The sequence below is a fragment of the Loxodonta africana genome, chromosome 3 (genome assembly GCF_030014295.1).
Source record: "Loxodonta africana isolate mLoxAfr1 chromosome 3, mLoxAfr1.hap2, whole genome shotgun sequence".
NCBI classification, from domain to species: domain Eukaryota; kingdom Metazoa; phylum Chordata; class Mammalia; order Proboscidea; family Elephantidae; genus Loxodonta; species Loxodonta africana.
Window position 1 is genome coordinate 75,054,241 of NC_087344.1, and position 72,089 is coordinate 75,126,329.

Here is a 72,089-nt window from a genome sequence, read left to right on the forward strand (position 1 = left end):
GAAACTATTTCTATGCACCTGTTTTTTGTGCACATATGTACATACGAGCACACCAGTATGGTTTTAGGTATGTCTTCCCATCAGTGCAGGCCTGTACACAGGCACTGGTGTGTGCATATGGTGTGTAGCTGTCCCTACTCACACATGTGTGACAGGGGTGCAGGGGAGCTTCCTCGGTGTGGATGAATATGCAGGTGCTGTGCAGATATGTGCGACTTAAACGTTTGTTTCCACAGATGGATGTGACTCTGAGGGCAGGTGTAACAGCTCATCTATGACTGTGTCTCAGGTGGTGCCCAGGCATATGGGTATCCCTAGGGATCAGACCTGTCTGGCCCAATTCCAGCCAGAGATCCAAGAAGGAGACACAGGGAGCCCTGGGGCTAGAAGGGCCACTTTGCAGGGTCAAAGCTCTGTCCGTCAGCCCTCCCACCTCCCTTCTCTACCCTTCCCCAGCACCAGAAAGCCTACAGAAGAGCAGTTTTGAAAGTGAAAAATTGATATGCTGTCCTCTAGACCCTGAGTCATTTCCCCTTTGCTTTGGGGATAGTTTGCCAGAAAGGCCTTGGAGAGATGCTGTGTGCAGCCCCGGGCAACCTGGTGTGATCCAGTGTGGGAGGGTAGGTGGGGCTCCCTCCCACGTGAGCTCCTCAGGGGACACACTGCCAGTGGGCTCAGGAAGTATTGGGCCCCCATCTCTGCCCTGCCTAACCTGAACCCACCTGAACCTACCTGTGCTGCCCAAAATAGAGGGGCTAATGGTGCAAACAGGGAAAAGGAAGGGGAGGAGGGGCAGGGTGGGGAGCCTAGGGAGAGAGAAGGAAGATTTAAGCTAGGGTGAGGGGTGAGGGCACCAAACTCTCCTGCTCTGTTTTAATGGGTTTATAATTCCATACTTAAATTATATGTATCTCCAAATATTAAGTCCAGAGCTATGCTTTCCTTTTAAGGGGTAGCGGGTTAAACATGTCCTCCGGTGGTTATTGAACCTCAACTTGCACAACTCCAGGGATGGGTAACTCACTACCTTATGAAGCAACTGGTTCCCATTGGACAGCAATTATAAGTGAGGTCGTTCCGCATTTCCTGACCTACTGTGTGCCCAGTACTGTGTGCCTGGCACAATGGCAGGAGCTGGGGTAGAGAGGTGAGACTTCCCAGGCTCACAGCACAGTGGGGGAAAGGCACATCTAAGTCCGTCCAATCCCACCATCCTGTTCTGAGGTCTGTCCTCAGGGACTGCCTCCACAGACTAGTGGCTCCCTCTACCCCAGACAGCCCTGCAGAAGTAGGCATAGCCTTCTTCCTGTAGTCAAACATCCCGCTTCCTTTTACAGCTGCTCCAAAGCTGGAACAGAGATCTCTGTCTCCACTTCCCTCACCACATCCCTGACCTGCCCCACCCACCACCTCCTCTCCATCACTGACTTCCCAGGACAGACCCCTGCAGGCTGAGCCACTCACCCCCAGGCTTGGCAGGGCCACGGCAGCCCCAGGCTGTGGGATCCAGGCAGTTCCCAGACCCCAGGGGCCCTAATGCTGAGAAGAGAGGAAGGAAAAGAATCTATAGATATTTCTTCAACATAAGACCAGGTCCCTGGGGCAGGCTGGGCCTCTCCTACTTGGGAAATCCCTGCATTGTTGGCCAAAGATAGAATGTGAAGTGCTCCGATAATACCCGCTGAGAGATCATGTTTTACAACAATACCAGGACTAGCTCAGGTCTTCCAGCTAAAGTCGTGATGGTGGGAGATTGAGAGAAAAAGCAAAAGAAGGCACATAAGGACAAAGACAGATGGAGAGGAAGAAAGAAAGCAAGGGATAGAGAGGGGCCAACAGAAATGAAGACAGAGAAAAACCTGCAGAGAACAGAGGGAGATGGAGAGAGAGACACAGAGGCAGAGAGTCAGAGAACCAGAAACTCAGAGAAACCAAGCTGAGAGGTATAGAGATAACCAAAAAACCAAATTCCCTGCCATTGAATCGATTCCAACTCATAGCAACCCTATAGGACAGAGTAGAACTGCCCCGTGGGGTTTCCAAAGCTATAATCTTTAGGGAAGCAGACTGCCACAGCTTTCTCCTGCATAGTGGCTGGTGGGTTCGAACTGCTAACCTTTGGGTTAGCAGCCTAGCCCTTAACCACTGCACCCCCAGGGCTCCTTAGGTGCACAGACTGGAAGAGATCCTGAGGCTCTGGGAGAGCAGGAGAGATGCTCAGGATCCGGAGGCCAGCCACAGAGCAGAACGAGGCACCCAAGACACAGAAAGCCAGGCAGAGACATGGGAAGAAATGACCACAGAAAGCTGGCACTTCCTTTTCTCTCTCATGCTTGATTCAAAAAACAAAATATTTGATCTGAGGCTTCTAGCAATAAAGACCCACATGCAATAAATGGCTAGCATAGAAGTAAAAATTCAAAGTCAAACTATTCTGGAAGAAAAAAATATAATTATACCAAAGACTTAGGTGTGGTAGAGTTACTTTGGTGATCCGCTATGAACCACCTGGTATTCCTGCCCTTGTGGAGTTCCCTTCCCTTGATTTAACCAATCAAATATGGAAGAAGTATAACCGTGCCAATTCCAAGCCTCAGTCTTCAGAAGGCCTAGCAGTTTCTGGTTGTTCGTGCCCGGGGTAAGCCAGGCACCACGTAACAAGTCTGACTACTCTGAGGGCACCTGGCTACTGTGACGAGGCCCGAGCTAACTACCTGGAGAGGCCAAAGGGAGAAGAACAGAGAAACTCAGCCCACAGTGAGAACCAAGGCCCCAGACAGGACTCAAATGGAGCTGTTCCCATCAGCCCTCAGGTGAAGCCACATGGAGCAGAGTCTAGCTCTCCCTACCAAGTCCTGCCCACATTGCAGAATCATGAGCAAATAAGAAAATGGTTGTGTTTTTCAAGGCAAGGTTGTGGCAGCTCCATAGACACATCCAAACTCCCTGAGGGACTGAATTACTGGGCTGAGGGCTGTGGGGACCATGGTCTCGGGGAACATCTAGCTCAACTGGCACAACATAGTTTATAAAGAAAATGTTCTACATTCTACTTCGGTGAGTAGCATCTGGGATCTTAAACGCGTATGAGCAGCCACTAAGATACTCCACTGGTCTCACCCCATCGGGGGCAAGGGAGAATGAGGAAAACCAAAGATACAAGGGAAAGATTAGTCCAAAGGACTAATGGACCAAAACTACCATGACCTCCACCAGACTGAGTCCAGCACAACTAGATGGTGCTCCACTATCACCACCAATTGCTTTGACAGGGGTCACAGTAGAGGATCCTGGACAGAGCTGGAGAAAAATGTGGAGCAAAATTCTAAATCAAGAAAAAAAGACCAGACCTACTGGCCTGACAGAGACTGGAGAAACCCCAAGACTATGGCCCCCAGATACTTTTTTAGCTCAGTAATGAAGTCACTTCTGAGGTTCACCCTTCAGCCAAAGATTAGACAGGCTCATAAAACAAAATGAGACTAAGGGGCACACCAACCCAGGGGCAAGGACTAGAAGGCAGGAGGGGACAGGAAAGCTGGTAATACGGAGCCCAACGTTGAGAAGGGAGAGTGTTGACATGTCGTGGGATTGGTAACCAATGTCACAAAACATGTGCACTAATTGTTTAATGAGAAGCTAGTTTGTTCTGTAAACCTTTATCTAAAGCACAATAATAAAATTTAAAAAAAGAAAGAAAGAAAATGGCTGCATTTTAAGCCATTATGTTCTGGGGTTGTCTGTCATGCAGCAGTGTTGTTGTTAGCTACAGTCAAGTTGGTCCCAACCCATTGGAGACTTCCGTGCCTGATGGGGTGAAGTGCTGCCTGGTCCTGCACTATCATCCTGATCAACTGGGGATCAGGCTATTGTGCTCCATAGGGTTTTCCTTGGCTGGTTTCTGGAAGTAGATTATCAGGCCTTTCTTCCTAGTCTGTCTTAGTCTGGAAGCTCCGCTGATACGTGTTCAGCATCATAGCAACACACAAGCCTCCACTGACAGACAGGGGTGCCTGCCCATGAGGTGCTTTGGCCTGGAACTGAACCCAATTCTCCGGCATGGAAGGTGAGACTCCTACCACAGAACCACCTATGCCCCCATGCAGTAATAGCTGAAATACTGGGTAAATACAGTAACAAGAATTAAATCCAAAGGGTTCCACCATTTATCTTTGTCAGGTGGGTTAGCCTCTTAGGCTTAGAGCATCTCTTTCCTCTGAAGAATCGCAAATAATACTCAGCTCCTTGATCATCATGAAGTCGGCAAAGGTCCACAAACTGCAAACCCAGAAGAGTGTGGTCATGCACACACTCACTGACCACAGGGCGGTGATGGCAATGCCACTGCTCGTAACTGATGGCAGTGAGTAACAACGAGAGCTGCACTTTTATGAATACTTACATGTGCAGTTTAACCCACTTTACAGATGAGAAAGCTGAGGCTCAGAGATGTGACAGGATTGCCCAAGATCTCACAGCCAGTGTTTGTCAGGGCCAGGATTTGAGCCAGGACTTCCACCAGGGCTGTTTGTGTCGACTTAAATCAAGCAGAACAAACAAACCCCTAACCAGGAACTCTGAATGCAGAGCCGCCTTCTGTGTCTCAAAGGCTCTGAATCCTGAATGCCCACCAGACCTTCTTGTCCAGGGGCCCTCGCTTGCTTTTCTCAGGTCTGGGGTGGGCTCAGGGTGAGCTGGCTCTTTGATGGTGTCTGTCCATCCAGACCAGACCACTGGGAGGATCAGTGCCCAGACGAGGCCCCAGCTCAGGGCCCCCCACCTGCCCTCCTGCATCTGTTAGGCTGAGCAGCAGCCCAGTACCTGCAGCCTCAATTGCAGGGCCCAGAGGAGTCGCTTGACTCTGAAATTGGTTCCAGGAATACTTTGATCCCATTATTGTACTGCCTTCCTGACACCCCCTCCCCCAGCACTTTTTTTCTGCACTAAAACTTTCTCTGAATTCACCTGATTTTTCCCATCTCCTTTATATTCTTAATGGCAATGGAGAAATAATCACTGCTTCTCCAGCAGGGTGATGGGAGTGTGCAATATTAACTGTAAATCAGGCAGAAATTGGTGGAAGGGGAAGGGTTTGATGAGGTGCAGAGACATTATATCATTTTAAAGCACTTCTCTGGTCTCCAGTAATCCCCATGTAAATGAAAAGGAGGCTATGGGCCTCTCTCTCTGAGTCTGCCGTTAGGAATACAGACAAAATGCTTCGGGAAGGAGGACACAGAACCAGGAGAGCTTGGTTGGGGCCTGAAAAGGGAGGCAGAAATGCCCCAGAGCTGTGCTCCCGGGCCCTCCAATCCAGGGGGACTTCTTGGAAGATGAGGGCGTGGGGCTACGGAGGGACGAACGTGGAGCTGTGTGCCAACAGGGGGCGAGGCTGCATCAAACCATCCATAACCTCTAGTCCCGTGGTCTCAACCAGGAGTGGTACTGCCCGCGAGAGGAAGTTGAAACGTAAGGGGGATCTGGGAGGTTTTATACATTGTCACATGGGGGCATTGGTGGTTGAGTGGTGGAATTCTCACCTTCTCTACAGGAAACCCAGGTTCCATTCCCCACCAATGCGCCTCATGAGCAGCCAGCACCTGTCCGTCAGCAGAGTCTAGTGTGTTGTTATGTGCTGAACAGGTTTCAGCAGACCTTGCAGACTAAGATGCCCTAGGAAGAAAGGCCTAATGATTTACTTTCGAAAATCAGCCAGTGAAAACCCTATGGATCACAACGGTCCAATCTGCAACTGATTATGGGGATAGTGCAGGACCAGGTATGGTTTTATTCCACTGTATATGGGGTCACCATGAGTCAGGGTCCAACTGGACGACAGGTGACAGCAACATGAAATCCATTGTCACCATGACTGGGAGGCACTACAGGCATTTAGCAGGTGGAGGCCAAGGGTTCTAAACATCCAGTAATGCCTGGAACAGTCCCACACAATGAAGAACTGGTCCTCCTACAGAGAACACGACATTTCTGAAGAATGACCACAGGAGCCATCTCCCCAGGACAAAGGTGATTCCCTCTCATGACCTGCTAGATTTCTTTGTTGTTGTCAGCTGCCATCTAGTCAGTCCTTGACTTATGGTGACCCCATGCACAACGGAACAAAATGCTGCCCAGTCGTGCGCCTTCCCCATGATTGATTGTGGATTAGGCCATCGTGATCCATAGGGTTTTCACTGGCCAATTTTTGGAAGTGGTTTGCCGGGCCTTTCTTTCTATTGTCTTAGTTTGGAAGCTCCACTGAAACCTGTTCATCATCACAGCAACACACAAGCCTCCACCAACAGACAGGTAGGTAGTGGCTGCTTATGAAGCGCATTAGTCTGGAATCGAACCCAGGTCTCCCACATGGAAGATGAGAATTCTGCCACTGAACCATCCGTAACTTAAGTCAATTTGCCTGTGTTTATCCACTCCAAGTTTAACTGAATTCAAATACCTGTATTTCCTCAAATCTAAAATGCTGTGACCCAGTGCTTTCTCATCACTTAGACTTTCGCTCTATGCTTATTGAAAGTGTTCTTTAATATTTATTTAATCATTTACTCTTATTTCATTTCTTGGAGCGGCACACCTAGAAAAAATATATGGACAATAAATTGGTCACAGTATCCCTAACCTTCATCTAGAGCATCCAGCTCTTCCAAATCATTTTCTAACTCCCAGCCATCAGTGCCAGCTGTCCCCCACATAGGACCGTCCTCTGCAACACCGAGAGGGAAGACGATGGTGCATTTCTTCAGGGAGGCCTCCACTAACCTCTCTGGGGTTTTCTCCCAAGCTATTGATACCCATTTTGCATTTGTAATGCTGACTCTTTCTTGATCTTCCCAGAAGGTGTCAACAGAGGTTTGCAGACAATAGACAGTACTTTTGCCCTCCCTCGTAAAATATTTTAGTGACTGAATCCTTGAGTTGGCTGCTGTTGTCAAGTCAGGCCTCCCAGTATAACCAGGAACAGAGGCGTCACTAGGGTTGGTGTCACTCCACCGCCCCATGGACCTCCTCCTGTGCCAGACCAGACGGAATCCTTAGTAATGTTTTTGTACTAATATTACTCATAAATTGTAATTCCCGTATATCACTCCTTCTTTTCCTTTAACTACTACTTCATTCTCAAAAAAGTTATTGGTATAGGTTCACAAGTACTAAGTACCACAATATTGTGGCTAAAACACCAGAAAATGTGACGAAATTGCTGACTGTAAAAACACCAGCAGCAGCAAAGCCGCAGTACGTGCTCGCAGCGCCTGCAGATGGAGCCAGGTGTCATCATGGCGGTTCCGGCCGGAGCACATTAGAAGGCTCAGAAAGTGAGTTAGCGTAGAGTTTCGGCCCGGTCGGCGTGCCAATATTTGTAAGCTGGCCTTACGAAAAATGTTTTTGTTGTTATAACTACCTACAGGGATATTTTTATAAAAAATCATTTCTGCCGAAACAATGCACAAACATTTTATAGACAGTCATTTTGGTGTCACCCCCTCTGACAGTGTCACTTGGTGTGGTCTGCATCCCCCACGCCTCCCTAGTGATGCCACTGGTCTCCAAGCTGGGGTTGCCCGGGGTACATGGCCTAAGGGACTGGAGGCAGGCGTCTGATTTCTCTGCCAAGTGCCTGCAATTACAGCAATTCACTCTGTGCTGTAGACTCCCAGGGAAGAGTCATCTGTCGCCTGGTTAAACTGATTAGGAATCACTTTCTCTGTTTTGGAGTCATTCCTGAATCTCAGCCACGCAGAGTTGCTGCCCGGGCTTCCAATTCATCAAGGATTGTAACTATTCCAGGGTTTTCCCAGATGCCCTTGGCAGTCCCAGGGATTTTGTTTCTGCCCTCTTTCCTCCTTGCCGGGTTTGCTCATAGCATATTACCTGGGTGACAGCACTGTCCACTCCTTTCAGCCTCACCTTGGAGAGTTCTGAAAATACAGTTCAGGAGCTTCTCCATGATCCCATTCAGGGGTCATGGAGTCCCTCTGGAGCTTCGATTGGCCTGGAGAGTGCTAGAAGGCAGCCCCTAGGGCTGCCAATGATTGGCCTGCTGTGAGATGGGATGTCCTGCCCCGGTGGTGAGCTGCCCCGGCTGTAACAGCGTTGTGGTTTCCCTAGTAGTGCCCAACTCCTGGATATCTGCACAGTGCTCTCCCTTTCTCACCTTGGCAGTTTCTCACCTTTGTTGATGTATTAGTCCATGTTTTGTTGCATAACAAATAACCTTAAAGTCCCAGTGGCTTAACACCACACACACTTATCTTCAAACTCGTGGGTCTACAGGTCGGCTAAGATTTGACTGATCTAAAGGAAGTTCATCTGGACCAGGCTTCAGGGTGGGTTCAGGCCTCCTCCATATGGCTCATTCTGGGGCCTGGGCTGAAGGAACAGTGGCCACCTGCAGAATGCTCTGTCCATAAGAAGGCCAAGCAGAAATAGTGACACATACTAAGGTCGCTATTACCCACATTCCACTGACCAAAGCAATTCACCTGACCCAGTTCATCATCAATGAAGAAATGTATGCCACCCACTGTGGTTGCAGAAACTGTAAAACCACATGATAAAGGCGTGACTGTGTGATTTTAATCCAAAGATTTTATTAATCTTTAATAAAGAATTACAACAACAAAGACCATATCCTCTGAGTTCTCACTGGGACAGCCCATATCAGGATAACCCAGCACATCTGAGATGGGGTGGTGAGGTTGGGCACTGAGGCTATTAATGCCCTCCCACACCTGCAACTGCCTCATGAAAGGGCCATAGGGCTGTGGTTCCTTCTGGGGGGCAGTGTGGGCCCACTGTGACCCTTGCGACCTTCCTGGAATCACTGACACAGCCGTGCTGGGAGGATGTCACAGGAAATATGAAAACAATAAAGTGACTTGAACATCTGAACTTCCATAGACCTGTTCTGCAAGGTTCCTTTTTTTTTTTTAAACAATTTATTTTATCTGTTGTTGTTGTCGAGAACATATACAGCAAAATACACACCAATTCAAGTTTCTACATGTACAATTCAGTGACATGGACTACATTCTTCAAGTCGTGCAACTATTCTTACCCTCTTTTTCTGAGTTGTCCCTCCTCCTTTCACATAAACTCACTGCCCCCTAAGTTTCCTATCTAATCTTTCAAGTTGCTGTTGTCAGTTTGATCCCATATAGATAGATTTAAAAGTGCATAATGGTCAGAGCAGACAGTCTTTACTAAGCTGTTGTTTGGTTTTAAGAAGAGTTCAGCAGATATTTTTGGGTTTAAGTTTTAAAGGTTATTTCAAGGCAATAGTTTCAAGTGCAATAGTTTTTATCCAGCCTCCACGGATTGCACGAGAATTTGAAATTCTGTTCTGCATTTTCCCCCTTTCCCCAAGAATTTTTTTTTTTTTTTGCAGGAGTTAAAAAAAAATTTTTTTTATTGTGCTTTAAGTGAAAGTTTACAAGTCAAGTCAGTCTCTCACACAAAAACTTATACACACTTTGCTATGTACACCCCATTGCTCTCCCCCTAATTAGGCAGCCTGCTCCCTCTCTCCACTCTCTCTTTTCGTGTCCATTTCACCAGGTTCTAACCCCCTCTACCCTTTCATCTTCCCTCCAGGCTGGAGATGGCAACATAGTCTCAAGGGTCCACCTGATCCAAGAAGCTCATTCCTCACCAGCATCCCCCTCCAACCCATTGTCCAGTCCAATCCCTGTCTGAAGAGTTGGCTTTGGGAATGGTTCCTGTCTGGAGCCAACAGAAGGCCTGGGGGCCATGACCACCGGGGTCCTTCCAGTCTCAGTCAGACCATTAAGTCTGGTCTTTTTATGAGAATTTGAGGTCTCCATCCCACTGCTCTCCTGCTCCTTCAGGGGTTCTTTGTTGTGTTCCCTGTCAGGGCAGTCATGGGTTGTAGCCAGGTACCATCTAGTTCTTCTGGTCTCAGGCTGATGTAGTCTCTGGTTTATATGGCCCTTTCTGTCTCTGAGGCTTGTAATTACCTTGTGTCCTTGGTGTTCTTCATTCTCCTTTGATCCAGGTGTGTTGAGACCAATTTGATTCATGTTAGATGGGCGCTTGCTAATGTTCAAGACCCCAGGGGTCTCTCTCCGAAGTGGGATGCAGGATGTTTTCTTAATAGATTTTATTATGCCAATTGACTTAGATATCCCCTGAAACCATGGTCCCCAAACCCCTGCCCTTGCTACGCTGGCCTTTGAAGCATTCAGTTTATTCAGGAAACTTCTTTGCTTTTGGTTTAGTCCGATTGTGCTGACCTCACCTTCCCTGAGAATCTTGGCTTGTCTTGGAGGTCCCAGTCTTCTAGGAGGCTTGGGACCCTCGACCATCCAGATCCAGGGCCTCATTTGGCTCAAAAAGTACTCACATCCACTCCTAGGAATATATCCTAGAGAAATAAGAGCCATATGCACACCCATGTTCATTGCAACATTATTCACAATAGCAAAAAGATTGAAATAGCCTAAGTGCCCATCAACAGATGAATGGATAAACAAATTATGGTATATACACACAATGGAATACTATGCAATGATAAAGAACAATGATGAATCCACAAAACATCTCACAACATTGATGAATCTGGAGGGCATTATGCTGACTAAAATAAGTCAATCACAAAAGGGCAAATATTTATGACATATCCACAACAGAACAAAACATTGCCCTGTCCTGCGCCATCCTCACAACCGTTGTTATGCTTAAGCCCATTGTTGCAGCCACTGTGTCAATCCATCTCATTGAGGGTCTTCCTCTTTTTCTCTGACCCTCTACTTTTCCAAGCATGATGTCCTTCTCCAGAGACTGGTCCCTCTTGAAAACACGTCCAAAGTATGTGAGACCTAGTCTCGCCATCCTTGCTTCTAAGGAGCATTCTGGTTGTACTTCTTCCAAGACAGATATGTTCATTCTTTTGGCAGTCCATGGTATATTCAGTATTCTTCTCCAACACCACAATTCAAAGGTGTCAATTCTTCTCTTCCCTATTCATTACCCAGCTTTCACACTCATAGGAGATGATGGAACACACCATGGCTTGGGTCAGGCGCACCTTAGTCTTCAGGGTGACATCTTTGCTCTTCAACACTTTAAAGAGATCTTTTGCAGCAGATTTGCCCAATGCAACGTGTTGTTTGATTTCTTGACTGCTGCTTCCATGGGTGTTGATTGCGGATGCAAGTAAAATGAAATTCTTGACAACTTCAATCTTTTCCCCATTTATCGTGATGTTGCTCATTGGTCCAGTTGTGAGGATTTTTGTTTTCTTTACGTTGAGGTGTAATCCATACTGAAGGCTGTGGTCTTTGATCTTCATTAGTAAGTGCTTCAAGTCCTCTTCACCTTCACCAAGTAAGGTTGTGTCATCTGCATAATGCAGGTTGTTATTGAGTCTTCCTCCAATCCTGATGCCCCATTCTCCTTTATATAGTCCAGCTTCTCAGATTATTTGCTCAGCATACAGATTGAATAGGTATCATGAAAGGATACAACCCTGATGCACAACTTTCCTGACTTTAAACCACGCAGTATTCCCTTGACTGTTTGAACACCTGCCTCTTGATCTATGTACAGGTCCCTCACGAGCACAACTAAGTGTTCTGGATTTTCCATTCTTTGCAATGTTATCCATAATCTGTTTTGATCTACGCAGTCAAATGGTTTACATAACAAAAAAAAATCTGTGATGGTTACAAGGGAGTGGAGAGGTGGAGAGGAGAAATCATGAACTAGATAGTAGACAAGTGTTAACTTTGGTAAAGCGAATGACAACATACAATATAGGGAAAGTCAGTACAACTTGACCAAGGCAGCCACAGAAGCTTCCTAGATACATCCAAACACCTCGAGAGACCGAGTTACTGGGGCTGAGGGCTGGGGACCATGATCTCGGGGAATATCCAGGTCAATTGGCATAATATAGCTCATAAAGAAAATGCTCTACATCCTACTTTGGTGAGTAGTATCTGGGGCCTTAAAAGCTTGAGCGTGACCATCTAAGATACATCGATTGGGCCCAGCACATTTGAAGCAAAGGAAAATGAAGAAAACCAAAGACATGAGAAAAACATTAGTCCAAAAGAATGATGGATCACACAAACCTCAGCCTCCACCAGAAGAAATAGATGGTGCCTGGCTACCACCACCAACCACTCTGGCAAGGATCACAGGCAGAGCAGGAGAAAAATGTAGAACAAAATTCAAATTCACAAAAAAAGACCAGACTTACTGATCTGACAGAGACACTGTAGTGACTCTCAAGACTATGGCCCCAGACACCCTGCTGACTCAGAACTGAAGCCACTCCCAAAGTCCACCTTTTCAGCCAAAGATTAGGTATGCATATAAAACTAACAATAACACATGTGAGGAATGTGCTTCTTAGTTCAATCGAGTGTGAGAGACCAAATGGGCAACACCTGCCCAAAAGCAAAGACAGAAAGGCAGAAAGGGGCAGAAAAACCAGATGAATGGACACTGAGAGGACCCGGGATAGAAAGGAAAAGGGGGAGAGCACTGACACTTTGCGGGGATTGCAGCTAATGTCACTAAACAACTTGCATACAAAATTTTTGAATGAAAGACTAATTCGCACTATAAACTTTCGCCTAAAACACAATAAAATTAAAAAAAAAAAAAAGTATTCACAATACTCAAGGTCCCAAGATGCTCCCAACCCACTTCACTGCAGAAACCTGCCCAATCCACCAGAGTCTTGGCTCAGCGGCACTCTGTACAAGACCTGGAAGGGCGAATGCAGGGGATATAATCAGATCCCTTTGTGGTGCAGATGGAGAAACTGAGTCCCAAAAAGGAAAGGCACCACAGAGTTAGTGACAGGACTCCCTCTCTCCCACCTCAGTGCTTTTTCCAACACCCTAGGGAGCCTGACGATCCTCAAGCCTCTCAGCCTCCCCACCTCATATTATCCAGCCCCCCTTGACCTTGACCTCAGTCCTGACTTTGGCTTTTCAAGAACACTAGCAGAAGCTGCTGGGCTGGCTGGTCTGTTTCTACCTGAGAGGAGTGGCATTTTCCCAAGGAGGACAAGTTGGTGACAGAACCATGGACAAGAGCCAGCCAAGAAAGCCGGGGCTTGAACAAGGCCTGGCTGGGCTCATGGAGAGGAGTCTGGGCTTTAGCATCCAATTAGCACCCTGTATTCTTCGAGCTGCCAACTGAGACGGCTGCTGAGCAGCTGGAAGGGAGCAGGCAGGCTGGTCAGCTGGTGAATGAGCACTAATTGGGTGTCAAGAACGCCAGGCCCCACCAGCTACCCTCACCTCCCCAGCAAACTCTCGGAGACCACCGCAGAGAGTCGAGGGGCGGAAGGCAGCTAATTGGTCCAGCCTGCCCGGCAGTCCCTTTCTCCACATTCTGATGCCCTGTCACTCAGCTCCCTTTGTCTGCCATTTCAAGGGCTTGGGAAAAATTGCCCACGTCCGCTGAGAAGTTAGCTGTAAACCTCGGATGGGAGGGGTGGTGATTTTAAAAGAAGCTCTTAGCAGAGACATTTTGGAGCATTTCCTGTAAGTGGCCCCCGTTATCCTGACCGTGGAAAACCGAGGGGACAGCCCACCTACACATTCCTTCACACTCTGCCTGTCTGTATTTTTAGACAAGAGCTTCCAAGTCCCCCAAACGCTAATGAATTGCTTTTTGTTGACTTTTGGCTGGCAGCATCACTGTTCGTTTAAAAGGCAAACAGAAACTATTAATAATACTTAATTTTTCTACACTTTAGAATAAACCACACTGACCCAGAGGAAAGCAGGCATGGGTTTGAACACGCATGTGGGCAAAAACGCAGAGACGACTGGGTACCCTCATTGTAAGTTACCCCCACACAAGAAATTTTGAACTCAGAAAAGTGATGAAGCCACAGTTTGGAGCCATGTAATGAAGTCAAAGGTTTTCTTGGCTATCGTCTTTATGGAATCGGATCAGCAGGCCTTTCTTCTGTGGTGTTGCTGGGTAGGTTCAAACCGCCGACCTTTAGGTCAGTAGTTAGCACGAACCATTTGTACCACCCAGGAACCTTCATTCTCATAGAACTGGACAGAAATGCCTTCTGGCTCGAGGCGGGGAGGAGAGAGAGACAGACTGGGCAAAGAGGACTTGTCACTGCTTCTCCTCAGGCACTCTGGGAGGGTCATCCAGGCAGATGAAATTGTGAGTAGCCCATAAATCATTCAAAACCCCAGGTGGGACCCAGAAGCAACAGGAGGCCACTAAGCTATATAAGAGGACATAGACCAGGTTGGTGTGGAGACTGATGACTGGGGGTGGGGGGTGGGGGGTAAGATGCCTTTCCCCTTATGCTCCCTCCCAGTGATTTAGTTCTGCCTTTTTTTTTTTTTTTTTTTTTAAGAGCCCAGAATTACAACTCTTCCCTGTTGGTGGGGATTCCTAAGGAAGACTGAGGTTGATTGCCACCCCCCAAGATCTGTGAAATGGAGCTTCAGAGTCAGAACTTCAATTCAGTGATAGGAAAAAGTTATAGACTAATACACCTTACACATCTGAATTTGTAGACACAAACTGTGACCTTAACACATTTTTATATCACTTCTTCAGAGAGTCCTTCTGTGACCATCCCGTCTAAAATAGCCCTTCCCTCCATTTACTCTTTGTCTTCTTAGCCTGTACTTTGTCCATAGCATCCATCATTATCTGACATTACATTATGTGTCTAATATTTAGTTATTGCCCTTCATAAGGGCAGGGATGTTGTCTATTTTGTTCACTGCTATACCTCCAGTGCCTAGAACAGGGCCTTGTACACAGCAATCTCAACAGATATGAGTTGAATGAATATCTTGTGTGCTCCGTGGTGACACCTGCTGGCAAATGGGATATTGCAGCCTAGCTCTACTAAACATTGTCACTGCTTAACCAAAAGGAAGAGGGAGCATTTTTCCAAGTACTGTAAGTGATCAGGTTAGAAAACTCCAGGCATAGGGGAAACTTTTATGGATTTAATATACAGACTTAAGGAGTCTGGGCATTGGGTTTGAAGAGGGTTGGAAGTAGAGCATGACTCTGGTGAAAACAAAAACATAAGATATGATCTTTGAGTCAAAGACAAAGTGAAAACACATTCTGCAAAGTGGTTATCCTCCTCCAATTTAATTCAATCCTGTGCTCTGTTTTATTTCACTACCCTCAAATTTTTATTGAATTTCTACTAAGCACCAAGTGAAGAGAGAGGTGAGGAGAGGAAGCAGTTACACGTGAAGTATAAGGCCTGCCCCAAAGGAGCTTGAGATCCAGCCAAGGGGACAAGGCAGGCTGAGTTTGTCTTGACCTCTTCTGGCATCTGTAGAGCATTTTGAAGCTTGCAAAGTACTTTCCCAAATATTTCCTTATTGGGTCTCCCTGTGAGCTGTCCTAACAGACAGGGCAGGAATTCACAGGCCCATTTTATAGATGAAGAAACTTGAGCTCAAAGAAGAAAGTGACTTATCCCAAGTACCCCACAAAGAATTCTGGCAGAGGCAGGATTCACAACAAAATCTCCTCTGTTCCTACACCTCATAGTGTTTTGTTTCAGTGGTCTCAGCCATGGAGGAGCAAAAATTCCCACTGGGGACATGGGGCACATAGCCAGGAAACAAACAGTAGACCACAGCAGAGCACCAGAAACCACAGGTCTTTAGGAGCCCAGAGTAAAATCTAACTCCACCCCTGTAAATTTTTTTATTACTGTTACCTTCTCATGAACAATCTTCCTTTATTACTGGAAATTTGACAAAACAGAAACTTGACATTCCCCAGCAGGAGTCAGAAAACCAGATCTTCCCCACTGAGCATCCACACCCTGGTCTTTGTAAGAGGAAACCACTGACTGCACCCCTGGAGAGTTTGCCCCAATTCATTATCAAACCACTTGCAATTATCAAACTGGGCTCCCTCAAGTTGACCTTTAGCCGGGAACAGCTATATTTAGAGAAAAACAGCCTTTTGTAATTACCCCCACTCAGATTGCTTAAAGGTCGGCAGTAGATGTGACAGTCTGGTCCATGGGAAGGGCTGTTTCCAGGATCCCTGGATAATTATTCAAACCTGACAATAATTAGCAAACATTTTCTGCAAATGAATCCATCCAGGTGGTTCAGCTCTAGAAGACCCTGAAGTGCCCTCCAATGATACTAACTGTCCCTTGGGGCCAAAATTTACCCCTGCTAGATATAATAAAGGGAAACCCTAGTGGTGTAGTGGTTAAGAGCCACGGCTGCTAACCAAAAGGTAGGCAGTTCGAATCCACCAGGTGCTTCTTGGAAAACCTATGGGGCAGTTCTACTCTGTCCCTGGATGGTACAAACAGTTTGTGTTTGACTAGTAACCTAAAAGTTGGCTGTCCCAACCTACCCAGAGGCACTATGGAAGAAACACTTGCCAGTCTGCTTCCATAAAGCATTACAGCCAAGAAAACCCCATGGAGCAGTTCTACTCTGTAACACATGGGGTTGCCATAAGTCGTAATCAACTCAACAGCAAGAGGTTTAGTTTTGGTTTTGGATATAACAGCGACAATCCTTTCATGCACATACCTTTACAATTAACAAAGTACTTCTTCATATCTTGCCTCATTTACTCTTAGAATCAGCCTTGTGAGATATATATCCCTACTTTACAGAAGAGGAAACTGAGGCTCGGAGAGACTAAGTGGGCTTTCCCAGAGACACATAGCTGAACTAAGAGTTGTGCCCAGAACTTCTGACTCTATATCCCTTGTTCTTTCCTAGAAAAATAAGTCATTCAGTAAATATGTGAGTACCTAGTATGTGCCTGGTCTCATTAGGGGCTATGGGAAGAAAAGAAAGCCCTCAGCATAGCCTCTGGTTTTCAGAAACTCAGGGTTTCTGGTGGGCGAGAGGGAAGGAAGAAATGTGAGCCAATGGAGGCCCAGAGGTAGCAGCAACTCTAATAGGCGTCCATAAGCTCTCCTGCAAGAACTGTGAAATCAGAAGTCCAAAGGTAATAGACAAAGACTCCAGATTGGGAGGTGAAAAGGCATAAACATGGAGTCTACTGAAATCCTCAATTACTGCATTCAAAGTAACTAAGTAATGAAGTCCTCACCTCTGCCTGGCACATGTCACCAGGCCCCAGTGTGAAGGATAGGGGATGTGAAGGATATTCCCTCAGGAATGAATTTCTTGGTTATAAAGGATGCTCCTGGAGCCCTGGAGATTCTAAGAAATCCACGGAAGGGCAGCTTGGGCAAGGAGTGAATGCCTTCAAGCCCCACTTTCCCTTCACCTAGAGAAACTCCATTGTTATCTGTTTTACATTTTGGGATTCCATGTAGAGATCCATTGAGTAAAGATTCCATGATTTAAAAAAATTTAAAGACTACTGGTTTATAGACTTAATCATAAATATGGTGGTTTAAGATATTTATAAAGTACCATGAGCATCAACTTCATCATTTCTTATTTAAGGTGCAGGGAAAAAAAAAAGTCATCGATACTAAAAATACAAAAAACCAAACTCATTGCCTCCAGTCGATTCCGACTCACAACAGCCCTATAGGACAGCGTAGAACTTCCCCATAGGGTTTCCAAGGAGCAGCTTGTGGATTCAGATTGCCAACTTTTTGATTAGCAGCCGAGCTTTAACCACTGGACCACCAGGGCTCCAGCTATCAATAGTCTGTTACAGAAAAAAAAAAACAATTTGTCTCAACTAGCTGACCAATAATCAGATTCTAACAAGACGAAATAAGGATAAGAATAATAATGGGAACATTAATAATTAACATCTGTTTAGAGCTTAATATATATTAGGGACTCTTCTAAGGACTTTACGGGCATTAATTAATTTGATTGTCCCCCAACCCTGTGGGGTGTATCCTATGGGTACTATTATCATCTCAGTTTTACAGGTGAAGTAACTGAGGCACAGAGTTCCCAAGAGGTGAGTCACATGGGGCCTGCACTTATGTTGAGTTATACCAACTGTACAAAGGTGGATGGTGGGTCTGAGAAGAAAAAGCAGCCAGTATGAAAGAAAGAGAAGTTTTGATAGACTCCATGATCCATCTCACTCAGCAGAGTGATAAGGCTACCCAAAAGGTGTTGAAATACATAGCCTTCCAAATCAATAAAACTTTGGACACCTTGCCCACCTGATTGTGACCCACTGGTGAATTGAGCTTGAGAAAAGGGCCCTCTAGGAACAGCCAGGTGGCTGCTGAGTCCCCTTCTAATTCTATTGTGAATTTCATGATGTACATTTGGTAACTGAGGGTCTTTTGAATGGCCCAACCCTTTAGATATCTAGCACACAAGAGTACACAAAGGTGGGTGACAGCAACTTCATTACAAACCTGTATTGGGGAGAAATGGATATCTCATGCAAATGTGAGTTTGAGCTTCACTTCTGCTGAAGTTAGGAGGTGGGGGGGAGAGAGAATGGCAAAATCTTAATAAACTCTTGGGATAAATTCCACTGTAAAGATATTATATAACCCATTAGGGAAGATATTTATCCAACACTTTATTTTGATGTGTAGGATTGTTAGCTTCCTTAGTGGTTGCCTTAATATTTACCCCTATTTTTTAAGTTTAAGCCAATGTTTTATTTCTTTTTATCGCCTTGACTTCCTCTCCATATGAAAGATGTATGACTACGTCTTTTAGTCCTTCTTTTTTGTTTTAATGTTGTCATCTTTTACATAATGATGTCTCTGTTTCCCTGTTTTGAGTGTTTTAGTTTTTATTTGTCTTTGTAATTTCCCTATCTGGGTTGATATCTGGTTGCTCTGTGCTGTGTTCTAGTCTCGGGTCGTTATCCAATGTTATTGATTTTCTAACTGGAGGACTCTCTTTAGTATTTCATGTAATTTTGGTTTGGTTTTTGCAAATTCCTTAAACTTTGTTTATTTGGAAATGTCCTAATTTTTGCCATCATATTTGAAAGACAATTTTGCTGGATATGTAATTCTTGGCTGGCAATTTTTTCTCTTCAAGGCTTTATATATGTCATCCCATTGCCTTCTTGCCTGCATAGTTTCTGCTGAGTATTCCAAGCTTAGTCTTATTGACTCTCCCTTGTAGGTGACTTTTCATTTATCTCTAGCTGCCCTTAAAATACTCGCTTTTTCTTTGGTTTTGGCAAGTTCGACTATCTTGGTGACATTCTTTTGGGATCCACCTTGTATGGGGTTCAATGAGCATCTTGGACAGATATCTTCTCATCTTTCACAATATCAGGGAAGTTTTCTGCCAACAAAGCTTCAACAATTCTCTGTATTTTCTGTTATCCACCCCCCCTCCCCCCGTTCTGGCACTCCAATCACTCATAGGTTATTCCTATTGATAAAAAGCCTTGCATAATTCTTAGGGTTTCTTCATTTTTTTTAATTCTTTTATCTGATTTTTCCTCGAATATGTTGGTGTTAAGTGCTTTATCTTCAATCTCACTAATTCTGACTTCCATTGCTCAATTCTGCTCCCATGACTTTCCATTGAGTTGTCTAATTCTGAAATTTTATCTTTAAGCTTCTGGATTTCTGTTTGCTGTCTGTCTATGGATTCTTGCAGCCTTTTAAATTTGTCATTATGCTCTCCTCTAATCTTCTTAAGTTCCTCTTTTACTTTGTGCGCTGCTTGGCTTGTTCTGCATTTTGCCTGATATCCTTCCTGATTTCTTGAAGAACTCTGTATATTAATCTTTTTTATTCTACCCCGGTAATTCCAGGAAATTTTCTTCATCTGGAAGATTTCTTGATTTTTTTTGTTTTGGGAGCTTGCTGAAGCCATCATGGTATGCCCTTTATGTGATTTGATATTGACTGTTGTCTCCGAGCCATCAATAAGTTATTGTATTTATTTATTTTACGTTTGATTACTATGTCCTAGATTCTTCTTTTGTTTTGTTTTGATATGCCCAAATAGGCTGCTTGAGTGAGCTAGTTTGACTATTGGCAACTTTGCAGCTCTAACGTACTGTCACCAGGTGATTAGAACTGTTACTAGGTATGTGAGCCCAGGAGTCCATTTACTTTACATGTATGGATTTGGCTCAGGTGTCCAGGTAGTCAGTCACCAAGTATGTGGTCCAGGCTCTCACCTACAGTCCTAGATGAGCAGGGGTGATTGGTGTAGACACAGGTATCTGGCTGTAGTAGGGGTCACACACTGAGCAAGGCAGGGGGCTGACAACCACCCCTGATTGTCTGTGAGGAAAGCGTGTCTCTGTTCCCTAAAGCATGTATGTGGGTGAGTTTTGCACCTGGACTATAGGCACCCAAAGCTGTTGGCTGTAAGGACTGAGAGGCACCACTTATTCTTGGACCTCTGTGGAGCGTGGCTAGGTGGCATGTGTGGTGCCACCAATCTTCAGGAGCATGATGTGGGTAGGTGAGGACCCTGCTTAATAGGCAGAGCAGTGCCAAACATCACGAACTGCTTCTCTACCATATAGCTGAAACAGTTGGAGTTAGACTTCAGGTATATACCCTGTTGTACTGTGCTAATTAGGGCCTATGCTATTGAAATGGGCCCACACAGGTCTATGCAGAGGTGAAAGGCATTCAAAGTCTGTGGACCCCTATGTCTGTGCCTAGGCAAAGGAATTGTTTCTGCCCTGAGTTCCCAGCAGATTATTTTTTCCCTTGTTCATTAATATGTTCCCTCTCCAAGGCCAAGTGAATGGCTCAGGACACATGACGGGTCCTACTTCCAGCCCAGGGATGCAGCTATCACTGAAGCTGACTCAGGACCTGGTGCAGAGCAGTGAGGGGTTAGGTAAATGGGAGAGAGGTTTTTCCCAAAGGGGTGTTTTTTGATCCGAACAGTAGGTTAGATGCACATACTTATCTTTTACCGACTAAGGGCCGCTCCTTGCTGGTTCTGGAAGGTTGAGCAGACTCTCCGCTGCTCGTTCTCTCCTAATGTGAAAAACGGTGTCCCGAACACTACTGCTTGCCTCACCACTGGCACCAGCCAATCCCGGCCTGCAGGGTGCCAGTTCCCACAGGGTCAGGTCTGGTAACTCCTCGCTGTTTCAGAATTATCTCTCCCTCTCCTTGCCACTCAGCCTGATTCCTCAACTTTGCCTTTGATGTTCAGGGCTCCTAGATTATCATATATAATTGATTCGCTTGTTTTTTCAGGTCTTCGGAAATGCCTGACTACTCCACCGTCTTGGCCCCATCTCTATCCAACACTTTAAAAGCACTCATTTATCTACAAACAGTATTTATTTTTCCATTAGAGCAAATCTCCATTATTCTTTCACTGATGCAAATCCCCTGCCCTGGATGCACTCTCTCAAGTCAGCTGGTATTTACTGAGCGGCAACCCAATGTCAGGCACTGGGCTAGGCTGTAAGGGATATAGTAGTGAAAGAAAGGCATGAAATTCAGGGTCTAGATCTGTACCATCCAACACCATAGCCATTAGCCACATGTGGTTATTTAAATTTAAAGTTTGTTGTTTTTGTTGTTGTTAGGTGCTGTTGAGTCGGTTCCAACTCATGACAACCCTATATACAACAGAACAAAACACTGCCTGGTCCTGCTCCATCCTTACAATTGTTGTTGTGCTTGAGCCCATTGTTGCAACCACTGTGTCAATCCATCTCTTTGAAGGTCTTCCTCTTTTTCTCTGACTCTCTACTCTACCAAGCATTATGTCCTTCTCCGGGGACTGGTCCCTTCTGATAACATGTCCAGATTATGTGAGAAAAAGTCTTGACATCCTTGCTTCTATGGAACTTTTTGGCTGTATTTCTTCCAAGACACTTTGCCAACAATATAATTCAAAGGCATCAATTTTTCTTTGGTCTCCCTTATTCATTGTCCAGCTTTCACATGCATATGAGGCAATTGAAAACACCATGGCTTGAGTCAGGTGCACGGCAGCCCTTAAAATGACATTTTGCTTTTCAACACTTTAAAAAGGTCTTTTGCAGCAGATTTGCCCAATGCAATGCATTGTTTGATTTCTTGACTGCTGCTTCCATGGGTGTTGATTGTGGATTCAAGTAAAATGAAAACCTTGACAACTTCAATATTTTCTCCATTTATCATGATGTTGCTTATTGGTCCAGTTGTGAGGATTTTTGTTTTCTTTATGTTGAGGTGTAATCCATACCAAAGGCTGTGGTCCTTGATCTTCACCAGTAAGTGCTTCAAGTCCTCTTCACTTTCAGGAAGCAAGGTTGTGTCACTTGGATATCTCAGGTTGTTAATGAGTCTTCCTCCAATCCTGATGCCAAGTTCTTCTTCATATAGTCCAGCTTTTCAGATTATTTGCTCAGCATAGAGATTGAGTAAGTATGGGGAAAGGATTCAACCCTGACGCACACCTTTCCTGATTTTAAACGACACAGTATCCCCTTGTTCTGTTCGAACGACTGCCTCTTGGTCTAAGTACAGGTTCCTCATGAGCAAAATTAAGTGTTCTGGAATTCTCATACTTTGCAATGTTATCCATCAAATTTAAAGCTTAATTAACTAAATTAAACAAAAAATTCAGTTCCTCGGTCACACTGGCACATCTCGTGTTCAATAGCTACATATGAACTACGCAGACCTAGAATATTTCCATCGTTGTAGAAAGTTCTATTGGATGATGTCGGATGATGAACAAATGCCTGTTTCAGGTAGGAGGTAAGGCTCCTTTAATCACTGACAGTTCTGTACAATTAATTGTTGCCTGTCTTTTTTAATTGACACATTTGAATTGTGATGTTGGTGAAGAATATTGAATATACTGTGGACTGCCAGAAGAACAAACAAATCTGTTTTAGAGGAAGTACAGCCAGAATGCTCCTTAGAAGCAAGGATGGTGAGACTTCATCTAACTTACTTTGGACACATCCTTAAAGGACTTTATTTTTGGTGAAGTAGAAGGTCACCAGAAACAAGGAGAACTCTCCATGAGATGAATTGACATGCTGGCTGCAACAATGGTCTCAAACATACCAATGATTGTGAGGATGGTGCAGAACAGGACAATGTTTCGTTCTCCATAAAGTCGCCCTGAGTTGGAGCTGACTCCGTGGCAACTAACAACAACAACAATCTTTTTAAATATTTGTCAATTCTTGTTTTTTAACCAATTCATACTGGCTCAGTATGGACTAGTCTGAATAAGTGAGGTAGAGTAACTCTCAGATACATTTGGATGCCATGAGATTGGTAGCAAAAAAAGATTTTTCAGGTGGGCGTAAAGTAGGAATGGAGCCCTAGTGGCACAGTGGTTAAGAGCTCGGTTGCTAATCAAAATTTCAGCAATTAAAATCCACTAGCTGCTTCTTGGAAACCTACGAGGCAGCTCTACTCTGTCCTATAGGGTCACTATGAGTCAGAATTGACTTGACGGCAACAAGTTTGGTTGTTTTGGTTTGTATAACGTGTAGACACACCAGCCAACAATTGGTAGTGCACCTGCTAATCTGAGCCCATATGGCAGTATATGTACACATGGACTCACATATACTCAGACACACAGGTCCTACAAATATCTGCTCAACTTAGATACACGTACATAATCACATAAACACAGAAATGCACATTCGTTAACATACATACCCACACACACAGTGTTTTACACAGATGCATCCTGCATTGCTGCTGGGTTATCACAGATGATTGAGTTGGCTACAATTAACTTCTGTGGCTTTTTGCTATCCTGATATAATACAGAAACAGATGGGCTGGTTTTTCTTGAATTTTTCAGAATCAAGATAAATGCTCAGGAGCACCACGGTAACCCTGTCCTTGGGATCCATCCATCCATTTAATGTGTAGCGAACATTGATTGAGGGCCTAGAAATCAACAGAATCACAGAGGTGGTTTGGTAACAAAACCACAGATTCCACAATGAGTGTCAGGCTAAGCCCAGGGCAGGGCTGTCATCTTGCAGAATGCAGGAGCCAGCAGCCCTACCCTGGGGCCAGAAGTGCAGATAGTGACCAAGTCACTGCTCCCTGTGTTCCTGCGAGGATGAGGGCTGTCGTTGAATCTCGGGGGTGGTGTAAGAGGTATGGATTAAATCTCTGGGTCAGACCAAATTGTGTGAATGAAAGAAGCTCAGCCCTACTTCCTTCTTTCTCTTTTCTGTATCTTCTACCTCTCCCTCATGGTCAACATTGGCCATCAGCATATAAGCAAGCTCAAGTTTTCCCCTCTTAAAAAATACCTAGCTTTATCCCCCATCCCTGCCCTCCTAACTTCCAACTACTGTCCAAAGTCTCTCTCTTTTTTTGTAACTTATTTTATTTTTGTTGTTGTTGTTGAGAATATACACAGCAGAACATACACCAGTTCAACAATTTCTTCATGTACAATTCAGTGACATTGATTGTATTCATCAAGTTGTGTAATCCTTCTCACCCTCCTTTCCCAAATAGTTTCACCCCATTAACATATACACACTGTTCCCTAAGTTTTCTATCTGATCTTTGTGTTGCTGTTGTCAATTTGACCCCTTATAGCTAGATTTTAAAAGAGCACAATGCTTAAGGCAGTCATTCTTTACTAGTTAAGCTAAACTATAGTTAGGTTTTGAGAAGGTTTCAGGGGATATTTTTGGTTTAAGGTTTAAAGTTTGAAGATTATTTTCGGACAATAACTTCAGGCTTCATTCAGCCTCCATGACTCCAGAAAGTCTGGATTCCATGAGAATTTAAAATTCTGTTCTGCGTTTCCCCCTTTTGATCAGGATTTTTCTATAGAGTTTTTAATCAAAATGTTCAGTAAAGGTAGCTGGATACCATCCAGATCTGGTCTCATGGCAAAAGAGGCAGCTGTTCATGGAGACAATTCTGTCTAAAGTCTCTTGATCACAGCAAAACTCTCTCGAAGAATTGTCTACATACTACCTTCACTTCCCCATGCCCACTGATTCTTGAGCCCACTGCAGTAGAACTTCTGATTCCTCCCCACTCCACTGAAATTGGGCTCTTCCCCGAATCACCAGTGGCCTCTCTGAGCGGTCATTGCCAAGTCTCAGAGTCACCTATCATTCATTATCTTGCCAGGCCACTGTGCTTCATTTTACATGGCTGCCAATTCTTCTAGAGTCCCTTCCAGTTCTCAAACTCTGCCATATGCCAAACATCATGGGGGATACTAGTATGTGTGAGCCCCAGCCCTACTTTCTGGGAACTCAGGGTCCAGCTTGCTTCTCTGGTAAGATCCTGTTCTGGTGCTTTATGGCACCAAAAACATCCTTAGTTTGGGAAAAAATTTTGTCTGCCAGCAAAGGGAGTGCTGCAAGCCCCGTACACCGCAGGTGAATCGCAAAGCTTAGACTTGCCTTCCTGGCCCATTGAGCCAAGGGCAGTGGAGGAAATAACTGATGGACATGGGGAGGGTAGACAGGATCCAGGGTCTTATAGGTCCTGCTCCCTGTTCTTGGAGCTGGACTAATCTCAATGAGGACCCAGCAGAGGCAACTTTGCCTCAGAGACTCCCTCTCCCTACAGAAGCACCAATAACAGGAGGCAGTAGAATACAGGCAAGTGCATGAGCTTCAGGGTCAGCCAGAACTGGGGTTAAGACCCGGCTTCAGTGTAACCTACTTAACCCTCTGAAACTTGGTCTCCCCATGCACACAGTGGGATTATGGTTCAGAATTAATAGAGTAAACGTATATGTAATCTCATCAGCCTTTGACTATAAAATAAGGTCACGTTGACTTCTAATGACCAAACTGCAGTGGCTCCAAGCTTTACCAGCCACCACCAGCTGTCCACTCCTTCAGGATCTGCCTCAGTTGCTTCATGTGCAGCCTGCATCTGGTGACCGAGAGAGGTGAGGGTATTAAGGCTCGACCATTTCTGCCTGATTCAGTGACTCTGATAAGCAGACCCACTCCCGCACCCCCCTGCCAGACTGGCCAAGTCTTTGCTGGGCTTGCAGTTCAGTTCTTCCTCTGCCAAGTCCTGTTTATGCTCCCTTTCCTTCAAAGGCATCAATCCCAAATAAATACCTTGTATCCTAAGCTCCTTCTCAGCATCTACTTCTGGAGGTTCAGTAATCTGCAACAAGAAGCTTCACCCCTGCACTGTCCATTGTAAGATGGCCATTGCTCATGCCAAGAGGGCTGCCCCTGCACGTTTCCAAAGCCCCCAACCTTTGGATTCCAGGCATAGGGCCCTCCTCTGTCTACTTTGCCCAGAGCCTCTCAAAGTCTGTCTGGTTTTCTATCCATTCTGCCTAGAATCTTACCAAGTGTCTCATGAAAAAAGGGACTTCTTTCCATTCCTGACCCTCTCCCTCTGACCATAATGCTCAAACCCAGGCCTCATGGAGGGGAGTGGGGGAGGCACAGGTGGAAAAATTGCATTTTATTCACTCCAGCCTCCTCCCAGTACACCCCCTCCTCCCTACTATAAGACAAATCTGCCATGCAAATCAATGGCTGTAAACCAGACCCAGAGTGGGAGGGAGGCGGACGGGAGGGGCTGGTGGAGGAAAAGGAGTCAGCCCCATTCCACATGTAAAACACCTAGCCCCATGCCTGGTCCACAGCGAGTGTCCAATAAATGATAGCTATTATCATCATTATTATTATTATGAACTGCAGAGCCATCACCAGTCGTGGGTCTGTCAGCAGCGGGAGGCAGCGCTGCTCCCTGCTCCAGATCACTAACCCGGGCTAAATGGTGGTAATTATGACTCTGAGGAATACTAGCGACAGTGCCAAGTTCTGGAACAGTTACAGCAATGAGTCGAGGGGCCCCGGCTCAGCTGTAGGCTGCTAGACTGAGCAGGATTTGTACCCAGATGGCCACATGGCAAAGTGGGCGCAGTACGAGCTGACTGTGGGGCCGACTGTCTCATCCTGGCACCCAGCAGACAAGAGCCCCCAGTGGACACACAGTGGGGAAAGGGCATAGCACCAGCATGTAGAAGGAGCACAGGGCTCCAAGTCTGACATGGTGACTCTAGTTCCAGTGGTCCGGGCCCTGTGGGAGGTCTTCTGTGGCTCCTGAATGCCTCCACGTGGGTTTTGCTTCCTAGGCAGCCACAGATCTCTATGCACCCTGGTCTGGCCCAGACCCCGGGGCTGTGTTATGCTGCCAGTTATTTTGCCAGGAAGGTTCCAGTGCCCAACAAAACCTCCCAGGAGTCACTCAGGGCTGCCTGCACAGATTACAAGAAACCAAGCTTCACGTGGGGCTTATGGCCCAAGGAGTTGGTGCCTTCCTCTTTAGAAGACTGATCCCTGCCTCTTCCTCCAAAATTTCCCCCACCCTCACCCTTCACAGCCAATGGGCAAGCAGACAGGGTCCATAAAGTCTCGTCTACCAGTTATTGTTGAGATGACTCCAGGTCATGTGACTCCATGTGTGTCAGAGTAGAACTATGCTCCATCTGGGTTTCAATGGCTAATTTTTCTGAAAGTAGATCACCAGGCCTTTCTTCTGAAGTGCCTCTGGGTTTTCACATATACTTCTGGGTGGACTCCAACCTCCAACCTTTCAGTTAGCAGCAGAATGCATTAACTGTTTGTATCACCCAGGGGCTTAGCAAATGCCTAATGAATCAATGAATGAATAAAGAAATAAATGGAGGAGTGAATGAACATGTGTAGTAAGCAAATCAGTGAATGAATGAATGAATGAATGTATAAATAAGCAAATCAGTGAATGATAATGCCCATTGAGCACTAGATGTCATTATAAGACCAGCCCTAGGAACCTGCACTCAACACTTTGTAAGCACTTCATTTTTCCATCAAGAGCATGATCTGCTCTTTGTAAAACACTTAAAGCTTTAGAATGGGGGACAAACATATTGTCCTTTTCACTTTAATGTATACCAGCCAAGACTTCGTGATCATTTTCAACCCCAAAATTTCAAGGGCAGCCTCATGTTTGAGGTCTGGGACTGTCTGGAGCCAAGGTGTCTGATGAAGACATGGGTCCTGCAGCTGGTAGTGAGCTCCCCATTGCTGGGTTTACGAGTAGAGATTGGATATTGTGGAGAGGATTTTCCTCTGATAAGTATGGTCTCTTCCAAGCCTGAGTTTCTAAGGGCTCCATGCAAGTGGAAAACACTCAATACCTGGTTTTAAAAAATAAAATAAAATCAATAAACAATTTATATGCCATTCAACTGTGAAATGACAGGCTGGATCTCCCAGCACAAAATTCTGTAGTACCCCCTTACGGCACTTATTATAGTTGCAGTTTTAATTCACATGTGGAAGTGCTTGGTTGAAGCCTGGTTCCCCTACCAAGATATTCATTGATGTTTCCGGTCTTATCTTAGGAGGCTGTACAGTACAGTGGTTAAAATTTCAGCACTTAACTACCTGGGTTAATATTCTGCCTCTTCCACTTATACCATATGACTGTGGGCAAGTTACTCACCTCTCTTAGCCTCAGTATCCTCATCCGTAAAAAGGGTAAAAGCCAAACCCATTGCCGTCCAGTCAATTCCGACTCATAGTGACCCTGTCTATAGGACAGGGTAGAACTGCCTTGTCAGATTTCTGAGAAATGGCTGGTGAATTCAAACTGCTGACCTTTTGGTTAGCAGCCGAGCTCTTAACCACTAAGCCACCAGGGCTCCAAAAAGGATGATAGTACCTACATTATTGGTTCATTGTGTTAAATAAAATAATTCAGAAATACACTTTAAGCAGTGCCTGGTACATAGAAAGTAACAAAAGTCATATTATTTTAATAGTTTACTTTTATAGGAAAAAATATAGTCAGTTTTTTTCTCTCAGAATTTTAAAAATATTTCCCATTATATTTGAGCATAATCTGAAGATTAAATCAGATGACAATCTAATCCTCTTTTCTTGTAGGTAATCAGGTCTTTCTCTTTTACATTTGTAAAATAATCTCTTAAGCTTGGAACTTCCTTCAATGTTTCTTTCTTCCCAATATTTGGTGGATATTTTTTTGAAGATGTATTTTTTTTTTTAACTCAAAGACATTTTCTTCTAGTATTTTTTTTATTATAATTTCATCCCTATAAAGTCCTCTATGGGAATTCCATTAAGTGGATGGTAGATTCTCTGGATGTGGCCCTCCATGTCTATTTTTATTTTATTTACCCATTATTTTTAACAATTAGTTTTCTTTTCCTCTTCCTTCAATGCTTCTGTTGCATCTCCTCATAATTGTCCTCTGAGTTTTCGGAGAATTTTTCCTGCTGGTCTTCCAATTAATCAGGTTGGTTCTCTGAAGTATCCATTTTGCTAGGCATGGCCATGACAGAGGTGTTTTTAATTTAGAAATCTTGCTTTTCCTTTGGAGAAGTTTTTATTGTTTTCAGATGGATATTTTAAAATCAACAGGATAGCATTTCAAACCTCACTAGAAATACAGTTTGGAGGGCTTTTTAAAGTTCTTCCATATTCCCTGAAAAAAAATCTTTTTTTGTTGGAGCGATTTGTGTGGAATATTCATTCATATTGATCCCTCGGACCTCTCTATCTTTGAATTTCTACCTCTTTTCACCAGACCAGTGGCTCTTCACCATTTGCTCATACTTGTAGATAAAGTCTGTAGTGTATGCACTATGAATTAAGTCACTATGCCATTCCTCAAAAGTGAATAAGGGTAGTCAGCAGTTGTTGCTGTTGTTATTAGGTGCCATCAAGTCTGTTCCAACTCATAGCGACCTTATGTACCACAGAATGAAGCACTGCCCGGTCCTTCGCCATGCTCACAATCATTGTTATGCTTAAGCCCGCTGTTGCAGCCTCTGTGTCAATCCATCTCGTTGAGGGTCTTCCTCTCTTTCGCTGACCCTGTACTCTACCAAGCATAGTGTCCTTCTCCAGGGACTGATCCCTCCTGACAACACGTTCAAAGTATGTGAGATGTAGTCTCGCCATCCTTGCTTCTAAGGAGCATTCTGGTTGTACTTTCACTAAGACAGATTTGCTCATTCTTTTGGCAGTCCATGGTATATTCAATATTTTCACCAACATCACAGTTCAAAGGTGTCAATTCTTCTATGGTCTTCCTTATTCAATGTTCTGCTTTCACATGCATAAGATGCAGTTGAAAATACCATGGCTAGGGTCAGGCCCACCTTAGTCTTCAAGGTGACATCTTTGCTTTTCAACACTGTAAAGAGGTCTTTCGCAGCAGGTTTGCCCAACACAATGCGACTCGATTTCTTGACTGCTGTTTCCATGGGTATTGATTGTGGAACCAAGTAAAATGAAATCCTTGACAACTTCATTCTTTTCTCCATTTATCATGATGTTGCTTATTGGTCCAGTTGTGAGAATTTTTGCTTTCTTTATGTTGAGGTGTAATTCATACTGAAGGCTGTGGTCTTTGATCTTCATCAGTAAGTGCTTCAAGTCCTCTTCACTTTCAGCAAGCAAGGTTGTGTCATCTGCATAACGCAGGTTGTTAATGAGACTTCCTCCAATCCTGATGCCAGTTAGGACTTATAAATTAGAATTAATTAATTAGAATTAGCTTCACCTGCAAGTGACAGAAAATCTAAAATAACAGTGATTTAAACAAGATAGAAATTTATTCTTTCTCAGACAAAAGAAGTCCAGAGATGGTCAGTCTAGGTTTGATACAGTGTTCCACAATGTCAGGGGCTCAGGATATTCAATCTTGTTGCTTCACCTTCCTCGGGAGTTGGTCCTCACTTCATAGCCCAAAATGGATGCTTCAACTCTAGCCATCAAGTCCATATTCCATCCAGCAGTAGAAAAGTAGGGAAAATTCACATACCCTCCCTTTAAGAATATTCCTTGGATATGGTTTTAACCTTTAAGAAAATACCAGTTGTTGAGTTTTGGTGAGAATATCTACAATTATCTGAAAATGGTATTAAAATATTCTTCCCTTTTCCAAGTACATATCTGTGTGAGTCCAGATTTTATTAATATTCTTCAACCAATGCAATATAATGCAATAGACTGAATGCAGAAGTATATATGAAAACCCAACTGTCTTTCATTAAGCCAGACATCAAAGATGCCATTCTTCTCACTATCTGTTTTGAAAATACAGTTTTTTCCTAAAAATGTGTTTTTGTTCACATTTATTAAATGAATAATTTTCAAAAAAGAATATTTCCTGGAAATGATTCCTACCATTTCTACTTACATTCCAGTAGCTAGAACTTAATCACATGACCATAACTAGCTGCAAGGGAGGCTAGAAAATGTCATCTTTATTCTGGACAGTCACCTGACCAGCTAAAAGTTCTATTGCAATAGAAGAAGGGGAGAATGGATTTTAAGAAATAACTGGCAATTTCTGGCATAGAATTTTTCTTTCCTCTATTCCCATCTGTGCCACTTTAGTCCAAGAAGAATTAAGGGGCTGGAGACAGAGTGGGAATTACTTCATTCACTCTCTCAACCAATAGATTGCAAACTGAGCCATCAGTGCTCACCTCCATTTGCTCTGTTGCCCTCCACTTTTTGCCAAAAATTTTTAGAAGTTTCAGATAAGTAGTAAGATCTCTTGTGGTTTTCAGCAGTTATATAGAACTTCCTTGTTACTTTGGTTGCAGCACTTCAGCAGAGATGATAAGAAATCAAATTTAAAAACTTAGCTAGGCATTGTGTTAGCTATCAAGTGGGTAGCTTTAATGAACAGAAATTTATTTTCTCACAGTTTAGAAGGCTAGAAGCACGAATTCAGGGTGCCAGCTCTAAGGTAAGGCTTTCTCTCTGTCCACTCTGAGGGAGAGTCCTTGTCTCCTTCAGCATCTATTCCTAGGTTCCTTGGCTATCATGTGGCATGTATCTTCCCCTCCCTCCGTTCGACCTTGCTTGCTTGCTTAATCTGCTCTTTTATATCTCAAAATAGATTGATTTTTTAAGAAACTATACTAATACCGCCTTATTAACAAAACAAAGAAAACCCACTCCCAAATGGGATTATAACCACAGGCACAGGGGATAGGACTTACAACACATATTTTTGAGGGACACTATTCAATCCATAACAGGTATCTTGGTTCGAAAGCCTAAAACACAAATCTGATTCTATGATTCTACCGTTTAAAACCCCACCTTCAATGAGAACATGAAAAATATCAATATCATGAGTCATCAGAGAAACACATATTAAACAGGATGATGGACACTACAAACCCACCAGAACGGCTTAAATTAAAAAGATGAAGAGCTTCTTATACATTGCTGGTAGGAATGCAAAATGGTACTACTTCGGAAAACAATTTGGTGGTGGTTCTTGTTGTTAGGTGCCATCGAGTCGGTTCCGACTCACAGCGACCCAATGCACAACAGAACAAAGCACTGCCCGGTCCTGCACCACCATCCTTACAAACGTTGTTATGCTTGAGCTCATTGTTACAGCCACTGTGTCAAACTACCTAGTTGAGGGTCTTCTACTTTTCCACTGACCCTGTACTCTGCCAAGCATGATGTACTTCTCCAGGGACTGATCCCTCCTGACAACATGTCCAAAGTATGTAAGACGCAGTCTCGCCGTCCTTGCTTCTGAGGAGCATTTTGGTTGTACTTCTTCCAAGACAGATTTGTTCGTTCTTTTGGCAGTCCGTGGTATATTCAATATTCTTTGCCAACACCACAATTCAAAGGCATCAGTTCTTCAGTCTTCCTTATTCATTGTCCAACTTTCACATACATATGATGCGATTGAAAATACCGTGGCTTGGGTCAGGGGCACCTTAGTCTTCAGGGTGACATCTTTGCTCTTCAACACTTTAAAGAGGTCCTTTGCAGCAGATTTACCCAATGCAATGTGTCTTTTGATTTCTTGACTGCTGCTTGCATGGCTGTTGATTGTGGATCCAAGTAAAATGAAATCCTTGGCAACTTCAATCTTTTCTCCATTTATCATGATGTTGCTCATTGGTCCAGGTGTGAGGATTTTTGTTTCCTTTATGTTGAGGTGTAATCCATACTGAAGGCTGTGGTCTTTGACCTTCATTAGTAAGTGCTTCAAGTCCTCTTCAGTTTCAGCAAGCAAGGTTGTGTCATCTGCATAATGCAGGTTGTTAATGAGTCTTCCTCCAATTCTGATGCCCTGTTCTTCTTCATGTAGTCCAGCTTCTCGGATTATTTCTCAGCATACAAATTGAATAGGTATGGTGAAAGAATACAACCCTGACGCACACATTTCCTGACTTTAAACCAAGCAGTATCCCCTTGTTCTGTCCAAATGACTGCCTCTTGATCTATGTAAAGGTTCCTCATGAGCACATTTAAGTGTTCTAGAATTCCCATTCTTAATGTTATCCATAATTTGTTATAATCCACACAGTCGAATGCCTTTGCATAGTCAATAAAACACAGGTAAACATCCTTCTGGTATTCTCTGCTTTCAGCCAGGATCCATCTGACATCAGCAAGAATATCACTGTTTCCACATTCTCTTCTGAAACCGGCCTGAATTTCTGGCAGTTCCCTGTCGATATACTACTACAGCTGTTTTTGAATGATCTTCAGCAAAATTTTGCTTGCATTTGATATTAATGATATTGTTCTATGATTTCCACATTTGGTTGGATCACCTTTCTTGGGAATAGACATAAACATGGATCTCTTCCAGTCATTTGGCCAGGAAGCTGTCTTCCATGCTTCTTGGCATAGACAAGTGAGCACTTCCAGCGCTGCATCTGTTTGTTGAAACATCTCAATTGATATTCCATCAATTCCTGGAGCCTTGTTTTTCGCCGATGCCTTCAGAGCAGATTGGACTTATTCCTTCAGTACCATTGGGTCCTGATCATATGCCACCTCTTGAAATGGTTGAACATCAACTAATTCTTTTTGGTATAATGACTCTGTGTATTCCTTCCATCTTCTTTTGATGCTTCCTGTGTCGCTTAATATTTTCCCCATAGAATCCTTCACTACTGCAATTCGAGGCTCGAATTTGGTAGAAGTTAAATACATACTTATCATATGACCTAACAATTTCACTCCTAGGTATTTGCCAAAAGAAATGAAAACATATGTCCACACAAGGATCTGTACATGAATGCAATAGCTTTATTTGTAAAATCAGAAACTAGAAAGCAACCCAAATATCTATCACCAGGCAAATAGATAAACAAATTGTGGTATATTCATACAATAGACTATTACTTTCACAATAAAAAAGAATGAATTACTGATACACACAACGACATGGATCAAAAACATTATTCTGAGCAAGAAAAAACACCGAAGAGTATGTATTGTATGATTCCACTTAAATAAAATTCTAAAGTAGGCTAAATTAATCTATAGTGACAGAAATCTGATCAGTGGTTGCTTAGACCAGGGGGTTGAGAGTATCGGTTAAATGGAGAAGGCACAAGAGAAATTTCCAGGGCGATGAAACATTCTATACCTTGATTGTGGTGTTATTCTCATGGGTGAATACATTTATTATAACTCATTGACCTATACACTTAAAACGGATTCATTTTACTGTACGTAACATACCTCAGTCCACCACTCATCAGTCAGTTTGTGGTGGCTTGCATGTTGCTATGATACTGAAAGCTATGCCACCAGTATTTCAAATACTTGCAGGGTCCCCTGTGGTGGAAAGGTTTCGGTGGAGCTTTCTGACTAAGACAGACTAGGAAGAAAGACCTGCTGATCTACTTCCAAAATTTAGCCAATGAAAACCTTATGAATCACAACATAATATTGTCCCATACAGTGTTGGAAGATGAGCCCCATAGGTTGGAAGGCAGTCGAAATACACAATGGCTGCAACAGTGGACTCGAGCACACCAATCATCACAAAGACGGTGCAGGGCCAGGAGACGTTTCATTCTGTCGTGCACGGAGTCGCCGTGAGTCAGAGCCCACTCAACAGCAACGAACCACAACAACATACCTCAGTAAAGTTGATTTAAAAAAAAAAAAAAAAACTAAGACCCTGCCCTGCTTCCTGTGCCCTGAAGGGTAGAGCTCAAACTCTCTAACAAAATTTACAAAGTCTTTCATGACCCAGCCAACACCTCTTCCGGTCTGCAACTCTGTGTGGTCACAGGGACCTACTGCTGCTCAAAACTCCAATCGGCTCTATTTTTGATGAAGAGAGTGTTGTGGGGGGACAATCCATTATTGCTTAATAAATGCAGTATTCTTGGCAGATACCATCTTTCAGGTCCTGGGATCAAGAGAAATAATAAAAGGAGACCTTACTGGAAAGAGGTTGGGAATTGGGGAAAAGGATGCAAAGTCCCCCAGCTTGAATAGCCAGATCAGCCCGCTGATCCCCAGCAGAGCTCACCAGCCACAGCAATATGTTCCTAAGAGTTTTTTTGCAAGGAAAGCCCTGCTATTTTCCTGCTTGAGCACAAATTTTACATTTTGAAAAGAGAGGGGGAAAAAAAATCCTTGCATACTTTTGGTCACTCATTCCATACCTCCTGTAATATGTCACTCTGCCTTGAAATCATCCCCCGCATAGCTTGGCTTTAATGGGTTCAGCATTTAGTGAGCTAGGCAGTGGATTATGTGCGAAATGCATTAACCTCTCACATGATTGTGAAAATTGCCTTAATAAAACAGAGCTAAATTCTGCTTATTAGCAATAAAACAGGAGCCACTATGTTCTGGGGATGCTAATGACCTTTGAGTCATTCCTTTTGATTTTAGAAGGTTGAACATTTGGAATTTGTTCCTTTTTATGAAACTTTCAAGCTTGGATAACTGCTGGAAAATCACACAACTTAAAATAAGTCTCCTGCTCAGACCTAACCGGAGAGCCAGGAAACTTCCATCATCTTCTTAAAGCTCCATCAGACTGACGGGTGACTTTGAGGGCGTGGATGGAAAGGACAAAAAAGGAAAGCACCGACTATAAGAACTAATATTTCCCCAGGGTTTTAATTCTTACAGACCTCATCTTTACCTGTAGCACTTGCTTCAGCCCACACAATGGACCTATGAAGTAGGTGCTATTATCCACACTTAACAGGTAAAGAAATTGAGATTCAGAGAGGTAAAGTACTTTGGCCAAATGCTCACAGTGAATAGGATGAAGAATTAGCCCTTGGATCCAGGTCCTCTGAGCTCAAGCCCCATGGCATCCCTAGATATATTTATTTTTAACAATAATCACTTCTTTATAAAATAGAAGAAAAGTGTAAAGGGTGCCCGGTAACCTGAACCACTGCAAAGTTTCCTCCCTGTCCCAGCAAAGTGAGGTTTACCCTGGCAGCATCTGCTATCTCTTATCACAACCGTGGTTTTCCGTCAGTCTTGGTAATAAGATAATAACAATTATTATCGTCACAAAAGGAATAATAACACTGATTACCACAACAGCAACAATAATATCAATAATAATAGCTGCTATGCTCATTGGTGCTGCACCTGCTATCACGCTGAGCACTGTGCCAGGTGCTGTGTTAAACGTTTTGCATGTTTTCTCTCATCTAATTCTCACCACAATGAGGGAAATATAATTAATATCCCCATTTTCCAGATGAGGAAACCAAGGTCTAGAAGAATTAAGAAATGTGACTAGTAGTGGGGTGTGGTAGATTGATGATAAAATTAGTCCCAATTTTCTACCCCTCCCAGTATCTACACCCTTTGCAAGTAACTTTGCAAATTCCCCTGTAAAGAACTGGAGCCATTTTCACTGCCCTTGAACACTGACTGGTCTCAGACTTGCTTTGGCCAATAGGATGCCGCAGAAGTGATGGTGTGCCACTTCTGAGCTTGTGCACATTCACTCTCAGCACCCTCCACTGCCATGAGGACAAACCAGGCTAGCCTGCTGGAGGACAAGAGACTACATGGGGCCAAGGAGATTTGTCCCAGCCCAGGCCACTCTAGAACAGCCAGCCCCCAACTGACCCACTAAGTGACCTCAGACATAAGAGCAAGCCCAACCAAGATCAGCCAAGTCTGGCCCAGATCAGCTGAACTCCGCAGCCAACCCATAGATTCATGAGAAATAATAAGTGGCAGTTGTTTAAATTACTAGGTTGTGGGGTGTTTGTTATGCAGCAATAGCTAACTGATGTAAGGTGGGACCAGAATTTAAACGTAGGCCTTCCAGGTCCCATAGGCTGGACTCTTTCTTAAACTCTGCATGTATAGGTTCATGTTTTGTGTAGTTCATATTTTGTGTAGAACATAGGCATTCAACTTTGACATTTTTAATTTTTTTTTTTTTAATCGAAGTATAATTCAACAACTTATCACAACGTGGGCATCTGGTTAACCAACTCTGACATTTCTACTGCTTCCAGCAGGGTCGGAAAAAATGTCAATATCATGCCAGGGGGGTAGGATAGGACATCCTGTGCGCTGAGGCTTTGGGCCGTTGTCTGTTTGGTGTGGACGTAGAAAGACTCAGATGTCCTGGGTTCTGAATCTAGCTCTGCCACTAGATCCGCAACCTTGAACAAGCCATTCATCTCTCTAGGCTTCTGTGATCTCATCTATAAGATGACAAAGTCAAGATGTATTAGCTTAAAAACTGATGTTTGCCAACATCTGCTGTGTTAAGCAATGTGCTGTATGCCAAGGATACAAACAGAAGCTCACAGTCTCTAGAAAGTGGTTCTCAGCCAAGAATTACAGTTGCCAAGGAGACTTGTAAAAAGATACTGATGTCCAGGCCACACCTCCAGAGATTCTGATTTAACTGGTATGGGGAGAGGCCCAGGCATCTGTATTTCTGTAGAGCACCTCAGATGAGCCAAACGTGCTACCAGGGTTGAGAGCCACTGTTCTAGACCCACACCCACTGTTACATGAGCTTGCAACAAGTAGAATTTGGGCCATAACACTCCTGCTCAGAATGTTTCACTGCAAAACACACACTTGCACTAAGCTGGGTCATTTCAGTTTAATTCAATTCTGACACCAACTGCAGATGCAGTACTTCTTCCAGTGACCCTAACCGCCAGAGCTAGATAAGATTTCACAAGTTAATGGTCACAATCCTCCAGACTGTCAAGTCAGCCCAAGGCTTCAGATGCCAGCTGTAAGCTTGGGTTCCCCAAGACACCCTCACTTGTGACCTACTGCCTACAAATTCAGGGTTTCCCACTACCTCCTCAAAACGGCAGCTATAAGTTCAGTGGTCCCCAGGGGTCCCTCTCACTTCTGATCCCTGGCTCCCCACTACTCCTTGGGCTCAATAATTTGTTAGAAGGACTTACAGAACTCAGGAAAGCTCTAAACTTATTATAACAAAAAGAATACAAATGAAGAGATGCATAGGCGAGATCTGGAAAGGCCCTTGACACAGAGCTTCCATATCCCAAAAAAAGAAGAAATATATCAGCCTCCAAAAGAGACATGTCACCCTTTCAATCACCAATGACTTCCATCAAACAGGGAACTCATGGGAAGTCTGTGTCCAGAGCTATTTTTATTACATAGGCATAATTGACTGGATCATTGCCCATGTGGTTGAGCTCAACCTCCAGCCCCTCTCCCCTAAGGTCAGCTGATATCACATGGTGGGTCTTTCTGGTCTGGCCAGCTCCCACCCAAGAATCATCTCCTTAGCATAACGCATTAGGCAGGTGTGGTCTGGAGCCCTCACAGATGCCAAAGACCCTTCGATCACTGGGGAAATTCCAAGGTTTTAAAGGTTATCTCTCGGGAACCAAGGACAAAGACCAAATTCTTTGGGTAAGGTTAATTGTAAGGTACACACACACACACACACACACACACACACACACTCACACTCACTTTCTTATGGGATGAATTTGAAGCTGTTTATCAGAGCATCCAAAACCTCTCATCAATAGGCTCCAACCCGCCTTTGCAGGCTTATCCCCTGCAGCCACACACCACCTCCTCTTGCCCTGACTCTCCTGTCATACCATGATTATCTACATCAAGCTAGGTCTGCTCAGAGCTCTTGGCTGTGTGCCTGCTGCTCCTTCTGCCCAGAAAGCCCTTCCCATTCATCCTCCCAGCCCCTGCTCCGGTGGCAGCTTCCTCTGAACTGAGATCACGTCCCTGTGTACATAACTGTAACAGAGCCCTCACCACAGGACTCAGGAATTGCCTATTTACCTAACTCCCTTCTTCTCTTGGAAACCCTGGTGGCATAGTGGTTAAGTGCTATGGCTGCTAACCAAAGGGTCGGCAGTTCGAATCTGCCAGGCGCTCCTTGGAAACTCTATCGGGCAGTTCTACTCTGTCCTATAGGGTCACTACGAGTCGGAATCAACTCGACAGCAATGGGTTTGGTTTTGGTTTGGTTCTTCTTCTCTTGTCTATGAACTCCTTGAGGGAAGGGACATTCTCCTAACATTAACTTTCACTGAGCACTTCCTGAGTCTTTGACCTGTATTATCACTGATTCTTATAGCAAGCTGGTGAGGCAGGTGCTGACCATTTTACAGACAAGAAAATAAAGCCAGTCAGTAACTGACAGAGTCAGGATTCAAACACAGGTCTATCTGGCTCTAAAGTCAGCTTCAGACTGCCTCCCTGAAGGAGGTCCAACCTCAACCTCAGAAACCCTGAGAGCAGGGCTGCTACGTATAGTTCTGCTGGTTTGACAAAGGCACCTGGCCAAAGGAGCAAATGGGCAAGAGAAATCCAGCCTCTTGCTGCTTGCCAAGCCATGTACTCTCAGGGCTGCTTCCTTCCAGACGGAGCTCCTTTTTCTAGTTCTCACTCAGGTGCCATATAGACTCACCCCACATAAGAACCACGTTTGTTAATGCCTCCTATGATGTCTGCTAATCTAATTTCCCCACTGCATGGAAATGATGCACTCTGAAGTGCATCTCAACACAAGCATCAGAGACTGTCACAGACGTGTCAAACCAAGGCTCCAAGGCTGCAAGCACAGAGATCAGTCCTGTCCCTCCCCTTTAATTAATTCTCTCATCCCCTTTGTGTTTAACATAGACTGGGCTGTTTCCTCAAATTAGTTTGTCTCTACGAAAGAGTGGTCCCAGAGGCTCGTATTTTAAACAGTCTTTACTTTGGTCAGTGCAGCATAGGTGATTATAACTTTACACTTGAGCTCTGTTATAACACCAAGTGGTCCTTGTCCCTCAAACCTGGCCTTGGGAATTACAAATGACCCCTTGCAGAGCTCTAGGAAGGACTTTGATCCTGCATACTAAGAGACCTTCCTATGCCTCCTGCCTTTCCTGGTCACTTATTTATTGCCCTGAAGGAAACCTGGGTCTATCTGACTCAGATCCCAGAGCTCTTGCTTTTTAAAAAAGTAATCTTTATGCTCCTCCGCAAGAACACCATTTTTATAAAAGATATTAAGAAAATTCAATTCATTTCTGTTCTGACAACAACTGCAAACACAATACTTCTTCTTTTGACCCTAACCACCAGAGCTAAGTCAGGTTTCACAAGTTAAAGGGCACAGTCCTCCAGACTGCCAAGTCTGCTCAAAACTTCAGATGCCAGCCATAAGCTTGGGAGTTCCCACAACACTCTCACTTCTGACCTGCTGGCTACAAATTCAAGGGTTCCCACTACCCCCTCAGTTTCAATAATTTACTAAAACGACTCACAGAACCCAGGAAAGCACGATACTTATGGCTACAGTTTTATTGTAGCAAAAAGGATACAAATAAAAAGATGTATAGTGTTAGGGGAAACCCTGGTGGTGTAGTGGTTAAGTGCTATGGCTGCTAACCAAAGGGTCGGCAGTTCGAATCTGCCAGGCACTCCTTGGAAATTCTATGCGGCAGTTCTATAGGGTCGCTGTGAGTTGGAATCGACTCAGCAGCACTGGGTTTTCTGGGTATTGTGTTAGGTCTGGGAGGATTCTCAAAGCAGAGCTTCCATGTCCCAAAGGACACACTACTCAATCCTGTGAATCGATGTCTTTCACCAACCAGGAAGCTCTTGGGGAGTCAGTGTTCAAAGCTTTTATTGGGGTCTTTTCACATAGGCATGACTGACTGAATCACTGCCCATATGGTTGAACTCAACCTCCAGCCCTCCCTCCCCTAAGGTCAGACTAATATCACAGGTGGGTCTTTCTAGTCTGGTCAGCTCCCACTCAAGAGTTACCTCATTAGCATAACATGTTAGGTAGGTGTGGTCTGGAGCCCTCAGGGTAACAAAGACTCCAATTACTGAGGAAATTCCAGTATCTTAGAGATCGTCTCTCAGGAACCAAGGACAAAGATCAAACTCTTCCAGTAAAGCTAATCCTAAACCCCACAGACATACATGCAGTATCACAACCATGGACAACCTCAATAAAAATGTGGGTATTTGGCTGAGTATCCAAAACACTGGCACCAAAACAAGTATCTATGTCTCTCCAAACGAACAATACTCTTCAATCTTTGACCACAGGAATTCACAGTCATCAAATTATACCATCTTTGGTCCAAGCAATCAAGTGTCATATTTCCCCCTCAGAGCCAGGGGCCCCACACCCTGGCCTGGGAGCTCCAAGGCCAGTTGCCCAGTGCAGAACTTTCACCTGACTCTGCCACTGCCCCAAAGCCTCTGACTGTACTTCCTGTATCTGTCTGGCTTCAGAGCAGGCTGAGGGATGTCCATTGCCAGTTAGTCCAACCAGGATTTTTTGGGCACAAAAAGAATGGAAAAGTGTTTTAGAAATAATGAAGCACCATTACAAGTAGTCTATAAATGCAAGATCATGTTATGACCATTATCCTTGTCACACACCTTTCCACCCTGCTTCTCACCCCCAGCCCCTGCCACCTTAACTAGTTATTCACCTGGTTTCAACCTCAGTGCCTCCACTTATGGATTGTGTGATTTTAGTCAAGTTCCTCAACCTCTCTATGCCTCAGTTTCCTAATTTGTAAACTGGAGGTAAAAGTAGTTCTTTCCTTGCAGGATTATAAAAAGCTCATGAATGTAAAATGCTTCTTAACCCAGTGTCTGACACGGAGTGATAAACGTACAACCCATCTTCACACTTCCTGGCCTTTGCACTTGCTGTTCCCTCTGCCCTTGCTGTTTCTTGTTCCCTTCTTGGCCTGGAGTATTTCTACTTTCCATTCAAGGGCCACCTCTTTTAGAAAATTTCCCCCATCCTCTCCAAGCCGAGATCTCCACAGCCTCCTCCAGGCTCCCACACAGGAGTGTTCCCTCCTCTGTGATATCACTTGCCACAGCAGAGTACCATTGTCTTTTAACAATTTTCTCTTCAACTAGACTAAATCCTTGAGGACAGAAATTATCTTATCCATTATTCGACTCCAAATCATGGATCCATGCTGGGTATAAAGTAGACCCTCAATAAACGTTGGTTGACTTAATTTAAATAATTAATTAGTTATGCTCATCAATGAGGGAGAAGCAATGTAAACACATGGAAGGGTCCAACAGCTATATAAGGCATAATGGGATTAGGTGTCCCTTTCACCAGAATGAATAGTTAACCCCGTAGCTATGATTCTTTATGCTACTGATTTAATTGAGGCGGTGGTGGTTCAGCGCTGGAATTCTCACCTTCTGTACAGGAGACCAAAGTTCATTTCCCAGCCATTCACAGTCACCACTCGTCTGTCAGTGGAGGTTTCTGTTTTGCTATGATGCTGAACAGATTTCAGTGGAGCTTCCACACTAAGGTGGACTAGGAAGAAAGACCTGGAGATCTACTTCCAAAATAGCCAGTGAAAACACTATAGATCACAACAGTCCGATCTGCAACTGATCGTGGGGATGGTACACCTCTGTTATAGGTTGACATGAGTTGAGGGCTGACTTGACAGCAACTAACAACAACAACTAATTTAACTGGTCTGGAGTAGGACCTGGGAATCAGATTTTTTTTGCTTCCCAGGTAATTCTAATGTGTAGCCAGGTTTATGAACTGCTACTCTACTGCCTTGCCCTTAAATTTTGTCCTATGAATTCCAAGAAGGGGCAATTCCTTGGGCTTCTCATATCGCATATAGCCCAGCCATAAGGCATGCTGGGAACTACCAGCAGGCCTGAGGAGTGATGCCAACAGGATCAAGGTTCTTGGGCTCTAATTTATCAGCTAAGCATCATGTAAGGGCAGGGTAAGAAAAAGAGGCTAGAAAGGCTTACAAGGTGAAGACAGGTGAGGGGGATGTGGGCTGAGGAAGGGTAGCAAACCAAGGCAAACTCATCACCCTTCAAAACCAAAGTCAACCTTCACTTCATCTGAGCAGCCTTTGCCCAGGCACTTCCATGCCCCAAGCCTCTCTCTTCAGCTCTCCATTAGCCCCAGCCTGCCTTGCTCCCAGGAATCTCTGGGTAGTACAAACAGTTAAACGGTCAGCTACTAACTGGAAGGTTAATGGTTTGAACTCACCCAGAGGCACCTTGGAAGAAACCCCTGGCAATCTGCTTCCAAAAGGTCACAGCCTTGAAACCTTACGGAACTCAGTTCTACTCTGCACACATGAGGTAGCCATGAGTCATGGCCATGAATCAATTTGAAGGCAACTGATTTTTTCCCTCTCTCCCAGGCTGCACCCTTCTGGAGAGCACCCTCCCTGAATCATTTACTTGGAGTCCCAGTGCTGGGGACAAGGGGATCACCAAATGGTGGGTGAATGCCTAGGTAAAATGAAAAGTCTGAGTTACAGAACTTTTTTTTTTGGGCACCCTACCTGCCTTCAAAAGTACAAAGTTCTCCCACTAACAGCTGACAGACCAGACCAGAGAAGCTTGCTTACAGAAGAGAGGATTCTTTGGCAATTAGCACACTGTGGATGCGTAAACACCAGCCTCAGCCTCGTTGAAAAGTTTGTTTGCTTGTGTGAATTAACATTCCCTGCAATATTATGAGAACAATGGCCTACCTTAGTTTCCCTGCACTTCTGTGCCTAATCTTATTTACACTCTTATTAACAGTGAAAAGGCAGCCTGGTTTTGCTGGCTTTAAATCATCCTAGACTCCACGCAGGTGAGGTCTGAATTTATGAGCTTGCACTGTGTGCATCTGCATCCTAAAGCTGCCTCCCCTACACAGGTTTTCCTTCCCAGACCTTCTCTCCAACGACAGAGCATCTTTCCTCTTGGTAAAGTCTATTACTGTCCCCCTTCCTACAGATGGGAAAGCGGAGGCACAGGAAGCTGCGCAAACGCCTAAACTGCCCAGGATTCCAGCCCGGGGAGTCTGCCCCAGTGCCTGCACCCTTAATCATGAAAGTCCCTGTGCTGGCAGCAGAATCTGGAAAACAGATTCAAATTCCAGCTCTGCCACTGTTTGCTCTTCCTCTAGACACTCAATCTCTCTCATCTGTAAAAAGAGGCCAGTAGCTCTGACTTCTCAGGTTCGTGGGGGGAATTAAAAGACGTGATACATACAAAGCATTTAACATCTCATGTTGTTGTTAGTTGCTGTCCAGTGGGCCCCCGACTCATGGCAACCCCATGCACAACAGAACAAAATGCTACAGGGTCCTGTGCCATCCCCATGATCGATTTCAGATCGGACTATTGTGATCCATAGGGTTTTCACTGGCCGATTTTTAGAAGTAGATCTCCAGACGTTTTTTTTTCTAGTCTGTCTTAATCTGGAAGCACCGCTGAAACCTGTTCAGCATCATAACAACACGCAAGCCTCCACTGGCAGCACATGAGAGGATTGGCCGGGAATTGAACCCAGGTCCCCCACACGAAAGGCACAGATTTTACCACTGAACCACCACTGCCCCCACTAGCATCTAATATACAATAAAAAAAAAAATTTTCTTTTTAAGAACCTAATAAACCACAGTATTGCTGTTAGCCTTGTTCTTGTTGCTGTTATTTATATTATTTGCTCCTAGCTCTCATGTTTTACAGGTGGAAACCTAAGTCCAGAGACATACACATAAGGCATCCTGCTAAGTGTCATGCTGCAAGTTAATAACGAAGCAAGCACTGGAACCCGGCTCTCCTACCTCCAACAGACGCTTTCCAGCAGCTAAATTCCCTTGCTGGCGTCCTGCAGTTTCCTCTGCAGGTGCCGGGAATCATCAGGAGTGGCCTTCACCTGTTTCCTATGGCTAAGGAGCATTTGTCCTTGCGGTACACACACGAAGTGAAACCAGCAAGCTTTTCCTATCGCTTTACTCCAGAAGCTTTTAACACACAAGTAACAGGAGATGGTGTGAGTATATGTGGCTGCTCCTTTAAATCCTGTCATCACAACCATTCAGGGGAGCAGAGAGAGGGTTCCAGCCAGGTTGAGCCTTTCTTGGTCTAATCCTTCCTCTAGTTCTTCTGCGGAGGTAATGACAATGAGGGTGGGAGGTTTCCCTTCTCCCACCTCCTCAGAATGTCCTCAGCAGCTGCCAGGACCCTGCTACAGCATAAAGCACAGATGGAGTGAAGCTGGCCCGTAACTAACAGTCCCTGTCCTTCCTCCTACACCAACACTGTCTCCCTACCGTGATTCTCTTTCCTAGGGCAGGACCATGTGATACCAAGGTCCTTCCGGAATCAAAACTCCTTGGATAGAAAAATAAATAACATAGAATTGGATTGTAACCCAAAGAACAAAATAAATATCCATGAGTCCATACTGATATAAATAAATGAGCGAATAAATAAGTAAGTGGGGAAAGCTAGACAAATCTCCTAAGCAGAAGAATTTTAGATAATGTATGTAGATACTCTGCCCTTAATGAGGTGAAGCATAACCCCCGACTCCTTAAGGGTGGACTATACATAGAGACTTCCTTCCAAAGAGCCCCGCATGGAAAGGGGGAAAAAAAGAGCCACTTCACAGGGGAGAAACCTGACAAATGCTACCTCAGCCAAGTGATCAGTCAACACCAACAGTGTTAAGTCATGCTGATAGTATGTACCCTGATATGATGGGATGAAAATGGCACTTGACCTTGGTGGTCTCCCTCCCCATAGCCTCAGTCTAATTATGAAAAAAACACCAGCAAAATCCCAGCTGAGGGAAGTTCTGCAGATACCTGACCAGTGCTCCTCAAAACTATCAAGGTCATCAAAACCAAGGAAAGTCTGAGGAACTATCATAGCCAAGAGGTGCCTAAGGGGACAGGATGACTAAATGTAATGTGGTGTCCTAGATGGGGTCCTGAAACAGAAAAAGGATATTAGGCAAAAACTAAGGAACTATGGATAATATGGACTTTAGTTAATAATGTATCTATATTGGTTCAGTAATTATGACAAATGTAGCATATTAATTTAAGATGCTAATAGCAGGGGAAACTGGGTGTGGGGTATATAGGAATTTTCTGTACTATCTTTGCAATCTTTCTGTAAACCTAAAACTATTCTTAAATAAAAGTTTACTTTTTTAAAAAAGGCCTTCTTGAATGCTTCAGGACAGACTTGTTTATATCACATTGCCTTGAGAATAATGAGTAATGCTGAAGGGCTCTTCATTCACCAGCCTTTGAATTCTTGGGCTCCTCAGAGGCGCCCAGGGACTGAGTGGGCAGGGGAGCCAGTGCCCCCTTCCCCTGTCAGTTCCTTTTCATCTGCTTTATACCCTCAGCTTCCACATAGCATTTCTACAAAACAATAGGTTCCTCTTTGTAAAAGAATTTGAAAACTGCTGTCTTAGTCCAACTCCCTCAGGGATTCACCCAGTAACGGACAGAGCTGGGGCTGGAACCACACACAGTGGGTACCTGAGACCTCCCCCAGGTGTTTCCCAGCCTCTCACCTGTGCACCTAGAACTCCTCAAGGCAAGGTAATTCCTGGTTCACCTGTGTCTACAGGACCCAGAAGACCCCTTGGGATGGAGAGGGCCTCAACAAGAATGAATGACGCTGTTCCCATCCCATGATGCCCCAAATGCCAGTGCTGCTCAAACAGCAAATTCTGTTGGTGTTTTGGATAAATGCAAAGTAGAGGTTTCCTGGACTGTCCTGATACATTTGATTTTACTAAAGCAGACTCTTTATCTTTCAGTGAGCCCATGTACTGGACACCTGCTTTGAAAGGTGTCATCCATTTTTAAAGCCTTATGAGCACCTACAACATGTTATTAACAATAGCAATAATAATAATTAAGGCAATAAACGTTCACTGAGCACCCACTATACAGATCTGGCACTACGCATACAGCCTAAACAAAACAGGCAAGTCCCACCCTCAAGGAGCTTACACTCCAGTGCCTAACAGACCAAAAAAACAAACCAAACCTGTTGCTGTAAAGACAATTCTGACTCATAGTGACCCTATAGGACAAAGTAGAACTGCCCTATAGGGTTTCCAAGAAGTGGCTGGTGGATTCAAATTGCCGACCTTTTGATTAGCAGCTGAGCTGTCACTGGATGGTTCCTCTATGTGCCAGGCATGGTGCTGTTGTCGTTAGGGCCCTTGGTTCACGGTGACCCCATGCACAACAGAACAAAACGCTAACTGATCCTGCACCATCGCCATGAGTGGTTGAGGACCCAATCACTGTGACCCACAGGGTTTTCACTGGCTGATTTTTAAAGTAGATTATCAGGCCTTTCCTCCTCATCCACCTAGGTTTAGAAGCCTGTTCAGCACCGTAGCAACATGCAAGCCTTCACTGGTAGATGGCGGCTGCGCATGAGGTGCGTCGGCTGGGAATCAAGCCTGAGTTTCCCGCACGGAAGGCAAGAATTCTACCACTGAACTGCCCTTCCCTTAAGGCACTGTGCTAATAAACTTTTCATTTAATCCTCACAACAGTCCTATGAGATAGGTACTGTTGATTTCCCTTCTTTTTAGATGAGAAAACGGAGGCCTAGTTACTTGTCCAAAATCACTCAACAAGGAGCTGAGCTCGGATTTGAGCTCAGACGCTTTGAATCAAGAACACATTAGCCATTTACGTCATTTACACACATTAGCCGTTTGCACCACCCAAGGACTCCTTGAGAGAGTTAAGGATGTGCAAAAGAATGAGTGTGCAAGGAGCCATACAAGAGGAAGAAACTGAAAGAAAAACAGAAGAAAAGGAGGTGAGAGGATGCTTCCCAGGGTCTTACCGCTTTTCCCAGAAAATATCCCCTCACGTCTTCCCCAGACAGCGCACGTCTCTCTCTCCCTCCCAGGTATCCACTATTCATCAACAAATATTTACCCAGTACCTACTATGAGCCCAACACAATGCTGGACTCTGAGACTGCAGAGATGAGTAAGACATGGCCCCTGCCCTCAAACAAATCAGTCTTACCAAGAAATGGACACAAAACACTAACAATAATACAATCTGAAAGGAGTTGTCAGAGAGGAAAGTGCAGTGTTGAAGGAGCCTAGAAGAGGAGGCGGGTCATTCTGCCCTGAGTTGTTGGGGCAGGCTTTATCTATCATTTGCCGTGGAATCCTGGCAACCCCATGTATGACAGAGTAGGGCTGTGCTCCACAAAGTTGGTAATGGCTGATTTTTCAAAAGCAAATCACCAGGTCTTTCTTCCAAGGTACCTCTGGGTGGACTTGAACTGCCACCCTTTTGGTTAGCAGCCAAGTGCGTTAGCCATTTGCACCAAGCAGGGACGCCTGGGGCAGAATTTACAAGGAGTCACTCTTAGCCAGCCCCTGGATAGGGTATGCTTTCTCCAAGCAGCAAAGAGGAGAGGACAGGGGGGTGCTGGGGAGAATAGCAGGAGATGAGGCTACATAGGAAGGCTAGGGGCAGAAGGTGGTGAATGGCCTGTGCATCAGACTAAGCAATTTAGGTGGACTTCTACAATCAGAGGGGACCCACAAACACACACAAAAAAACCATTGCTGTCAAGTCGATTCCAACTGATAGCAGCCCTATGAGGCAGAGTAGAACTGCCCCATAGGGTTTGCAAGGAGCGCCTCGTAGAATTGAACTGCCAACCTTTTGGTTAGCAGCCATAGCACTTAACCACTACATCACCAGGGTTTCTAACAGCACGTTGAGAATTTCTGGAGCGGCATGATCAAGTCTGGGTTTTAGAAAGGCCAGTGGTAACATCATGGAACACATGCCTCACTGCTGACACCCCATGAACCTTGGGACACACCCTAAGCTGAAGATCCTTCTCCAGGACAGCTGTCATCAACACAAGAGCCCTTTCTTGTGTTCCAAATCCAGGACTTCACCCTTTGTTAAGTGCCGTCGGGTCTGTCACCCTAGGCTACAACACCTGCCTGTACTCAAACATTCTGGATGGGGTGCAATGAGAATGGCTTGTCCCCTCCCCCACCAACGGCTAGGATCTCAGCTGGGGAGACTAGATGACCAGGAGCTGGAATCACCTGGGGCCAGGGCTGGGACGACTCAAAGTTCAGGACTGCTGATCAGAGTTCCCAAAGAGGCATGCTCAAAACAGATGGTCAGTGCATCCTACAGGGCACCAGGGGTCAAGCTGAATACTCATTGCATTTCCTATCTTGAAACTGGGAGAGAGGAACTATGAAACCTTTCCTTGTTGCTCCAAAAAAAAGGAATGTATACTCTTCAATGATCATGTTGGAGAGCAGAGTGGGTCATGGGGCAGGAATTCTACCATTCACCCCTCCCCCAGGCCCCACCCTGCCTGATGCAGCACACACACCAGGCACCATAATTAAAGAGAAAATGAAGCAGGTCAGGTGTTCTACGTCCCTGCCCCACCAGCAGGCACACAGGGTTCCCTGGGAACAGCTGAAAGGGGAGCAATGCTTTGCCAGGAGGCCTCCAGCAGGTTCCCTCTCCCTGCGCTCCTGATCTAGGATGGTGAGGCTTTCAGGGCAGGGCGCACATGACCCACCCTCCTGGTTCAGATACAACAGCTGCATCAGAGAGAAGAGAGGCTGGGTGCGGTGCCTGGTGGGGTGCCTGTCGGAATGAACAGGCGGGGCTTCCGTCCCTGCCTTTAAGACCCAGAAACTTTACCCAGTAGTACAGTCAGATAATCAATCCTCCTCCCGTGGGCGGGACACAGTTAGGAACGGGTTGGAGAGGGGGCGAGTTCCAGGCCTGGAGGGAGAGTTCTTTCTTATCTACCAAAAAAAGAAAAAAATCGTTGCCGTGGAGTTGATTCTGACTATAGGTCAAGGTAGAACTGCCGCATAGGGTTTCCAAGGACTGGCTGGTGGATTCCAACTACCAACCTTTTGACTGGCAACCAAGCTCTTAGCCCCTACACCACCAGGCCTCCAGGCAGAGCGAAGATATGAACAGAGGGCCAGAAATGTTCCCACTGCACTGTGGGCCAGGCCTTGTGGGGCTACAAGGAGAATAAAACAAGGTTACCATTCTAGCATGGAGTCCCTGGGTGGAACGGAAGGTTAACGTGCTTGGCTTAACTGACAGACCAGAGGTTCCAGTCCACCCAGAGGCACCTTGGAAGAAAGACCCCGTGGTCTACTTTTTAAAAATCAGCCATTGAAAACCCTACGGAACACAGCTCTGCTCTGACATGTGGGATCACCATGACTCGGAATCGACTCCAAGGCAACTAACAACAAACGCCTGTCCTAGTGGCTCACACGAGCACAGACAGACCTGTACGTGAATAATGCAACTCGGGGAGGAGTGGGTGGGGCTTCCCGGTGGGGGGAGGAGTGGGCGAGGTTTCCTAGGGAGTGGGCGAGGCTTCCCAGGGGGAGGAGTGGGTGAGGCTTCCCAGGGGTAGGAGTGGGCGAGGCTTCCCAGGGGGAGGAGTGGGCGAGGCTTCCCAGGGACTGGGCGAGGCTTCCAGGGGGGAGGAGTGGGCGAGGCTTCCCAGGGACTGGGCGAGGCTTCCCGGGGGGAGGAGTGGGCGAGGCTTCCGGGGGGGAGTGGGCGGGGCTTCCCGTGGAGGAGTGGGCGGGGCTTCCCCGGGGGAGGAGTGGGCAAGGCTTCCCAGGGAAGGGTAAACCCATTGCCGCAGAGTCGATTCCAACTCATACCGACCCTATAGGATAGAGTAGAACTGAGCAGAACTGCCCCATAGTCTTTCCAAGGAGTGCCTGGTGGATTCGAACTGCTGACCTTTTGGTTGGCAGCCATAGCACTTAACCACTACACCACCAGGGTTTCTAAGGGGAGGATAAAGTCCTGGATTTCTTTATCTTAGCTGGGTTTTGAAGGGTATGTTGACGTTCTCCAGACAGAGAAAAGAGAAAGATGATTCCAGGCAGCAGTGAGAGCCAAGATCCAGAGACATAAAAGTCCCAGGTGAGTCAGGTACCTCCAGGGGGCTGGGTGTGCCCAGGACATGAAGGGTCTAGGCAGGAATGTGAGGACAGGAGGCTGGGAAGATGGCAATAGGCCTTGCGTAGGATGCCAAGCAACTTGGCTTTTTTTCCCAATAGACACTGAGCCCAGAGAGAAATTATGAGTCGCTTGATTTTGTCAGGGAAGGAGAGAGATGTGGGCTGAGGTCTTATACGGTCAGTTTTGTAATTTTTAGAAATTTATTCTGAGAATCAGTCTAAAGAATGAATGCAGTCATTTAAATAATTCTTTGGCACCTGCCATGCCCAGACACCCTATAATAAGGGCAGGAGAGACAATGGTGAACTGAGAAGACAATATCCTGGCCATCAGTGAGTTTTTGGATTGGTAGACAAGATGTTGTTGTTGTTGTGTGCCATCAATTCCAACTCATAGCGACCCCATGTGACAGAGTAGCATTGCCCCATAGGGTTTTTTGGTTGTAATCTTTACAGAAGTAGATCACCAGGTTTTTCTCCCACGGAGCCGCTGGGTGAGTTCAAACCACCAACCTTTCGGTTAGCAGCCATGTGCTTAACCATTGTGTAAGCAGGGTGCCTCTAAAACCCAAAATCAAGCCTGGTGCCATCAAGCCAATTCTGACTCATAGCAACATTCACAAATAATTATGTCATTTCTATTGTGGCAAGTCTAGAACGGAAAAGCCCAGGGGATGATGATTACATGTCTCCATAGAATATACTGGGGATGTCTGAGAAGCCTGCCCTGGACAAGTGGCATTTAAGGTGAGACCTAAAAACCGAGTGGACGCATCCAGGCAAAGATGGCAAGAGGAAAGTGTTTCAAGTGGAGGGAACAGCATGTGAAAAGGCCTGGATGTGGGAAGGAGGATAAAATCAAAAAAAAGAAAAAACAAACCCATTGCCGTTGAGTCAATTTCGACTCATAGTGACTCTATAGGACAGGGTAGAACTGCCTCATAGGGTTTCCAAGGAGCACCTGGTGGATTTGAACTGCTGTCTTTTTGGTTAGCAGCCATAGCAATTAACCACTACGCCATCAGGGTTTTGGTCAGGAAGGAGGATAGCACAGCTGAAAAACACAAAGGTGACCAATGTCCTTGGAACATAGAGAGAGCAGGAAAGGGTGGCAGGAGATGACACTGGAAAGGGGGCAGGAGCAGATGGGGCAGGGCCTCCAAAGCCATGGTAAGGATTTTGGACTTTACCCTAATATCAAACCGTTAAAGGGTTTTAAGAAAAATCATGACAAGATCCCATTAGCATTTTAGAATGAGTTTTCTCCCAATTACATGGAAAACATATTAGAAGAAGGCTCAGTGAAAGCATAGGGATCATGGGGAGGTAGATTTGGCAGGCATTGGTGATTAGCTTTTTAGAGGTCAAGATGGAAAGGGAGAGGTGCAATGTGATTCTAAGGATTTCAGCTTGGAGAGGGGCAGATGGCAACACCAGACTAGGATCAAGGCTTAGGGTTAGATGTTGGCGAGGACTGGGAATGTCTGTGCAAGAATCATTCTGGAACCCTCAATATTAAAGAATGAGAGTGCAAAAGTGAACTTCCAAAGAGGTGGGAAAGGGCCTAGGTTGAAAAAGAGATCAAGAGAGGCAGCAGGTGGAACTCACCCTGGTACCTGTAAAATCCACTGCTTGCAGAGAACCCCTGAGGGAGCAGGAGAGCAGTGGGATTAAAAAAAAAAAAAAAAAAAGACCTCAAATTCTCATAAAAAGACCAGACTTAATGGTCTGACTGAGACTGGAAGGACCCCAGTGGTCATGCCCCCCAGACCTTCTGTTGCCCCAGGACAGGAACCATTCCCGAAGCCAACTCTTCAGACATGGATTGGACTGGACAATGGGTTGGAGAGGGATACTGGTGAGGAGTGAGCTTCTTGGATCAGGTGGACACTTGAGACTATGTTGGCATCTCCTGCCTGGACAGGAGATGAGAGGGTGGAGGGGGTTAGAAGCTGGTGAAAATGACATGAAAAGACAGAGTGGAGGGAAAGAGCGGGCTGTCTCATTAGGGGGAGAGTAATTGGGAGTGTGTAGCAAGGTGTCTATGGGTTTTTGTGTGAGAGACTGACTTGATTTGCAAACTTCCACTTAAAGCACAATAAAAATTATTTAAAAAAAAAATTCACTGCTTGTACATTCAAGCGAGGGCATCATGGTGGTTCAGTGGTAGAATTCTTGCCTTCCATGTGGAAGACCCAGGTTTGATTCCTGGCCAGTGTAGAAGTGCAGCCACCACCCATCTGTCAGTGGAGACTTGCATGTGGCTATGATGCTGAACAGGTTTCAAAAGAGCTTCCAGAATAAGACAGACTAGGAAGAAAGGCCTGGAGATCTACTTCCAAAAATCAGCCAACGAAAACCCTGTTGATCACAATGGTCCAACTCACAACTAATCATGGGGATGGTACAGGATTGGGCTATCAACAACAACCACCTCCAAGGGAAGCTGGCAGAGAGGGGTCGGGAGTCCTCTAAGCCCCTGTCTTGACCCCACAGGGACACAAACTGAGTTCCAGCTGGCGAGGTGAAGCAGAATCAAAGGCACAAAAGTTTCCCACTGGCTGACATTTTGGGGAGCTAACAGAATGGTGTATTTCTCACATCCAATGAGGAACTGAAACATATTGTGCCCATTAGAAAAGAAATGCAAATCAGAAAGTCAGGCATTTGTGTCCATGACAACAGGGGAAACGTATTTTGGCAAATCTGAGTTCATTTATATTCAAATAAATATTTCAGTCTATGACTCTGGCACTTTTTTGCATGATATATTTCAGAACCATATTGAATGTTGCTCTCATGCTAAGAACTTAAGAATTAAAATGAGGGCCAATTTCAAAGTCTGTCAGGCTCCAAGACTCGGGGTTGGTTTTACCTCAAGGAACGAAATGAAGTGATAAAGTAGGGGGTGATTCAGCACATTTGTGTATAACCTTGTTGAACTGGAAAAGCCCATTCAGTACTCTCCCACGCAGTTCCTTCTCAGTACAAATGGGAGAGCAGGCCCAACCAAGGCAATGACTTGGCCACAATTGCCAAAAAAAAACCCAAACCCGTTGCCATTGGGTCCATTCCCACTCAGACGAACCCTGTATGACAGAGGAGAACTGCCCCATAGGGTTTCCAAGGAGCAGCTGGTAGATTCAAAGAGCCAACCTTTTGGTTAATTAACCCTGAACTCAGATCTCCTGGTTCTTAGGCCAATGTTGTCTTCAGCACATTGCACCAGATATTGGAAGAGTGGCAGGCCTAAGAAGGCTTTGACACATCATTAATCTTTTAAGGAAAGATGAGTGTGTGGGTGGTTCAAATGTTAATACACTCAGCTGCTAACCAAAAGGTTGGAGGTTCGAGCCCACCCAGAGGTCCCTCAGAAGAAAGGCCTGGCAATCTACTTCTGAAAAATCGGCTCTCCTCTGACACACACGGTGTCACCATGAGTCAGAATCAAAGGCAACCGATTTGGTTTTTCTCCTAGTTACAAAAGTACAATTACAAAAGCTATTTATGCACTTTTTTGAAAATCTGCATATTATCGAAAACTTCAAAGACATTATCTCTAGTAAAACCAAACCCTGTAATTCCCCACACAGAGATGAGCACCAATAACATTTGATTTCCTTCCAGCCTTGTTTGGTGCATGTATCTTTTATCTAGTCTTAGTATATACACAATTTTGCACTGTAAACAAACTAAAAACTTTTCCTATACAAAAAAAAGTTAATGGATGAATAATATTCCACCCTATAAATATGCTTTGAATTTACTAACTCGTTCATTTAATTCTGAGTCGATTCCAGCTCATACCAACCCTGTAGGACAGAGCAGAACTGCCCCATAGAGTTTCCAAGGAGCGACTGGTAACTCTGCTGGATTCAATTTTTTTTTTTTTTTAATAATTTTTATTGTGCTTTAAGTAAAAGTTTACAAATCAAGTCAGTCTCTCACACAAAAACCCACAGACACCTTGTTACACACTCCCAATTACTCTCCCCCTAATGAGACAGCCCGCTCTCTCCCTCCACTCTGTCTTTTCATGTCATTTTCACCAGCTTCTAACCCCCTCCACCCTCTCATCTCCCGTCCAGGCAGGAGATGCCAACATAGTCTCAAGTGTCCACCTGATCCAAGAAGCTCACTCCTCACCAGTATCCCTCTCCAACCCATTGTCCAGTCCAATCCATGTCTGAAGAGTTGGCTTCGGGAATGGTTCCTGTCCTGGGGCAACAGAAGGTCTGGGGGCCATGACCACCGGGGTCCTTCTAGTCTCAGTCAGACCATTAAGTCTGGTCTTGGATCCAATTTTTTTTTATCGTTTAAATACCACTGTCTAATCTTTGTGTTTGGTGCTCCAATTTTTGTGTTTAAATCTTTGTTGCACATCAGAATATTTCCACATCTACAACCATAGAGGGCCAGGATCTGGCCTCAGTGCCCCTGTCAATGTTTGGATTTTTAAATAGGCTGACTGGTGGTGTAGAGAGGGAGGAGCTGGGGCAGGGCAGGTGGAGACACTGCTTCATTTTAAGTGCAGTGATTCTCCTAGCAACACCCACCAACCTGAAACTCCACCAAACTGCCTCTTACTAAAAATCTGCCAGGAGCTCTTTCCCAAAAGGGTTCACAGCCCTTGTAACAGAACATTTTTAGCACATTTAAACCAGAACTGTGAGCGTCGATTTAAAGGGGTCCCGTGACAATCATGTGTGGAATATACAGAAACGTTCCATGAGCAGAATATTTGACTAATCCCGGTGTGAAGTGCACACCTGTGTGGAGGAGCTGCTGTGGCCAGGCACTACTGTGGGCACTCTGCACTGAAACAGAGTGAAGGGCGTAGTCTCTGCCCCAAGAGGCTCACAGGCAAGGTGGTCTACACACAGGGAACTAAAACAGGCCTCCATTAGTCAGAACTCTTTGGGCTGCAAGTGACAGATCCCCGTTGTTGTCGAGTTGATTTCAACTCATAGTGCCCCTATAGAGTAAAATTGCCCCAAGGCAGTAGCCTTTACAGAAAGCAGACTGCCACATCTTTCTCCCGAGGAGCGGCTGGTGGTTTCGAACTGCTGGCCTTTTGATAGGTGCCAAGTATTTAACCACTGTGCTACCAGGGCTCCTTAAGTGACAGGTACTCTACTCGAACTAGCTTAAGCAAAAAGGCAAGTGATTATAAGAATGTTGGGTGTCTCTCAAAACCTAAGGAATAACCAAAGCTAGGGACTTGAATGCCATTGGCCCTCTCTCCATCTCTCACCTCTCCGTCTCTGTGACTACAATATTCTTTCATCTCTTTGTGGCCTGGCTTTCTCCCTCCTCACAGTGGAAAACATGGCCTCCTATAGCTTCAGAGCTTGAGATGTGGTGGCTTCGGCTGCCCCAGAGAGAGACAAATCTGACACTCCTTGTTCTAAGTTCCAAGTTCCTAGGTGTCTTCGTTTTCTAGGTCTGCCATAACAAAATACCCAAAATGGGTGACCTTAAAGAACAGAAACTTGCTTTCTAACAGTTCTAGAGGCTAGCAGTCCAAAACAGGGTCTCAGCCATGTCAGTACCTTCCGGGAGGCTTTGAGTGAAGAACTGTTCTATGGCTCTCTCCTAGTTTCTGGTGACTGCTGGCAACCCTTGGCATTCCTTTGCTGCTTATAGATGTATCCGCTTCCATTGTTACATGGAGTCCATCTTTCCCCTGTGTGTGACTCTATTTCCACATTTGCCCTTCTCTTTTATAAGTCACCACTCATAAGGGATTATGATTAGAACCTACTCTGGTATGACTTCGCTATTTTCACTGATAACATTTGCGAAGAAAAACCTTATCTCCCCAAACAAAGTCACATTCACAACATATCTTTTGGGGGTGACACAATTCAATTCATAATACTAGGGAAGGCATTAGTGGTTCATTCTAAGTCAGGCACCATTCCTGGAACAATCAACTGTATCCAGGGGATAAGATTATCGTGTAACACAGTGGCTCCCATGGTAATTATGTGGGTGGGGAAGGGCAGTTCCTGACAAATCTGTGCTGGGGAGATCCATACAGGGTCCTACCATGCAGGGTCCTACTCAGTCAGAATCAAGTGAGGTACTCTAATGGAGGTCAGAGGAAGATGCAAAGTGCCCCAACCTTGGGGCTGAGGTAGCCAGGAAAGGCTTCTTGGAGGAGGTACTACCTTGATGAAGCAGAATTAATGGGTAGTGCATCAAGGGGCTCTATGAGGAGGACCAAATGCACTTAAGTTTCCTCCCTTCTCCTACTGGCCTGGGCGGGGTGAGGGGGAGGAAATGCCCTTAGCAGTCAGCTCCAATCAGCTCACTGTGTGCTAGATACTATGGTAAGACTTTATGGGCATTATCTCAGTTCATCCCCACAAAAAAACCATAAGAGGAAAGAAAAAGTATCACATTTTATAGATGAGGAAGCTGATGGTAACAGAGATTAAGTAAAGCGTCCCAGTCACATAGCCGTAAATGGAAGAGCCAAGCTTCTACCCAGATGTGTGTGATGCCAGGCCACATACGCTGCCACTGTGTCCCTCCACTGCTGCACCCACCTGGACAGCTCCTGATGGTTTCTGATAAATGGTGCCTAAAGAAACATCTATTAATTTCCTTTGGGAAAGTATGTTAGTCGCGGTTCTCTGAGCAGATGCTAAACAGGGTTAGATGTGCAAAAAGGTTATTACAGGAAGCACCTGTGCATTAGTTTCATAACAAAATACAAATAATATGGCTCATAAGAACAGACAGTTATTGTCTCACAGTTCTGGAGACTGAGAGTCTAAGATCAGGGCGTCAGTCATGTTTATTCCTTCCAAGGCTTTGAGACTCTGTTCCATGCCTCTCTCCTAGCTTCTGGTAGCTCCAGGCATTCTCTGGATTGCAGCTTCAGAGTCACATGGCATCCTTTCTCTGTCTCTCTGTCTCTGTATATCTTCTCCTCTCTTATAAGGACACCACTTATATAGGATTAAGATCCCCCTACTCCATGTTAACATGACCTCATGTTAATCTAAGTGATAACATCTTCAAAGACCCTATTTCTAAACAGGGTCACATTCACAGGTATATGGGTTAGCGCTTCAGTGTATCTTTTGAGGGGACTCAATTCAATCCATAATAAACCATGAGAGAAAATGGGAAGGACGTCAGCAGAGGCTGGGATACAGGTCTGACTCCAAGTGATAGAGAGGAGAAGAAAGGAAGGAAGGAAAGAAGGAGGAAAGTTTTGGTGGAAGCCTCCTAGACTTTCATGCAATTCTAAGGAAAGTTTGGCAGCCTGTTGGGGAATTCTCAGCCCAAAGTTACCCATCAGAAGATGGGTAAGTCATCTCCTAGGAACAAATCTGTCTTAGTGCCTGTTTTGGATTGAATTATGCACCCTCCCCCAAAATAAGTGTTGGAATACTAACCCCTACATCTGTGAACCTGCATATTCTAGGAAAACTGGTAGTCATCAAAAATGAAATGGAACACATAAAGATCGATATGAGCTAAAAGGGACTGGTATTGGTCATTCTGAATCAGACAATCATATGGTCTACTATGCTGGGAATAACAAATTGAAGAGGAGTGGCATCTCATTCATTGTCAAAAAGAACATTTCAAGATTTATCCTGAAGTACAATGCTGTCACTAATAGGGTAATATCCATACGCCTACAAGGAAGACTAGTTAATATGACTGTTATTCAAATTTACCCACCAACTACTAATGCCAAAGATGGAGGAACTGAAGATTTTTACCAGCTTCTGCAGCCTGAAATTGATCAGGCATGCAGTCAAGGTGCATTGATAATTACTGGTGATTAGAATGCAAAAGTTGGAAACAAAGAAGAGGATCGGTATTTGGAAAATATGGCCTTGGTGATAAAAACGACACTGGAGATCACATGATAAAATTTTGCAAGAAGAGCAACTTATTCATTACAAATACCTTTTTTTAAAATTTTTATTGTGCTTTAAGTGAAAGTTTACAAAATCAAGTCAGTCTCTCACACAAAAAGTTATATACACCTTGCTACATACTCCCATTTACTCTCCCTCTAATGAGATAACCTGCTCCCTCCCTCCACTCTCTCTTTTCATGTCCATTTCGCCAGCTTCTAACCCCCTCTACCCTCTCATCTCCCCTACAGGGAGGAGATGCCAACAAAGTTTCAAGTGTCCACCTGATCCGAGAAGCTCACTCCTCACCAGCATGCCTCTCCAACCCATTGACCAGTCTAAAGTGTTGGCTTTGGGAATGGTTCCTGTCCTGGGCCAATAGAATGTCTGGGGACCATGACCACTGGGGTCCTTCCAGTCTCAGTCAGACCATTAAGTCTGGTCTTTTTATGAGAATTTGCGGTCTGCATCCCACTGCTCTCCTGCTCCCTCAGGGGTTCTCTGTTGTGTTCCCCATCAGGGCAGTCATCAGTTGTAGCCGGGAACCATCTAGTTCTTCTGGTCTCAGGCTGATGTAGTCTCTGGTTTATGTGGCCCTTTCTGTCTCTTGGGCTTGTAATTACCTTGTGTCCTTGGTGTTCTTCATTCTCCTTTGATCCAGGTGGGTTGAGACCAATTGATGCATCTTAGATGGCCACTTGTTAGCGTTTAAGACCCCAGATACCTCTCTCCAAGGTGGGATGCAGAATGTTTTCTTAATAGATTTTATTATGCCAATTGACTTAGATGTCCTCTGAAACCATGGTCCCCAAACCCCCGTCCCTGCTATGCTGGCCTTCAAAGCATTCAGTTTATTCCGGAAACTTCTTTGCTTTTGGTTTAGTCCAGTTGTGCTGACCTCACCTGTATTGTATGTTGTCTTTCTCGTCACCTAAAGTAGTTCTTATCTACTAATTATTGAATACGCCTCTCCCACCCCTCTCCCTCCCCCTCTCGTAACCATCAAAGAATATTTTCTTCTCTGTTTAAACTATTTCTTGAGTTCTTATAATAGTGGTCTTACACAATATTTGTCCTTTTGCAAGTGCAGGTGGGTGGGTTCTGCAGATGGACCATGGGCACCCAGTGTTTTTGGTTGTAAGGACTGGGAGATACCAGTTATCCTCGGACCCCTGTCTCAGGTAGCTGGGTGACCTGAGTGGAGCTACCAGTCCTTAGGCCCCTGATGTGGGAAGGTGAGTATGCTGTTTAACAGACAAAGCAATGTCAAACATCAAACACCCATCTCTCCACCGCACAGCTGAAATGGTTGGAGTTTGCCAACATGGGCCTATTCTCCTGAAATAGGCCCACACAGGTCCATGCAGAGGGGAAAGGTGCTCAAAGTCCACAGACAGTTTACGTCTGGACAGGAGCGGCTTCTGTCCTGAGCTCCCCTGGTTGGTGGAGCTGGCAAATTATCTTTTCCCCCAAATGCAAATTTTTTCCTTCCCCAAGTCTGGAAGGATGGCTCTAGGTGGTCACCAGGGTCTATCTCAGGCCCAGGGAATTCAGCCACTGAAGCCGGCTTGGGGGTTGGGGGGGGTGCGGTAAAATATACGCAAGTACTTAGCTTTTGCTGAGAGCGCCCTTCTGCTCAGGTTCCGGAGGTGTGAGTGGGCTGTGTGGCTGGCTGCTTCTCCCTGAGGAAACTGCGGCTGAACGCTAGGACCAGCCCACTGCGGCTCCGGGAATGGCGACTGAGGGCTCCCCGCAATTCAGGTCCGGTAACTCCTCTCCGCTTCTGAATGGCCTCTTCCTCCCCCTGCCCCTCAGTTCGTTGTCTAAGCTTGCCTTTGATGCTCAGGGCTCCCAGCTTGTCACAAATATACTCGTTTCACTTGTTTTTTCGGGTCTTTGCTGTAAAGAGGGCTCGCGGGAAGAGTCTAGTCCACCATCTTGGCTCTGCCTCCTGCAAATACCTTTTTCAACAACATGAGTGGCAACTATGCACATGGACCTCAACAGATGGAAAACACAGGAATCAAATCAACTACATCTGCAGAAAGAAATGATGGAAAAGCTCAATTTCATCAGTCACAAGCAGACCAGGGCGAACTGCAGAGCAGACTATCAATTGCTCATGTGTAAGTTCAAGTTGAAGCTGAAGAAAATTAAAACGAGTCCACAAGAGCCAAAGTACAACCTTGAGTATATCCAACCTGAATTTGGAGACCATCTCAAGAATAGATTTGACCCATTGAACACTGATGACTAAAGACCAGATGAGTTGTGGGATGACATCGAGGACATCATACATGAAGAAAGCAAGAGCATTAAAAAACAGGAAAGAAAGCAAACACCAAAATGGACGTCAGAAGAGACTCTGAAACTTGCTCTTGAACATCAAGTAGCTAAAGCAAAAGAAAGATATAAAGTAAAAAGCTGAACAAAAGATTTCAAAGTGTAGCGCCAGAAGACCACGTAAAGTATTATAATAAAATGCGCAAAGACCTGGAGTCAGAAAACCAAAAGGGAAGAACATGCTTAGCATTTCTCAAGCTGAAAGAACTGAAGAAAAAAATTCAAGCCTCAAGTTGCAATATTGAAGGATTCTATGGGGAAAATATTGAATGACACAGGAAGCATCAAAAGATGATAGAAGGTGTCATGGATTCAATTGTGTCCCCCAAAAAATATGTTTCACCTTGGTTAGACCATGCTTCCCAGTTCTGTGTGATTGTCCTCCATTTTGTGATTGTAATTTTATGTTAAGAGGATTAGGGTGGGTTTGTAACACCACCTGTACTCAGGTCACCTCCCTGATCCAGTATAAAGGGAGTTTCCCTGGGGTGTGGCCTGTACCACCTTTTATCTCTCAAGAAATAAAAGGAAAGGGAAGCAAGCAGAGAGTTGGGAGCCTCATACCACCAAGAAAGCACCACCGGGAGCAGAGCACATCCTTTGGACATGGGGTCCGTATACCTGAGAACCTCCTCAACCAGGGGAAGCCTTTCTCCAGAGCCGACAGAGAGAGAAAGCCTTCCCCTGGAGCTGACACCCTGAATTTGGACTTGTAACCCTTGAAAAAATAAATTTCTCTTTGTTAAAGCCATCCACCTGTGGTATTTCTGTTAGAGCAGTACTAGATAACTAAGACAGAAGGAATATACAGAGTCACTGCACCAAAAAGAATTGGTCGACATTCAGCCATTTCAGGATGTAGCATATGATCAAAAACCAATGGTCTGAAGGAAGAAGCCCAAGCTACACTGAAGGCATTGGTAAAAAATAAGGCTCCAGGAACTGACGGAACACCAATTGAGATGTTTCAACAAACAAATGCAATGCTGGAAACGTTAACTTCTCTATGCCGAATGACAGGAAGAGATCCATATTTGTGCAAATTGCAGAGATAGGTGATCCAACAGAATGTGGAAATTATTGAACAATATCAGTATCACACACAAGTAAAATTTTCTGAAGATAATTCAAAAGCTGTTGCAGCAGTACATTGACAGGGAACTGCCAGAAATTCAAGCCGCATTCAGAAGAGGACATGGAATGCTGATGTCAGGTGGATCATGGCTGAAAGCAGAGAATACCAGAAAGATAATTACCTGCGTTTTATTGACTATGCAAAGGCATTTGACTGTGTGGATCATAACAAATTATAAATAACATTATAAAGAATGCGAACCTGTGCTCATAAGGAAACTGTACATAGACCACAGGCAGTCATTCCAACAGAACAAGCGGGTACTGTGTGGTTTAAAATCAGGAAAGGTGTGCATCAGGGTTGTATCCTTTACCATACCTATTCAATCTGTATGCTGAGCACATAATCTGAGAAGCTAGACTATGCAAAGAAGAATGGGGCATCAGAATTGGAGGACGACTCATTAACAACCTATGATATACAGATGGCAGAACCATGCTTCCTGAAATTGAAGAGCACTTGAAGCACTTACTGATGAAGATCAAGGATTACAGCCTTCAGTATGGTTATACCACAACATAAAGAAAACAAAAATCCCCACAACTGGACCAATAAGTAACATTATGACAAACAGAGAAAAGATTGAATTTGTCAAGGATTTCATTTTGCTTGGATCCACAATCAACACCCATGGAAGCAGCAGTCAGGAAATCAAAAGACCCATTGCATTGGGCAAATCTACTGCAAAAGGCCTCTTTAAAGTGCTGAAAAGCAAAGATGTCACTTTGCGGGCTAAGGTGCACCTGACTCAAGCATTTTGAATTGCCTCATATGCGTGCGAAAGTTGGACAATAAATAAGGAAGACCAAAGAAGAATTGATGCCCTTGAATTATGATGTTGATGAAGAATATTGAATATACCATGGACAGCCAGAAGAACAAACAAGTCTGTCTTGGAGAAATACAACCAGAGTGCTCTTTGAAAGCAAGGATGCTGAGACTTCATCTCAAGTACTTTGGACATGTTATCAGGAGAGACCAGTCCCTGGAGAAGGACGTCTTGCTTGGTAAAGTAGAGGGTCATCGAAAGAGAAGAAGACCCTTAATGTAATGGATTAACACAGTGGTTACAACAATGGGCTCAAACATAGCAAAAATTGTGAGGATGGCTCAGGACTGAGCCGTATTTCATTTTGTTGTACATAGGGTCGCTATGAGTCAGAACCGGCTCAAAGACACCTAACAGCAACAACAAATACCTGTGGATATAATCCCACTTGGGCACAGAGTTTTCTTTGTTATGTTAATAAGACCATATCAATTTGGGTGTGTCTTAAACCCAATCAGTATGAGATATAAAAAGAGCAGATTAGTAAACAAGCCCAGATGGGGGAAGATAGATGCTATGTCAGGTGAGGAGCACCAAGGAACCAAGTGACAGAAACTGAAAAGAGATGAGTACCTTCCCCCAGAGCCAAAAGTCTTCCCTGAGAGCTAGTTGCTCTGAATTCGAGCTTCTAGCCTCTTAACTGTGAGAAAATTAATTTCTGTTCATTAAAGCAACTCACATGTGGCATTTCTGTTACAGCAGCCCTAGATTACAGTATCTCTGCCACACTCAGTCACTGGCAGGGAACAGCCAGGCTCCAGGCAAGCATATGACGAATTTCAGAGCTGTGCCATTGGAAATCTGAGAGGTGCATAATGACGGCCACCACAAAGGGCTACATCAAACTAAAATCCATTTTTAACCATTATCTGGAAAATATGAATGTTTTATACCCATCATGGGGGATCAATAAATGATTCCTGAAATGAATGATAATTCTTTGATCTTTTCTTTTTTTTCTTCCGTGACTGACGTGTGTAATCCTATTTTCTTTTTTTTTCTTCCGTGACTGACGAGTGTAATCCTATTTTCCCTATTTATCATTGGGAAAAGGAACCCTGGTCAAGCAGTGGTTAAAACACTCAGCTGCTAACTAAAAGGCCAGCGGTTTCAACCTACCAGGTCCTCTGCAGGAGAAAGATGTGGCCATCTACTTCCATAAAGATTTACAGCCTTGGAAACCCTATGCAGAAGTTCAACTCTATCCTTTCGTGTCACTATGAGTCGCAATCGACTCAATAGCAATGGATTTTTATGGTATCACTGGGAAGGCTTAGCTCTTTTCTTGTCTTTACCTTCCTTGTTATGTTCCTACTCAATAATGCTATTCCTTTCTATTCCTCTTGAGGTCTAGGGCCCTCTGATATTTGTTTCCTTTCCAGGTCTATGCATGGTTGTAGATTTGATCCCAGAATTATAGAAACCCAAAACTGTAAGGCTTTAAACATTGTCTCTACTGTGCATCAGAGCACTCAGAACTTCCTCTGTCATAGTGACTCTCAGGCTTCACGGTAATTCCTTGCTTCCTTCTACCCTAATAGACTGCAAACTCCATGAGGTCAGAGACTGTAACATTACTGTATCAGCAGCCCCTTAGCATGGTGCTTGGCTCAATAAATCTTTCTTGAATTAATAAATTTCCCAATCATGCTTGGTTATTGATTGATTGACTATTCTACTCAGTGACAATCTAATAATATTTGGACATTTCCAATAGATCAGTTTCACTCAAGAATGTGCTTGATTTTCCCCATCGCAAGTAAACTAAGCTCTGCCTGTACTTTCTGGGCAAGGGCCCCAGGAGCACCCCAGACAAGTATGCTCTCTGCCATTCCTTGTCCTACCACTACCACCATCACAAGCCCACCACAACTACCACTATGAAGCCTTTGGACTGAATAGAGCATATACCTTCTCCTACCCCATGGAGAGCCTTGTGAGGTTTGCACATGACAAGTTTTGCCTGATGTTGTCTATTGGTCCAGCTGTGAGGATGTTTAAAGCTGACGTCTCTTTGGAGTCCCCCAATCTCTCTCAGCTGCAATTCTCTTGGCTAAGGCATATATGTCTCTGCTTAGGCCAGTCACTTACCTTTCCTCAGTCCCTAGGCATTGGATGATACCTCCAGCTTCCCTCTGCTGAGATTCATTTGCCGCTCCAAATGATCATCCTGGACTGGACCTTACCCTGCTTCTCTCTTACATAATCTCAGGAAAACCACTTGCATTCCTTCTGCAGGGTCACAGAGGGCTGGAGCCTAATACAAGAAGCCATGGCAAAACCTTCAGGCAGGGAGGGAGTCTCCTCAGTGCATATTATCAGCTAATATTACTAATTTCCATGGATTATTATTCTTTGGAAGGTTGATATTCCAAAGTAAATGGGGGGAAATATGATGCACACTGTCACAGATAAAAAGTGGCCACGTTTTCAGCTCAGCGCATTTTCCAAGGCAAATGAAAATTATTATGAAAACAATTTATACCCAGCAGACATGGATGATTGCCTGTGATGACCTTTTGCCAGAGAAAATCGGTCTGATAAAGAAAAACTGTGGGCTCATTAGGACAAATTAGAAAAAGCAAATGATTGCTCTTAAATTATGAAAACTTCAAGACTGGTGAGTCTCTTGTCCTTTTAGGACATAAAACCAATGAAACACAAAAATAAATTGTTTATTCAGAAGAAAGCATTGCAATTTGTGTGAATAGAAGGAGTTCTGTTTCTGGGGAGGTTTTAGAATGGAGGTTTTTGTAAACTAAATGAGATTTAATTGACTTACTAACTCTGCTATGAATTCTCTTTCCATAAATCTAGCAACAACTAAGAGAAGAGACAAAGGCTTTGAGAGTGGGCAAAATTAACCTTAACTTTCTGTAATGCTATCCAAGGACTATTCCCAGCAGTGCAACGTGATAGAATTCAGGGCACAACTTAAGCGCTTCCACTGAAAAAATGTGGACCTCACAATTACAAAGGAAAGGTGAGAGAGAGAACAGTGGAAGAGAAGACATCGTTCAGCAAAGATTTTAATGTCTTCCTGCTGTTGTTGGTCTCCGGCAGCTCCAACTCATGGTAGCCAAATGTATAACAGAATAAAATGTTCCCTGATTCAGCGCCATCCTTACAATTACCGGTATGTTTGAGCCCATGGTGGCAGCTGCTGTGTCGATCCATCTCATCAAGGGTCTCCCTCTTTTTCACAGACTCACTACTTTACCAAGCATTCTGGCTATACTTCCTCCAAGACTGGTTTGTTCATTCTTCTGGCAGTCCATGGTATACTGAATATTCTTCACCAGCACATTGGAATGTGTCAGTTCTTTGGTCTTCCTTTTTCATTATCCAGCCTTCACACGCATAAGAGGCAATTGAAAATACCATGGTTTGGGTAAGGTGCACCTTAGTCATCAAGGTGACATCTTTGCTTTTTAAGATTTTAAAGAGGTCTTTTGCAGTACATTTGCCCAATACAATACGTCATTTGATTTCTTGACTGCTGCTTCCATGGGTGTTGATTGTTGATTCAAGTAGAATAAAATTCTTCTGTGTATCTATTTTTAGAGGAAATTTATATAGCAAATTAGGTTCTTATTAACAATTTCTACCCATATTATTTGGAGCCCTGGTGGCATAATGGTTAAGGGCTCAGCTGTTAGGCCAAAGGTCAGCAGTTCAAATTAACCAGCCACTCCTTGGAAATCCTATAGAGTTGTTCTGCTCTGTTCTATAAGGTTGCTATGGGTCAGAATCAACTCAACAGCAATGGGTTTGGGTTTGTTTGTTTGTTTTTAAATATATATGTATACATGGAAACCCTGGTGGCATAGTGGTTAAGTGCTACGGCTGCTAACCAAAAGGTCAGCAGTTCAAATCTGCCAGGCCCTCCTTGGAAGCTCTATGGGGCAGTTCTACTCTGTGCTATAGGGTCGCTATGAGTCGGAATCAACTCGACGGCAGTGGGTAGGTTTATGTATATACGTATTATTCAGTGACATTAGTTAAACTTTTCACAATGTGTCAGCATTGTTGTTATTTCCGTTCTGGTTGTTCTGTTCTTGTCCGCCTTTACCTTCTCATCTTTCACACCACCACCACCACCTGTTGCCATCGAGTCAATTCGGACTCGTAGTGACCCTATAGCACAGAGTAGAACTGCCCCATAGAGTTTCCAAGGAGTGCTTGGTGGATTTGAACTGCCAACCTTTTGGTTAGCAGCTGTAGCACTTAACCACTATGCCAGCAGGGTTTTCTAGGGTAAATGTTGACTTTTAGGTCCCATTTAGATGATATTTAGAGGAGCACAGTACTCATATGCTTTTCTGAGGCTCTTTTGACTGAAAGGTGACCAGGGGAGTACTTTGAGTTCCAAGTTTAAAAGGTATCCCAGGGCAATAGTCTCGGGGGTTCCTCTAGTCTCTACCAGTCCAGTAAGTCTGACTCTATTTAGGAATTTGAATTTTATTCTACACTTTTCTCTCAGTCTATCCAGGACTACCTATTTATTGGGTTCCCGGTCAGAACAGTCAGTAGTGTAGCCGGATACCACCTAGTTCTTCTGGTCTCAAGGTAGGTGAGGCCATGGGTAATGTAGACTATTAGTCCTGTAGACTAGTTTCTTTTTTGAGTCTTTAGATTCCTTCTTTCTCTTTTGCTCCAGGCAGGTAGAGATCAATAGCTGTATCTTAGATGGCTACTCGCACGCTTTTAAGACCACAGGCATTACTCACCAAACTAAGATGCAATCCAAGTAGAATAAAATTCTTGACAATTTCAATTTCTTTACCAAACATCTTCCTACTTTCCTGATAATCATCCACAGGTATATAGAGCTTTATGGTTTTAAAGTGCTTTTATATACATTATCTCATCCAGACCCCACAGCAACCCTTCTTACTCATATATGCCCATTTCACAAATAGGGAAACTGAGATTAGACAAAACCAAGTGTTTGGTCAATTAATAAAACACATAGGCAAGATGAGTACCCAAGAATAGCCATGCTTTCTCCAAAGCAATCCATTACCCTCACTATATTTTAGGCTTGCTTTACACAACAGGATAGAAGTTACTGGATTCATATAGCCCTGCATAGGGAAAAGCAGTGGGAGGGCCAAAAGGGAAGAAAACAGAAAAAGCATTTCCCATACAAACCCAAGCAGGCCTCCTAAAAGAGAACTCAGAGAAGAAATAAAACCCATTGCCATCGAGTGGATTCTGATTCATAGCAACCCCATAGGACAGGGTAGAACTACCCCACAGGGTTTCCAAGGCTGTAATCTTTATGGAAGCAGACTGCCATATCTTTCTGCTGAAGAGTGGCTGGTGGGTTTGAACCACCAACCTTTCGGTTAGCAGGCTAGCACTTAACCACTGCTCCACCAGGGCTCCTAACTCTTGCATCAAATAACCCCAAAATCTGAGTGGTTGTACACACAAAAGGTTCTTTTCTCACTCATGTCATAGTTCAATGCAGGTCAGTGATGGGACTTTGCTCCATGCAGTCATTCAGGAACTCAAACTCCTTCCATCCTGTTGCCCCACCATCTTCTAGGGACTCAGAGTCCTCTATGGATCACCGCAACAGCTAGAAAACAAGGAGGAAAGAGAACACACTGGATCTTATGAGGAGACAAGCCTGGAAGTGGCGTATTCACTTTTGCCCATATTCTGTCAGTCAAAATGAGTCCCTTGGTCCTCAACTCCATGCTGGGGAAATGTAGCCTACTAATGAGCCATGGAAGGAGGGGAAGACACAGATAATGATGAACACTTACAGTCCCTGCCACAAATTTTAGTTGTTTCCGTGAGTCTGAGATATTTTCTCTGGTGCCCATGAAGACCCTTTCTGTGAGCCTGCAGCCAGGCCCTCACACCTCTGGGTGACTTCCCGAGTGGGGCCACCTGACTACACAGAACCAGACACAGGGCTTTTATTTTTCAACTTGGAGGAAGTGGACCTTTCAGGCTTAGACAGCAAAATCTCTCTATATATTTTCTTCCAACGTAGCCGAGTGAAAGGGCAAACAGAAATTTGAAAGCAATGATTGCTTCCTTTGTGGGGAAGAAGGATACCCACTGAGTTGGGAACATATATGAATTCTGATTTGCAATCATTTCCACTATTTATGAGGTCACTGGACTTACTCCTGCTGAGTCCAATTTACAAAGAGCTTTGGTTAGATCAGGGAAAGGAATATTAGAATCCCGTTGACTTGGTGATGGCCAGAGGACTATTGATACCAAATGCAAGGAATGCCTCAATGAGCTGAGAGGAAGCAAAATTCTCAACATCGGCTCCAATATGCTGCAACCAAATGGATGGGGAAATTCATCTCTCCAGGGAAACTGTCAGTACTGGGTGCACCAACATTGTGATTTGACTCCAAGTCCCAAGGACAGATGTTTTTCTTACAATAAAAAGCTTGTAAGAAAAGATCCAGGATTCCTAACATAAGCAAAAGAGTTTTGCTTACACCATCATCATATCTGACTCCCAGGGCAGTTGTAGGTTCGCATCCGATCATTAGTCTCTCTGATTCTGACCCCTCTCTTGAGTTCTACCTCCAAATAACCAACATTTCTCTAAATGTCCCATCATTGTTGTTGGGTGCTGTTGAGTCGATTCTGACTCATAGCGAACCCATGTTACAGAGTAGAACTGTCTCACAGGGTTTCCTTGGCTGTAATCTTCACAGAAAAGTAGATCAGCAGGTCTATCCCCTAGAGCCACTAGGTGGGTTTGAACCACTGAACTTTGGGTTAGCAGGTTAGCAGCCTAGCAGCCAACCACTTAACTGTTGTGCCACGAGGGCTCCTTAACATTGTTGTTGTTGTTGAGTGTTGTCGAATCGGTTCCAACTCATAATGACCCTATAGGACAGGGTAGAACTGCCCTATAGAGTTCCAAAGGAGAGGCTGGTGCATTTTAACTGCCAAACTTTTTTTTTTAGCAGCCAGGCGCTAACCACCTATTCCAACATAAGGAGCTCTCGTGGTACAAAGTGGTTAAGCACTTGGCTGCTAACTGGAAGGTCAGTGGTTCGAACCCACCAGCAGCTCCATGGGAGAAAAGACCTGGCAATATGCCCCCATAAAGATTACAGTCTAGGAAGTCCTATGGGGCAGTTCTACTCTGTCCTATAGACTTGCTATGAGCCAGAATCAACTGGACAGCACAACACAACCTTCCAAAATATTCAAATCTGAACTCATCCACCCCAGCCCAGCTCCATTTCCCATGCTGGCTTTTCTACCTCCATCACCATCTCAGTAATGGCGTCACCACCACACAGCCACCCAAGCTAGTGGCCTAGGAATGAATGATGCCTTCTTCTCTTTTACCCATTGCTCTACTCAGTCATCAAGTTTGGTCAAATCACCTCCCAAACATCTCTCAAATCAGTTCCCTTTCTCCTTCCCCTCTGCCACTGCTTTGTCGAGTTAGAGTGACAGCCTCCCAACTGGATTTTCTGACACCGAAAATTGCTGCCCCACCCGCCCCCTCACCCGCCACCATAAGAAATCATCCAATCAGTCCAGAAGTAAAACTTCCCTGCTAAACTCTTCCAAGGCTCCCTACTGCTTTTAGGACAGAATTTAGATTTCTTCACTTGCTATTAAGGCTCCTTCGCAGTCTGTTCCCTGATGCCCTTTTGGGTGTGATCTCGTGGTGGTTCTGCCCATATACTGGCTCACCCCATGCTTTTGCAACATCAACCAGCCATCCGATTGCCATCAATTGATTCCACTCATGGCGACCCTGTATGTTGCAGAGTAGAACTGTGCTCCATAGGGTTTTCAAAGTTGTAACCCTTTGGAAGCAGGTCGCTGGGCCTTTCTTCCAAGGCACCTCTGGGTGGGTTCAAACCACTAACGTTTGGTTGGTAGCTGAGCACTTAACCATTTTCCCAACCCAGGGACTCCTGGTGACTTGTAATTCTCCTAGCTTACCACTTGATGTGGTACTTATTATTCCCTCTACCAAGAACACTTCTTTACATCCTTGCCCATTCTGCATATAGCTAACGCCCACCTGTCGTTCAACACTTAGACCAATTCTTTTAAAAGCTTTCCTAGAACTCCCAGTCTAATGTAAATGCTGTTCTTCCGGGGTTTTGCCACCCCCAGACCTTGCGGTCCTCAGTGACATTTCTTCCTGCCCGTTCTCCCCACACTCCCAACCTGTGAGCTCCCTGTCTTTGATCTCTCTGGTCACCAGCACAATGTCTAGTAAAGAGTCCAGTACAGTTGCCATCTAGTCAATTCTGAATCTTGGTGACTCCATATGTGTCAGAGTAGAGCCGTGCTCCATAGGATTTTCAATGGCTGATTTTTTGGAAGTAGATCCCAGGTCTTTCTTCCAAGATACCTTTGGGTGTGCTTGAAGTTCCAACTTTCTAGTTAACATCCAAGCACGTTAACTCTTTGCACCATCAGGGACTCCAGTTAAGAGTAGGCACGCAGTAAACGCTCAATTGCTAAGTGGACATATGAATTGGTAAATAAACCCTGTGGAAGTGTAAAATGATGTTCAAAGGGATTCATTCATCAAATGGTGAGAGAGACAAGGCTATAAGAAGCCGAGCTTAGGGCATGGACTACTCAGGTGAATCAAACAACCTGGTCAATTTAGAATCACTATGTGCCCAAGAGACACAGATTACCAGAGAAACAAAACATATTCACTCAGCCCAAAGCAGATGTTGTCATTGATACCATAGTCAGAGAGGATAAACCTAGAGGGAAAAATAAAATCTTCTGTGAAAACTTCTGTTTTAGTTGGGATGGCTTACTGCCAAGGATCAGAGACTCACTCATACCAGCATGACTAAGAAGGCGGTTTTGGTTTTTCTTGTTTGTTATTGTTTCTAATGATCCCAGTGTAAGGTTGTGTAGAGCTAAGAA